The sequence below is a fragment of the Bubalus bubalis genome, chromosome 3, assembly GCF_019923935.1.
Source record: "Bubalus bubalis isolate 160015118507 breed Murrah chromosome 3, NDDB_SH_1, whole genome shotgun sequence".
Taxonomy (NCBI): Eukaryota; Metazoa; Chordata; class Mammalia; order Artiodactyla; family Bovidae; genus Bubalus; species Bubalus bubalis.
Genome location: NC_059159.1, coordinates 111265036 through 111337124, shown reverse-complemented (window position 1 = coordinate 111337124; position 72089 = coordinate 111265036). Strand labels below are relative to the sequence as shown.

At 38.5% G+C, this 72089-nt stretch overlaps 1 protein-coding gene across 4 annotated transcripts; it reads right to left on the bottom strand.

The window, feature by feature from the left end:
• Nucleotides 1-13664: 13664 nt before the first annotated feature.
• Nucleotides 13665-70146, bottom strand: LOC112577743 (cytochrome P450 1A4-like). 4 transcript variants are annotated; one of them, XR_006549942.1, is made up of 9 exons: nt 67940-70146; nt 66402-66516; nt 64725-64942; nt 60027-60115; nt 30438-30527; nt 30226-30346; nt 26654-26740; nt 24133-24224; nt 20699-21753 (listed from the first exon to the last, which is right to left on the bottom strand). XR_006549942.1 is itself a non-coding variant. In XM_025281611.2 (6 exons), exons 3-6 carry the CDS (start codon nt 30330-30332, stop codon nt 13955-13957), a joined length of 438 nt encoding a protein of 145 aa, XP_025137396.2. In that variant the 5' UTR covers nt 30333-30346; nt 30438-30527; nt 42543-45191; the 3' UTR covers nt 13665-13954. The 4 variants fall into 4 exon arrangements, 2 of the variants coding, with proteins under 2 accessions (XP_025137396.2, XP_044795890.1); XR_006549943.1 differs by lacking the exon at nt 60027-60115; XM_025281611.2 differs by lacking the exons at nt 20699-21753; nt 60027-60115; nt 64725-64942; nt 66402-66516; nt 67940-70146 and adding exons at nt 13665-14106; nt 42543-45191.
• Nucleotides 70147-72089: the final 1943 nt, after the last annotated feature.

Genomic DNA, 72089 nt, shown 5'->3' with positions numbered 1-72089 from the left:
ATACAGTTATCCTAGGTATCTTCCATTTGTCTCAGGAGACTCATTCTCCATCCTTCCACTCCCCAATTTGTGACAATGAAAACAGACTTATGGGAACTAAATGAAGATTGCCCTTTGCTTTGCAATTGGTTTCAGTGAGTGGGGAGCCTTTGCTGAAGTTTGGAGTGGGGGAGGCGAGGGAAGTCAAAGTACTGATTCCTTCATCAACATCCTCATGGGGCAGTTTTGAGCTGGGTGCTCTCCTTAAGATTGCTCTGTTAAAATTCCACTCAACGCAAGTTTTTATATTCATTCTCCAGGGCGTTGCACTATGCCTTGGGTTCCTCTTTACCCTACTTGCATCTTTTTAAATAATTCCTTTGGTAACACATTGCTGATTATCATACTTTAATGTGCCATATCTTTTGTGATAGAACATTGATGCAAGCCCTCTGTTTCACATCCAGCAAATTCTCCTCTTCAATTTCCACAATACATCATTTGACCACGTCTCACAAACACTTCCCTGTCCAAGCACGGTCATCTCTCTCTTCCGTATTACTGCATAGTAGTGGTTTTGCCCCAGAGACCACTGCCTTCTAAAGCCCAGAAGAGCGTGCAGTAGAAAATGTATAACTATCTTTTGAAATACAAAATTTATTTTTTCTACACTGATCTTGTCAAAGTCATTAACGACCTCCACACTGAAGAATTTAATGTCATTTCTTAGTAACGATCTTGCAGGTATATAACATAATAGCTCATAGTTGCCCTTCTACAGTCTATTCTCCAACACAAAAAGAGCAACCTTCTGAAACTGTTGTGGCCACGCGTTCCGGGAAACAAACTCACTGAGAAGGACAATGCAGGTAGTGGAGTGCAGTTTATTACATCGATGGGCCCAAGGCAGAGTCTCCTCTTAGCCAAGGACCCTGACCAGTTTTTGTGAAAACCCTGTATAACCTAAGTGTACGTGTCCAAACCCACTTCCCCAAATTCCCTGAAACTAGTCTGAACAAAGGAAAAGAAAGATACAAAGTTAACCTGTGATTCATATGCCTTAAGCCTAGGTAGTTAACAGTGGACAATTATTAATAGGCCTGTGGTCATACCCCAATAAGCATAATAGAATGTATGATTCTATTTGGTTACACAGATAATTAAGGTATTCTTTTAGCTACAGAGAGCCCTGGGGCTCTTCCTTCCCGGGGCCTGGTTTTCCTGTTGGTATGTTGTTTCCATAGATATTGGACATATGGCTCAGTCCACAGTCCGGCCCAAGATATAGTCCTGCTTTCAAGATAGAGCCTGTTCTGTTTCCTCCTTCAAAACAAATATGTATCTCATGATCCAGCCTCTCACACCTGTTTTCTGTCTCTCCTGGATCCTCATTCTACTCCAACTCTTTTTTTCAGCTACTTTTTAAATATGTTTAGCATACTCTTTTTCTAGCATACTCTTGTCTCAGAGTCTCTTCACTTGTCTGAAATGTGCTCTCCTTAAACATCCATTACCTCAACTCTCTACATAAAGGCCACCTCATTGTCATATGAAAGGGCAACCTTAGCTCTCTCCACAAGCATTCTCTATCCTTCAGTTCAGTTCAGTTGCTCAGTCGTGTCCAACTCTTTGTGACCCCATGATCGCAGCATGCCAGGCCTCCCTGTCCATCACCAACTCCCAGAGTTCACTCAGACTCACGTCCAATGAGTTAGCGATGTCATCCAGCCATTTCATCCTCTGTCATCCCCTTCTCCTCCTGCCCCCAATCCCTCCCAGCATCAGACTCTTTTCCAATGAGTCAACTCTTTGCATCAGGTGGCCAAAGTACTGGACTTTCAGCTTTAGCATCATTCCTTCCAAAGAAATCCCAGGGCTGATCTCCTTCAGAATGGACTGGTTGGATCTCCTTGCAGTCCAAGGGACTCTCAAGAATCTTCTCCAACACCACAGTTCAAAAGCATCAATTCCTCGGCACTCAGCCTTCTTCACAGTCCAACTCTCACATCCATACATGACCACAGGAAAAACCATAGCCTTGACTAGACGAACCTTTCTTGGCAAAGTAATGTCTCTGCTTTTTAATATGCTATCTAGGTGGTCATAACTTTTCTTCCAAGGAGTAAGCGTCTTTTAATTTCATGGCTACAGTCACCATATACAGTGATTTTGGAGCCCCAAAAATAAAGTCTGACACTGTTTACACCGGTTCCCCATCTATTTCCCATGAAATGATGGGACCAGATGCCATGATCTTAGTTTTCTGAATGTTGAGCTTTAAGCCAACTTTTTCACTCTCCACTTTCACTTTCATCAAGAGGCTTTTGAGTTCCTCTTCACTTTCTGCCATAAGGGTGGTGTCATCTGCATATCTGAGGTTATTGATATTTCTCCCGGCAGTCTTGATTCCAGCTTGTGCTTCTTCCAGCCCAGAATTTCTCATGATGTACTCTGCATATAAGTTAAATAAGCAGGGTGACAATATACAGCTTTGATGTACTTCTTTTCCTATTTGGAACCAGTCTGTTGTTTCATGTCCAGTTCTAACTGTTGCTTCCTGATCTACATACAGATTTCTCAAGGGGCAGGTCAGGTGGTCTGGTATTCCATCTCTTTCAGAATTGTCCACAGTTTATTGTGATCCACACAGTCAAAGGCTTTGGCATAGTCAATAAAGCAGAAGTAGATGTTTTTCTGGAACTCTCTTGCTTTTTCGATGATCCAATGGATGTTGGCAATTTGATCTCTGGTTCCTCTGCCTTTTCTAAAACCAGCTTGCACATCTGGAAGTTCACGGTTCACATGCTGCTGAAGCCTGGCTTGGAGAATTTTGAGCATTACTTTACTAGCACGTGAGATGAGTGCAATTGTGTGGTAGTTTGAGCATTCTTCGGCATTGCCTTTCTTTGGGATTGGAATGAAAACTGACCTTTTCCAGTCCTGTGGCCACTGCTGAGTTTTCCAAATGTGCTGGCATATTGAATGCAGCACTTTCACAGCATCATCTTTCAGGATTTGAAATAGCTCAACTGGAATTCCATCACCTCCACTAGCTTTGTTCATAGTGATGCTTTCTAAGGCCTACTTGACTTCACAGTCCAGGATGTCTGCCTCTAGGTGAGTGATCACACCATCGTGATTATCTGGGTCATGAAGCTCTTTTTTGTACAGTTCTTGTGTGTGTATTCTTGCCACCTCTTCTTAATATCTTCAGCTTCTGTTAGGTCCATACCATTTCCATCCTTTATTGAGCCCATCTTTGCATGAAATGTTCCCTTGGTGTCTCTAATTTTCTTAAAGAGATCTCTAGTCTTTCCCATTCTGTTGTTTTCCTCTATTTCTTTGCATTGATCGCTGAGGAAGGCTTTCTTATCTCTTCTTGCTCTTCTTTGGAACTCTGCATTCAGATGTTTTCTCCTTTGCTTTCGCATCTCTTCTTTTCACAGCTATTTGTAAGGCCTCCCCAGACAGCCATTTTGCTTTTTTGCATTTCTTTTCCATGTGGATGGTCTTGATCCCTGTCTCCTGTACAATGTCACGAACCTCATTCCATAGTTCATCAGGCACTCTATCTATCAGATTTAGGCCCTTAAATCTATTTCTCACTTCCACTATATAATCGTAAGGGATTTAATTTAAATCATACGTGAATGGTCTAGTGGTTTTCCCTACTTTCTTCAATTTCAGTCTGAATTTGGCAATAAGGAGTTCATGATCTGAGCCACCGTCAGCTCCTGGTCTTGTTTTTGTTTACTGTATAGAGCTTCTCCATCTTTGGCTGCAAAGAATATAATCAATCTGATTTCAGTGTTAACCATCTGGTGATGTCCAAGTGTAGAATCTTCTCTTGTGTTGTTGGAAGAGGGTGTTTGCTATGACCCATGCATTTTCTTGGCAAAAGTCTATTAGTCTTTGCCCTGCTTCATTCTATATTCCAAGGCCAAATTTGCCTATTACTCCAGGTGTTTCTTGACTTCCTGCTTTTGCATTCCAGTCTCCTATAATGAAAAGGACACCTTTTTTGGGTATTAGTTCTAAAAGGTCCTGTAGGTCTTCATAGAACCGTTCAACTTCAGCTTCTTCAGCGTTACTGGTTGAGGCATAGGCTTGGATTACTGTGATATTGAATGGTTTGCCTTGGAAACGCACAGAGATCATTCTGTCGTTTTTGAGATTGCATCCAAGTACTGCATTTTGGACTCTTTTGTTGACCATAATGGCTACTCCATTTCTTCTGAGGGATTCCTGCCCGCAGTAGTAGATATAATGGTCATCTGAGTTAAATTCATCTATTCCAGTCCATTTTAGTTCACTGATTCCTAGAATGTTGATGTTCACTCTTGCCATCTCTTCTTTGACCACTTTGAATTTGCCTTGATTCATGGACCTGACATTCCAGGTTCCTATGCTATATTGTTGTTTACTCTATCCTTACTTCACATTAATTCATAGTACTTAATGCCACTTGACGTCACTTATATGTTGCTTATAGATTTGTTTGCTCTGTCTTATTTGGTATCTAAGTTCCATGAGAGCAAGATATTTGTCTATTTTCTGGTGATGTTTCTGTTCTATCTAGAAAAGCATCTGGATTATAGTCACAGCCAATTAAACATATGTGGAATGAAATGAAAGAATGAATACATGAGTTATCAAATGATACAGAAATTGTGTTTTGAAACCCTGAATGATAAATGGCCAGTCCAAATTCTACTTGAGCTTCATCTATTTTTCAACAGGAAGCAAAAGATTTCCCTAAATAATCTCAACCATGATCGAATATTTGAAAGCTATTGATTGGTCTCAGAGTGACTTTAAAACTGAAACACAAAATCAGAATTGAGGAATGGGTTGTAAGGAAGCCAGTAGTGAAGAAATTAGCCTGCCAGATAAGCAAGATGGGTACATAAGAAACTTCAGAACGTCATAGTAGGTTCAAGCAATATTTTGAGTAAAAGAATATAATTATGTTACATATAATTAATGTTTGTTTTAAATTAATAAAAGCACCTTGAATAAAATAATGATTGTCAAATGAATTTCTAAACTCTCTATTAGAAAGGAAATATTAAAATATCAATTTATATTTTACACAAAGTAGAACATAAGTGCCCTTCATCATCCTTTCACACAACTGACTTGCTTTATTTTTTTACAGTTTTGCATTTGGAATCCCCACCCCTACTTTTTATTGTATCAGTATCTCTTAAAATTGGGCTCTTTAATGAAGCAATCTTGGTTTTATCACATTTTTTATAACATTTTCAACAACTCTCAAGTTCACCTCTACTTCCATTAAATTATTTTTTCCATGATAGTAGTAGAGTGTAAGTTGGCATTTTTCTGAAGATTCCCAGCATCAAAATCATCTGGGAGAGTCCAGTTCAAATGTCTATCAGTTCAGTTCAGTCACTCAGTCGTGTCCGACTCTTTGTGACCCCATGGACTGTGGCATGCCAAGCTTCTCTGTCCTTCACCAATTCCCAGAGCTTGCTCAAACTCATGTCCATTGAGTCGGTGATGCCATCCAACCATCTCATCCTTTGTTGTCTCCTTCTCCTCCAACCTTCATTCCTTCCCAGCATCAGGGCCTTTTCCAATGAGTCAGTTCTTTGTATCAGGTGGCCAAAGTATTGGAGTTTCAGCTTCAGCATCAGTCCTTCCAATGAATATTCAGGACTCATTTTCTTTAGGATGGACTGGTTGGATTTCCTTGCAGTCCAAGGGACTCTCAAGAGTCTTCTCCAACACCATTGTTCAAAAGCATCAATTCTTCAGCACTCAGCTTTCTTTATGGTTCAACTCTCACATCCATACATGACTACTGGGAAAACCATAGCTTTCACTAGACAAACCTTTGTTGGCTAAGTAATGTCTCTGCTTTTTAATATGCTGTCTATACCTGTCTTATTTGATAGGAAAGAAAAATAAGACCCACTTAAACAGCTTTTGAACTGTGGTGTTGGAGAAGACTCTTGAGAGTCCCTTGGGCTGCAAAGAGATCCAACCAGTCCATCCTAAAGGAAATCAGTCCTGAATATTCATCAGAAGGACTTAGGCTGAAGCTGAAACTCCAATACTTTGGCCACCTGATACAAAGAACTGACTCATTGGAAATGGCCCTGATGCTGGGGAAGATTAAAGGCGGGAGGAGAAGGGGACGACAGAGGATGAGATGGTTGGAAGGCATTACCGACTCAATGGACATGAGTTTGAGTAAACTCTGGGAGTTGGTGATGGACAGGGAGGCTTGGCGTGCTGCAGCCCATGGGGTTGCAAAGAGTAGGACATGACTGAGAGACTGAACTGAACTGACTGAAACTTGTTAAAATCAAATGGAAATGGGGGAAGATTATTGACTTGAGAAATTGAAAAGAGCAAGTGATAATGGTTTTGGATATGGTTTGTTCCATACATTCAAATAATAGCTTTAGAACCTACTATGTCTCCATCTCTAGACTCTATTTTCCTTCCTATTGAGTTGATTCCCAAGTTCCTCATGACAAGATGTTTTTCATTTTGAGCATCTCCTCCCAGCAGCTCCTGAAAAAGTCCCCAAATTAATTGATTGGACACTTTATGAGACTCTATAACTTTTTCTCTGTCCTAACAATAATATTTGAAATTAAAGTAGAAAAAATATAGATTTATAATAGGGATAAAACAATAGAATTCTTAGACCTAAATCTAGCAAGAATGGTTTAAGACATAAAAATTAAAATTTGAAGTCCAAATGAAGGACACAAACTGAAATAATAACTAATATAGAAATGTTGGTGCTTCTAAAATTAACACATGAATGTTTATCCATTTCAGATTACCATCTCAATGAACTTTTCTATGGAACTATATAAAATAATTCTGAAATATGTACTGCAAGAATAAGTCTCTAAAAGAAGCCAAGAAATTTCTGAATACTGAATAAAAACAATTAAGAAAAAGTGAGAGAATTTTAGATACTAAGATAATTATAAAGTCACTGTAATCAAAAGTATATAATATTTATATATAAATATATTAGTCAGATATATTGGAGCATCCACAGAAAGATAAGTATATATGTGGTTTTTATCTAACTTAGTGAGCAAGAGTGTTTAATTTAACAAATGGTGCTGATACACTATATCAGAAGGAAAGATATATTATATTCAGAAGAAAACAGAACGGGACACTGATCTTTTTCTTTTTAAAAGAAAAATATTGGAAGGAACTGTAGGAGGCTATTGGTATAAATCTGAGACGGAAAAGACTTTCTTAGGTATGACAGACATCTCAAAAACCATAAAGAAAAAACTAGATATATGTGGCTATTTTAAAATCACTTATGTTTTCATGGCAAAAGTTACCATAAACAAAATGAAGAGGCAAATTTAAAGATAGGTTTGTAAATTAAGTATGGAAAAGGCTCTATTCTTCTTAGAGACTAGTTACTGAAAGATCATTGTGTGTAAAATTCATGCAGAATTCATGGGATCACCTAACTCTATATACAACAAAAAGATATTTCAAACTTTCTCAGATTATTGACAGGATTTCACAGTTAAAATTTTTATTGCCCAGGAATACCTTTCTCATTAAGGGAGTCTTCTCAAAAAATATGAAAAACTATTCTAAGTCTTTATTTTAAAGTAAATAATAGGCAGGATAGTATTAATTGGATAATAGTATGAAACAGAGCAAAACAAACACAAAGGCAATGGAAAATAATTAATAAGATCTCAAAATGTTCTCTTCTAGATTTTCTTTTCTTGTCAGAAAGACAAAATTTGGAAAAGTCAGCAGATTTACACTGCTGACTAAAAAAGAATTCTAGAAATGTGAGTTGAGGGAGAGAGCATAACATTTTTTCCTAGCTGTTTCAGTGAAAAGTAGAATTCTGAAAAATAAAAAAGGCATATGCCACAACATAAGCATATAAAGAACCACTTCTAGACTACTCTGAAATTATAAATAAAACATAGATGTTATAACAACCAAGATACATTTTAAAGGCAGAGATAGTTTTGATTAATGAGTGAAATCCTGTAGAATCTCTTCCTAAGAAAACTAGAAAAAGACAGTCTTGGCAAAAACTGCTTTTCTCAAGAGCCCTGGTAACTGTGAGCTCAGATCATTTGTGTTTAGAGGAAGGTGGCAGAGGGTTGGGTGATCATTCACTTTTGAAGGACTTCAGAGGCTGAATGTGCTCAGTCTGTCCTAGATTCATTTCATTAAGAGAGAATGAACTAGTTAACATTGCCAAAATGAAGTTCATGTAAGGTAACAGGCCCAGGGATTTTTCTGACCAGCTGTCTCTTTAATAAGGATATATTTTCCATCACTGTGGCTAAAACAAAAATACAGAAAATAAGACAGAAATTATCAACAGTTGAAAAGGATGTGAAACAACCAGAAAACTCTTTTACCTTGCTAGTGGGAGAATAAATTGGTACAATCATGCAGAAAAATTAAGTGGGAAGTTCTTAGTTAAACAAACAAATGTTTTGACTCAGCAATTCCGGTCCTACATTTCAGTTCAGTTCAGTTCAGTCGCTCAGTCGTGTCTGACTCTTTGCGACCCCATGAATTGCAGCATGCCAGGCCTCCCTGTCCATCACCAACTCCCGGAGTTCACCCAAACTCATGTGCATCAAGTCGGTGATGCCATCCAGCCATCTCATCCTCTGTCGTCCCCTTCTTCTCTTGCCCCCAATCCCTCCCAGCATCAGGATCTTTTCCAATGAGTCAACTCTTCACATGAGGTGGCCAAAGTATTGGAATTTCAGCCTCAGCATCAGTCCTTCCAATACATGGGCCAAAAAAAAGTGAACATATATTTACCAAAAAATGTGCCCAATAATGTTCATAGCAGCACTTTTCAAAAAGACACAAACTAGAAATTACCCAAGTAGCTTCTATCTATAGAATACATTCATAAATTGTGGTAGCATCATCTAATGGGTGGAGAAGGCAATGGCACCCCACTCCAGTACTCACCTGGAAAATCCCATGGATAGAGGAGCCTGGTGGGCTGCAGTCCATGGGGTTGCTAAGAGTCGGACACGACTGAGTGACTTCACTTTCACTTTTCACTTTCATGCACTGGAGAAGGAAATGGCAACCCACTCCAGTACTCTTGCCTGGCAAACCCCATGGATGGAGGAGCCTGGAAGGCTGCAGTCCATGGGGTCGCTGAGGGTTGCACACGACTGAGCGACTTCACTTTCACTTTTCACTTTCATGCATTGGAGAAGGCAATGGCAACCCACTCCAGTGTTCTTGCCTGGAGAATCCCTGGGACGGGGAACCCTGGTGGGCTGCCGTCTATGGTGTCGCACAGAGTCGGACATGACTGAAGCAACTTAGAAGCAGCAGCAGCAGTATCTAATGGGACACTATAGCAATGAACAATGAGGATGAATGAAATACCACTACACACAACTTGATTATTCTTTCAAATAGAACATGGATAAGTCTTGAGAGTATGATATGCTACAAAAGAAGTCAAGCACAAAAGGGCACATGTTGTTTGATTCCTTTAATGTTTAAGCCCAAAACAGACAAAGCAAATGATGGCACCAGAAATTAGGATAAACGTCACTCTTGGAACATAGAGTTTGGAGACTGTAAGGGGGCATGAAAGGCTGAGGGGCTCTGGAATGCTGACAGTGTTCAGTTTGGAAAAATTTACGGTGTTAAACTTATATTTTGTGCACTTTTCTTTATGGATGTTACATCTTAATAAAAATTCCTCATTAGATTTGCATTTGTTGTATAGAGCAAGAAGCTGTGGGGAAAAGAAGTGAGTAACTTAACTTTCTTTAAGTAGAGTAAATAGTTAATGCAAATCTTAACTAAAAAACAAGCAATGACTTTCTATACATAGACTAATTTGGGTTCATATCTATCTTGCCCATTAGTCTGGGGAAAACACCCCCTTTGATTCTTATTTCAAAACCCAAAGCAATTATTGCTTCTACTGCAAAGAACAGTTTTCATGTCACTTAGCTTCATTTCCCAATTTTCAGAAATATGTAGAGTAAGAATATTGCTAACCAAAGAGATATCATCTTGTAAATCACTTCACTGCCTGCAGCAATTTTAACTTTGGAAACTCTTTTCACATGATGCTATTCCCTGGCCCATAGAGGCTCAATGAAGTGCCTTGCCAATAAATATTTGAATGGGAGTGACTCCTCTGAGTATGTGTTGAAGGCTTTTGAAAACTTTCCAGACACTAAGCTAAGCAAGTACTGCTAAGATGACAGGTGAAGTTTTGCCCTCCAGCACTGTTAAACTCACTTCCCAAGGTGCTGAATTTTAAAACTTGGTGAACTTTTACAAACTGCACACCACCAGCATTCCAGAGCCCCTCAGCTTTTCATTCTCCCTTGCAGTCTTTACTTTGCTCCTATTTTTCTAGTTTTCTAAGGTAAATACCACTTCAGTATTCTTGCCTTGAGAATCCCATGAACAGTATGAAAAGGCAAAAAGATAGAACATTGAAAGATGAACTCCCCAGGTCATTAAGCACCCAATATGCTACTGGAGAACAGTGGAGAAATAACTCCAGAAAGAACCACAACATGGAACCAAAGCAAAAACAACACCCAGTTGTGGATGTAACTGGTGATGGAAGTAAAGTCTGATGAGGTAAAAACAATATTGCATAGGAACCTGGAATTTTAGGTCCGTGAATCAAGGTAAATTGGAAGTGGTCAACAGTGATGGCAAGAGTGAACATAGACATTTTAGAAAACACTGAACTAAAATGGACCGGAATGGGTGAATTTAAATCAGATGACCATTATATCTACTACTGTAGGCAAGAATCCCTTAGAAGAAATTGATTAGTCCTCATAGTTAATGAAAGAGTCTGAAATATAGTACTTGGGTCCAGTCTCAAAAACGACACAATGATCTCTGTTTGTTTCCAAGGCAAATCATTCAATATCACGGTGATCCAAGCCTATGCCCCAACCTGTAATGCTGAAGAAGCTGAAGCTGAATGGTTCTATGAAGACCTGCAAGACCTTCTAGAACTAACACCCAAAAAAGATGTCCTTTCATTATAGGGGACTGGATTAAAAAATAGGAAGTCAAGAGCTACCTGGAGTAACAGGCAAATTTGGCCTTGGAGTACAAAATGAAGCAGGTCAAAGAGTAACAGAGTTTTGCCAAGAGAATGCACTGGTCATAGCAAACATCCTCTTCCAACAACACAAGAGAAGACTCTACACATGGACATCACCAGATGGTCAACACTGATATCAGATTGATTATATTCTTTGCAGTCAAAGACGGAGAAGCTCTATACAGTCAGCATAAACAAGACCGGGAGCTGACTGTGGCTCAGATCATGAACTCCTTATTGCCAAATTCAGACTGAAATTGAAGAAAGTAGGGAAAACCACTAGACCATTCAGGTATGACCTAAATCAAATCCCTTACAATTATATAGTGGAAATGACAAAGAGATTCAAGGGATTAGATGTGATAACAGTGCCTGAAGAACCATGGATGGAGGTTCGTGACACTGTACAGGAAGCAGTGATCAAGACCATTTCCAAGAAAAAGAAATGCAAAAAGGAAAAATGGTTGTCTGAGAGGCCTTACAAATAGCTGAGAAAAGAAGAGAAGTGAAAGGCAAAGGAGAAAAGGAAAGGTATACCCATTTGAAGGCAGAGTTCCAAAGAATAGCAAGGAGAGATAAGAAAGCCTTCCTCAGTGATCAATGCAAAGAAACAGAGAAAAACAATAGAATGGGAAAGACTAGAGATCTCTTCAAGAAAATTAGAGACAAAGGGAACATTTCATGCAATGATGGGGCACAATAAAGAACAGAAATGGTATGGACCTAACAGAAGCAGAAGATATTAAGAAGAAGTGGCAAGAATACACAGAAGAACTATATCAAAAAGATCTTCATGACCCAGATAACCACGATGGTCTGATCACTCACCTAGAGCCAGACATCCTGGAATGTGAAGTCAAGTGGGCCTTAGAAAGCATCACTATGAACAAATTAGTGGAGGTAATGGAATTCCAGTTGAGCTATTTCAAATCCTAAAAGATGATGCTGTGAAAGTGCTGCACTCAAATATCAGCAAATTTGGAAAACTCAGCAGAGGCCACAGGACTGGAAAAGGTCAGTTTTCATTCCAATCCCAAAGAAAGGTAATGCCAACGAATGCTCAAACTACTGCACAATTGCACTCATGTCACACATTGGCAAAATAATGCTCAAAACCCTCCAAACCAGGCTTCAACAATACATGAACAATGAACTTCCAGATGTTCAAGCTGGTTTTAGAAAAGGCAGAGGAACCACAGATCAAATTGCCAACATCCATTGGATGATCGAAAAGCAAGAGAGTTCCAGAAAAACATCTACTTCTGCTTTATTGACTATACCAAAGCCTTTGACTGTGTGGATCACAACAAAGTATGGAAAATTCTTAAAGACATGGAAATACCAGACCACCTGACCTGCCTCCTTAGAAATCTGTATGCAGGTCAGGAAGCAACAGTTAGAACTGGACATGGAACAATGGACTGGTTCCAAATAGGGAAAGGAGTATGTCAAGGCTGTATATTTTCACCTTGCTTGTTTAAGTTATATGCAGAGTATATCATGCGAAATGCCAGGGTGGATAAAGCATGAGCTGGGATCAAGATTTCCAGGAGAAATATCAATAACCTCAGATATGCAGATGACACCACCCTTATGGCAGAAAACATCCTTATGGCAGAAAGCAAGGAACTAAAGAGACTCTTGATGAAAGTGAAAGAGGAGAGTGAAAAAGTTGGCTTAAAACTCAACATTCAGAAAACTAAGATCATGACATCTGTTCACATCACTTCAGGGCAAATAGATGGGGAAACGCTGGAAACAGTGCGAGACTTTATTTTTCTGGGCTCCAAAATCACTGCAGATGGTGACTGTAGCCATTAAATTAAAAGACACTTGCTTCTTGGAAGAAAAGCTATGACCAACCTAGACAACATATTAAAAAGCAGAGACATTACTTTGCCAACAAAGGTCTATCTAGTCAAAGCTATGGTTTTTCCAGTAGTCATGTATGGATGTGAGAGTGGACTATAAAGACAGCTGAGCACCAAAGAACTGATGCTTTCTAACTGTGGTGTTGAGAAGATGCTTGAGAGTCTCTTAGACTGCAAGGAGATCAAACCAGTCAATCCTAAAAGAAATCAGTCCTGAATATTCATTGGAAGTGCTGAGGCAGAAGCTGATGCTCCAATACTTTGGTCACCTGATGCAAAGAACTGACTCATTTGAAAAGACCTTGATGCTGGGAAAGATTGAAGGCTGGAGAAGGGGATGACAGAAGATGAGACAGTTGTATGGCATCACCAACTTGATGGACATGAGTTTGAGTAAGCTCCGAGAGTTGACGATGGTAAGGGAAGCCTGGTGTGCTGCAATCCTTGGGGTCGCAAAGAGTCAGACACAGCTGAGTGAATGAACTGAACTGAAGGTAAATCCAAAGTAAGCAGAAGAAAAGAAATAAAAATTAGAGAAGAAACCAATGGAATCAAATAAAAGACTTTACTAGAGAGAAAATAAATGGCACCAAAATCATTTTTATTGAAAAGATCAATAAAAATGATAAATATCTAGCTGCTGCTGCTGCTGCTAAGTCGCTTCAGTCGTGCCCGACTCTGAGCGACCCCATGGACTGCAGCCTACCAGGCTCCTCGGTCCATGGGAGTCTCCAGGCAAGAGTACTGGAGTGGGGTGCCATTGCCTTCTCCAAATATCTAGCTAGGTTAACTTAAAAAAAAAGAGATAGAGAAAGCACAAGTTACAGATCCTACAGGAATTGTGGTTAGGGGTAGGGAGTAGATAGAGAGTCAGAAAATTGCTCTTGGCCACAGGGAGAAAAGAGAGTAAGGAATTGGTTCAAGATGAGGTCCTAGGGACAATCTAGTTTTAGGTTGAAGCAGTAGAGGACAGGACATCATTTTTTAGTGTTCAAGGAGCAGGGTGTGAAAAGCTCATGGACAGTTCTTGGATTTGTTGGCACCAAGGTGAGGTTTCGAGCATCATCAACTTTCTGGCTTCAACCAGTCTAGGGTCTATATTCTCACGGTCAGCAGTTTTCATCTGGTGGAGGGGTCTGTTTCCTGTAAAAACAACGAAGGAATGTGTGTCAAGCCTTTATCTCTATCTTTCAGGGAACTAGGAGTTCAGTGATTCTGCTATGTGGCAGAATCATAGTCTAAGTTGTTACGAGTTCCCTAGCCCAACAGCTATTCTTTATTTCTACATTTTCATATTTCCCAATCATTAACTCTTGAATCAGCATTTTACATTAAAAGACAAGGACACACGGCCTTGTACACAGTTTCATGGTGAAGTTAATGACATGGTCAGCTGCCTATTTTTATTTATGCATGTTGGCAAGATGAAGAGGTCAGAGCGGGAGAAATGCTGACTTTTTGGAGCACATTTGAGATGTTACTTTTGAAAGTTTCTTAAGTGCTAGTATGCACTTTGACAGTGGTCCTGCAGAAAGAAGGGCGGGGTGGCTAATAATATCCAGCTGGGGTCTGATGCTATAAAAATGTGAGTTTAAAAAAAAAGAACTAAGGGTATATTTGACGAAATCTGGATATTATAGCTTAAAAAAGAGTAAGAGAACTGAACAGATTTTCAGACTGAGGAAATGTAGGCAACAAGACCGAAATCAAATCAGAAGCAGAAATGCAAGAAATACTATGCATACTAGAAAAGTTCAAATACTTCCTTTGCTAAAGCATTTCTGGCTCCTCTACTAGCTTCATTATTTAATCATTAATTCAGTCCTATATTCACTGAACAACCATTTATTGATTGTCTGCTATGTGCCTCAAACAGTGCTGGACACTAGGGCTATGATGGAACCCAAGCAGACTTTGGGTCCTGCATTTGTAGAGCTTGCACAGAGTTGGGAAGATCACCGATAAGACAATGAATAAAATTGGTATTGAGGCAGGGATGGAGGACTGATCAAGAGTGTATCAAATGAATATAGACCAGTGCAGGACCCTTAGAAGTGTCAATATCAAGTCTGGAAAAGATAAAATTATATTTATTTATTTAAATGCATTTTAAAACATCAGAAAGACTTTAAGTAAAATGAGAATTTTAGAACTTGGTTATCACACTTAGCTGGAAAATTCATTCACGCAACATGCTTTCATTCACAGGGGTAGAGATAAAGGCAATAGTATTGTGTGTATGTGTGCAGTTTATGGTTGATGGGGCTTGATATAATGTTTGGATTAAGGCAAACTCTTCTCTGTAAATAACCTGAAGGATAGAAAAAGACCTATAAATGTCATGATTTTTGTTTTGACCTTCCCACTATTAAACATGTGTATCATAAAAAATCAGTTGTCTATGCCCTGCTTTTTACCCTTATCTGAGGTGGAAGTCAACGATGCCCTCACAGGGCATTTATTTTTATAGCGTGTTAAGCTGTAAAGCAACACCCTTTAGCTATTTCTGATTTAAGGTGTACACTGTACCATACATTTTTGTTTGTTTAGAGTATGAAGCTTGGAATTTATGGGGATGTTCTGTGTGAATCTGAAACATCAAATTGTGTATCCACATATATAGAGACCTGGAAGTATCTGTAGATTTTAGAGTCTAATTAATAATTATTTAAAGAGTAAATTCCTCAAAGACTCCTGCTGCCTCTCAAAATGGTTCTGATTTCTTACCCTGTCATGTAGGTTGATATCAAGGCAAATTGGAAGTGGTCAAACAGGAGATGGCAAGAGTGAACATCAACATTCTAGGAATCAGTGAAATAAAATGGACTGGAATGGGTGAATTTAACTCAGATGACCATTATATCTACTACTGTGGGCAGGAATCCCTTAGAAGAAGGAGTAGCTATCATGGTCAACCAAAGAGTAAGAAAGGCAGTACTTGGATGCAATCTCAAAAACAACAGAATGATCTCAGTTTGTTTCCAAGGCAAACCATTCAATATCACAGTGATCCTAGCCTATGCTCCAACCAGTAACACTGAAGAAGCTGAAGTTGAACAGTTCTATGAAGACCTACAAGACCTTCTAGAACTAGCACCCAAAAAAGATGTCCTTTTAATTATAGGAGACTGGAATGCAAAAGTAGGAAGTCAAGACACCTGGCTGCTGCTGCTGCTGCTGCTAAGTCACTTCAATCATGTCCGGCTCTGTGCAACCCCATAGACGGCAGCCCACCAGGCTCCCCCGTCCCTGGGATTCTCCAGGCAAGAACACTGGAGTGGGTTGCCATTTCCTTCTCCAATGCATGAAAGTGAAAAGTGAAAGTGAAGTCGTTCAGTTGTGTCCGACTCTTAGCGACCCCATGGACTGCAGCCTACCAGGCTCCGCCGTCCATGGGATTTTCCAGGCAAGAGTACTGGAGTGGGGTGCCATTGCCTTCTCCAAGACACCTGGAGTAACAGGCAAATTCTGCCTTGGAGTATGGAATGAAGCAGGGCAAAGGCTAATAGAGTTTTGCCAAGAGAATGCACTGGTCATAGCAAACACCCTCTTCCAATAACACAAGAGAACACTCTACACATGGACATCACCAGATGGTCAACACTGAAATCAGACTGAATATATTCTTTGCAGTCAAATATGGAGAAGCTCTATTCAGTCAGCAAAAACAAGACTGGGAGCTGACTGTGGTTCAGATCATGAACTCTTTATTGCCAAATTTAGACTTAAACTGAAGAAAGTAGGGAAAACCACTAGACCATTCAGGTATGACGTAAATCAAATCCCTTATGATTATACAGTGGAAGTGAGAAATAGATTTAAGGGACTAGATCTGATAGACAGAGTGCCTGATGATCTATGGACAGAGGTTCGTGACATTGTGTAGGAGACAGGGATCAAGATCATCCCCATGGAAAAGAAATGCAAAAAAGCAAAATGGCTGCCTGAAGAGGCCTTACAAATAGCTGTGAAAAGAAGAGAAACGAAAAGCAAAGGAGAAAAGGACAGATATAAACATCTGAATGCAGAGTTCCAAAGAATAGCAAGGAGAGATAAGAAAGGCTTGGAAAACTCAGCAGTGGCCACAGGACTGGAAAAGGTCAGTTTTCATTCCAATCCCAAAGAAAGGCAATGCCAAAGAATGCTCAAACTACCACACAGTTGCACTCATCTCACACACTAGTAAAGTAATGCTCAAAATTCTCCAAGCCAGGCTTCAGCAATATGTGAACCATGAACTTCCAGATGTTCAAGGTGGTTTTAGCAAAGGGAGAGGAACCAGAGATCAAATTGCCAACATCCATTGGATCATAGAAAAAGCAAGAGAGTTGCAGAAAAACATCTATTTCTGCTTTATTGACTATGCCAAAGCCTTTGACTGTGTGGATCACAATAAACTGTGGAAAATTCTGAAAGAGATGGGCATATCAGACCACCTGACCTGCCTCTTGAGAAACCTATATGCAGGTCAGGAAGCAACAGTTAGAACTGGACATGGAACAACAGACTGGTTCCAAATAGGAAAAGGAGTATGTCAAAGCTGTATAATATCACCCTGCTTATTTAACTTATATGCAGAGTACATCATGAGAAATGCTGGGCTGGAAGAAGCACAAACTGGAATCAAGATTGCTGGGAGAAATATCAATAACCTCAGATATGCAGATGACACCACCCTTATGGCAGAAAGTGAAGAGGAACTAAAGAGCCTCTTGATCAAAGTGAAAGAGGAGAGTGAAAAAGTTGGCCTAAAGTTCAACATTCAGAAAACGAAGATAATGGCGTCTGGTCCCATCACTTCATGGGAAATAGATGGGGAAACAGTGGAAACAGTGTCAGACTTTATATTTTTGGGCTCCAAAATCACTGTAGATGGTGATTGTAGCCATGAAATTAAAAGACGCTTACTCCTTAGAAGGAAAGTTATGACCAACCTAGATAGCATATTGAAAAGCAGAGACATTACTTTGCCAGCAAAGGTCCATTTAGTCAAGGCTATGATTTTTCCAGGGGTCATGTATGGATGTGAGAGTTGGACTGTGAAGAAGGCTGAGCACCGAAGAATTGATGCTTTTGAACTGTGGTGTTGGAGAAGACTCTTGAGAGTCCCTTGGACTGCAAGGAGATCCAACCAGTCCATTCTAAAGGAGATCAGTCCTGGGTGTTCATTGGAAGGACTGATGCTAAAGCTGAAACTCCAATACTTTGGCTACCTTATGCGAAGAGTTGGCTCATTGGAAAAGACTCTGATGCTGGGAGGGATTGGGGGCAGGAGGAGAAGGGGATGACAGAGGATGAGATGGCTGGATGGCATCACCGACTCGCTGGACATGAGTTTATGTAAACTCCGGGAGTTGGTGATGGACAGGGAGGCCTGGCATGCTGTGATTCATGGGGTCACGAAGAGTTGGACATGACTGAGCGACTGAACTGAACTGAACAGGGGAGAAATTAGAGAATTTCAATGTAGGAATATATAAATGTTTTTATAAATTTTGGTGCAAGTTTTCTTTCTTGAAAAACACTTGAGACCATACACATTCTCTTTCACTCACATCATGCAGTGGATAGTTTCTAGTCTGACCTGATCATATTCATGGTGTTACCAAAAGCCCCAAGGGGCTGTAGCTATTAATACAAGAAAGGAACAGAGTTATAAGTATCCATATGTACTTGTGTGCAGTGACAAAAAATTTGCCTGCCAATACAGGAGACATAGGTTTAATCCCCAGGTTGGGAAGGTCCCCAGGAGAAGGAGATGGCAACCCGCTCTGGTATTCTTGCCTGGGAAAATTCCATGGCCACAGGAGCTTGGCAGGCTACAGTCCATGGGGTTGCAAAGAGTTGTGCACAAGTGAGTAACTGACATGCACATGCATGTAGCAGGATATCTAATTCTATTACTCTTTTTTACTTCATTTATAATGACTTTAAAGATCTTACTCATCTTGGATTGCCACTGATATCCATTTGTTATCAATACTGTCTCTCATAATGAATTCTGCATGTAGGTTTCCAGATGATTAAAGAGGTTTATGTTAATTTTGTTGCTGTTCAGTCGCTATGTCATGTCCAATTCTTTACAACCCCATGGACTGAAGCATTCCAGGCTCCTCTGTCTTTCACTATCTCCCAGAATTTGTTCAAATTCATGTCCATTGAGTCAGTGATGCTATCTAACCATCTCATTCTCTGCCACCCGCTTCTCCTTTTGCCTTCAAATTTCCCAGCATCAGGATCTTTTTCAATGAGTCTGTTCTTTGCATCAAGTAGCCAAAGTATTGGAGCTTCAGCTTCAGTGTCAGTCCTTCCAATGAATATCAGGGTTGATTTTCTTTAGGATTGTCTGGTTTGATCTCCTTGAAGTCCAAGAGACTCTCAAGAGTCTTCTCCAGCACCAAAATTTGAAAGCATAAATTTAAGCTATTCAATTAATTTATTTCAATATAAAATTGTGGTACAGTGTTGCTTTTAATTATATTTTTATAAAATAAATGACTTTTTCCAGATAAATATATATAGTTAAAAATAGCTCATTGTTACATATTAAATGACAAAGAAAAGCTATTTCCATTTTGCTTTTAAACTTTCTTTTTCCCATTTTAGTCCTATCCATGTGTCTAAAATTGCATAAACGGCAAACACAAATTTTCCAAAAGTACAATAGTACACTAATTATGCCTTAGGAGCAGAGTCAAAGTGGAAATTAGCATTTTACAATACAATGTGTTAAAATGAATGAATCATTTGCTAACTGTTGAAAAAAACAACAAAAACAAGAGGCTCGATAAACACAATTCCTTAAAGAAAATACCAGATAAACAGATAGCAAGATTCCTATTGTGTTCCTGTCATCCCCACTATTATTGCATACATAGAAGATTTGATAGTTTCTTACAGAAAAAAATGTAAGAATAGTTTCAGTTTGACACACTGTCACGTGGATAATACAAACAACTTCAAAAGCTTTACAAACAAGGACAGGCCATCCAATTTGTTTATTCGAAGAATAATGCTGAATTTATGTGTACTTGGAAAAGAAAGATGAAGTCCTAATTTTAATCCTCCAGGTCTGGGAGTTGTTTACTTTCTCCATTTCCATAGCGACATCCTGGTCAAGATGGCCATTATCTAGATGGCCTTAGGTTGTTATCCCTAAGTGCTCTCTGCATTTCAAGTAGACCTTGGATAATGCTCTCATTTCCTGATTGTATTTCAAGCCCTTTATAATGCAATTCCCCTTAAACCTTCAGTCTAAAGTAGCTTTTCACTGTCTATTTTATGTCCCTTATATGCTTTAGCTCATTAACAAGTTCAATTAAAGAAGCACACAGTGCTGGGTACTATACTGAAAAAGTTTTAGTTGCTATCTTTTTTTTTCCTCCTAACATTTTATTAAGGTCTGAATTGTAACTCCTCCCTAAATTCTTATGTTGAAGTCTCAACCCCTAGTACCTCAGAATGTAACTGCATTTGGAGTTAAGATCTTTAAGGGTATAATTAAGCTAAAATGAAGCTATTAGGATGAGGCTTTAATCGAAGATAACTGTTGTCCTTAACAAGGAAAAGGAGAGACACAGAGATGTGTAGGCATAGACCAAAGCCACATGAGGACAGCCCGACTACAGACTCAAGAAACAGCCTTCAGGAGGAACCAACCCTGGCAGCGCCTTGTTCTTAGACCTCCAGCCTCCAGAACTGTGAGAAAACAAATGTCTGTTGTTAAAGCCATTCAGACTGTGGTATTAATATTTTATTTCGGCAGCAGCCCTTGCAAACTAATACACATGTATATTTAATAAGTTATCAAAAGGAACTGATAACATTGCAAAAATACCAATTTGCCCTGAAGTTAAATTCATAATCCAGAAAACATAGAGCCAATATAAAAATGGATTTTGAATCCATCCCCTCTTTACATGCTTTCCCCCGTCTCTCCAAATCTAGCACAGCTCATCTATTATCCCATGAAATGTTCTCCACTGCTCTGGGCAACTTTAACTCCCTTCTCTGGACCTCTTGAGTACCTAGTTCCACATCCAGTGGAAAGAAATATATTCAACATCAGAACTTTGTTCTTATTCTGACCCCAATGTTGAAAACTAATATCAGTATATTTGTCTACTGAAGCTGGCACAGAGGGAAGGAAGATGGAAGCCCCTTGCCTGCTTGCTCCATCTACCAGTGCTCATTCATTCCCTTCTCCATTGCTCACAGTGACACTTGGGACACCAGCGCATGAGACATGGGTTTAAAACCCTTGCATCACATTACACTTCATTATCTTAAAATATCCTCATAAGATAAGAGCTCTCATATGAGGAGGCAGGCTACACCATACACTTAAAAAACCACAACACTAGGATGACATACAACGAACTGAACTGAGCTTAGAGGGATGAATTTTATTAATAAACTGCTTGCTAAGTGCATTTGAAGCCCCACATTTTTCTAAATTAAACAACAAAACTTCCATCTGGTCTGAGAATCTAAGAACAGGAACTACCCATGGAACAGGGCTCTGCTCAAAGTTGGTGTGGTTTTGGCTTCGTGACTAATCCATATGTGGGTGTCAGGTCAAGCTTGACCACAGGGCATTTCTTCAGTGTGAGCTGTTGCAGAACTGTGGTGATGAAAACGAATACTTCATTTCATGCAACCTCTTCTCTGAGACACTTCTGGATTCCCATTCCAAAAATGAAGACTTTCTCAATAAGACTTTTATTCAGTTCCCTGTTTTCATTCAGAGATCTCTCAGGTCTAAGTAAATTGGGATTATCCCAAATAGTTCTGTATAAAATAGACAAAAATAAAAAATTTTTTAAGAATTTGTTTTATCAGTTTTGCTTTTGTTGCCAACTTCTCCATAATAATTTTGCTTTGGATAAAGTCTTTCATACAAGTTCAGAACAATGTATATAAAGTTATATGTACATATATCTGTGTGTGTGTTTGTGTGTGTGTGTGCGCGCGCACGTGGGTATGCTGCTTCCCAGGTGGTGCAGCAGTAAAGAATCTGCCTGCCAATGCAGGAGATGTGGATTCAACCCTTGGGTCAGGAAGATCCCCCTGGAAAAGAAAATGGCAACCCACTCCAGTATTCTTGCCTGGAAAATTCCATGGACGGAGAACCTGGCAGGCTACTGTCCAGGGGTTGAAAAGAGTTAGACATGACTGAGTATGCAAACGTATATGTATATAGTTATGGAGGTATATAATTAGATAATTATTGTGGATATATATGGCATTATTCCCTTTAATATGTTGACAGATTTAGTTATCATAAAACTTAGTACAGTTCAGTTCAGTTGCTCAGTCATGTCCAACTCTTTGCGACCCATGAATTGCAGCATGCCAGGCCTCCCTGTCCATCACCAACTCCCAGAGTTCACTCAGACTCACGTCTATAGAGTCAGTGATGCCATCCAGCCATCTCATCCTCTGTTGTCCCCTTCTCCTCCTGCCCCCCATCCCTCCCAGCATCAGTCTTTTCCAATGAGTCAACTCTTCGCATGAGGTGGCCAAAGTACTGGAGTTTCAGCTTTAGCATCATTCCTTCCAAAGAAATCTCAGGGCTGATCTCCTTCAGAATGGACTGGTTGGATCTCCTTGCAGTCCAAGGGACTCTCAAGAATCTTCTCCAACACCACAGTTTAAAAGCATCAATTCTTTGGCACTCAGCTTTCTTCACAGTCCAACTCTCACATCCATACATGACCACTGGAAAAACCATAGCCTTGACTAAACGGACCTTTGTTGGCAAAGTAATGTCTCTGCTTTTGAATATGCTATCTAGGTTGGTCATCACTTTTCTTCCAAGGAGCAAGCGTCTTTTAATTTCATGGCTGCAGTCACCATCTGTAGTGATTTTGGGGCCCCAAAAAAATAAAGTCTGACACTGCTTCCACTGTTTCCCCATCTATTTCCCATGAAGTGATGGGACCAGATGCCATGATCTTCGTTTTCTGAATGTTGAGCTTCAAGCCAACTTTTTCACTCTCCGCTTTCACTTTCATCAAGAGGCTTTTTAGTTCCTCTTCACTTTCTGCCATAAGGGTGTTGTTATCTGCATATCTGAGGTTATTGATATTTCTCCCGGCAATCTTGATTCCAGCTTGTGCTTCTTCCAGCTCAGCGTTTCTCATGATGTACTCTGCATATAAGTTAAATAAACAGGGTGACAATATACAGCCTTGACGTGCTCCTTTTCCTATTTGGAACCAGTCTGTTGTTCCATGTCCAGTTCTAACTGTTGCTTCCTGACCTGCATATAGGTTTCTCAAGAGGCAGGTCAGGTGGTCTGATATGCCCATCTCTTTCAGAATTTTCCACAGTTTATTGTGATCCACACAAAGGCTTTGGCATAGTCAATAAAGCAGAAATAGATGTTTTTCTGGAACTCTCTTGCTTTTTCCATGATCCTGTGGATGTTGGCAATTTGATCTCTGGTTCCTCTGCCTTTTCTAAAACCAGCTTCTACATCTGGAAGTTCACGGTTCACATACTGCTGAAGCCTGGCTTGGAGAATTTTGAGCATTACTTTACTTGCATGTGAGATGAGTACAATTGTGCGGTAGTTTGAGCATTCTTTGGCATTGCCTTTCTTTGGGATTGGAATGAAAACTGACCTTTTCCAGTCCTGTGGCCACTGCTGAGTTTTCCAAATTTGCTGGCATATTGAGTGCAGCACTTTCACAGCCTGATCTTTCAGGATTTGAAATAGCTCAACTCTACAATTATACCTATTTTTCACAAAAATGGTTTCTGGTTAATTAAATAGTGAATAAAATACATGAAACATATTTTAATTTTTTATTATTTTAAATGAATAATTCCACAAAAGTCTCAATAGAATATTACAAAATTGTGGTTAAATAAAAGGTAATAAATATTTTAATCTCCTTGGCTTTAAGCAAAAGGAACAGGAAGGATTAGACTATTGAGGCCACATCCCTCACCCTGGTGTTCTTTCACTGTGTTTAGAGAAATAACCTTCACACATCATTACAGAGAGGAGCCAGGTCTCCTGAAAGCAACTCTGATTGAGGGGGTTGCCCACATTTGGTTCTCTCTCCTCCTTCCACCTTTTGTTACAAGCACTGCATCAGGCTCATCCACAACTAATGATAGTGTGTTACCTCCATCCTCAGCCATACATCAGAGACTCACCTGACTTCAGGAAGAACTGGGTCTCTTTGTCTGTAGATGTCACCCTCTTCCTAGGAGAAAACTTTGTTTTCTCTGCACCGGAGGTCATAGACCTGGAGGATTACAAATGATATTCAGTCCTCCAACAAACTTCGTTTTGCTCTCATAATCTTTTAAAAGTAATTCATTGCTGCTAACATTTAAAAATCAGAAGATTCCACAAGAAAATCTCCATTTCCAAGTTTTTGTTTATAACTAAAAGAGCTGATAACACTGCTACAGTGTCCTGCTCACCAATAGTTTACTGGGCTGGATAGATACAACAGATGACCTCTCCCCACTGCTTCAACATACAATCACTCTTCATATTTTCTATTGTTCAGTGTGTGCTTGAACTTGTGACCTTTTGAATAATTTCCCCATAATATCAAGTCTTGAATTACATATTCATTTAACTTAAACAAGTGCCTTCTTACAAAGAGTATTTCTTTATTAGCACCTGTGTTAACTGAGCTTGTTTGCTCATTACTCAATAGTCAATATAATCACAAGTTCTTAGGATACTAGAACACTTGAGATACTTGGGGTTGTACTAACAGAAAATAAATGCCATTCAGTTTACACTGACTGTATTTCTTTTTATAGTAGGTTTAAAAATGTTTAGGTTTATCCAGCGTAATCACTAGGTGGAGAAGAGATGTGTCAATCTCTCTGACAATAAGCTTTCCAGGGGGACAGACTATACAGTGTATCCCACCATTTTGCTGGTTACAGAGATCGTGAAGGTGCTGTTAGGAGCACAGGATAATAATTTCCCTCCCTAAAAGCCTAGCATCTAAGCCATCAGTCAGATGAGGTCTTGGGTAAAGAGGGAGAAGCTATACAGAGTACTGTACATATGGCTAGCTGAGTGTATAAGAATGCAGTCTTGGGAATTCCCTGTTGGTCCAATGGTTAGGACCAGGTGCTTTTGCTGCTGGGGCCCAGGTTGGACCCTCAGTAGCAGAACTAAGATCTGGCAAGCCATGTGGTATAGCCAAGGAAACCAAAAAAAAAAAAAAAAGAAAAGAATGCAGTCTTTACCAGTTTGCTGGAAACATCAAGCCCTCACTACATGGAGCATATAATTTCCATCAAACCAGATTTGCATATTAAATAGGATTTGCACTGGATGTGAATCCTTCTTCTGTTACCAGCTGAAAATGTGATCTTAAGTAATTTGCTCGATTGGGCTGAAAGTTTCTTCATCAGTAAAACTGGGATTATGATAGCACCACTATGTAGGATTACTCTTGAGGTCAGAGTAGATATATCTGAGCTTTTTGTACCCAGTAAAACAGTTGTTGTTTTAGCTGCTAAGTCATGTCTGACTCCCTGCAACCCCATGGACTGTAGCCTGTCAGGCTCCTCTGTCCATGACGTTCTCAGGCAAGAATACTGGAGTGGGATGGCTGCCATTTCTTTCTCCAGGGGATCTTCCAGACCCGGGGATCAAACCCCTGTCTCCCAGGTTGGCAGGGGGATTCTTTACCACTGAGCCACTAGGGAAGCCCCCAGAACACAGCAGGGGTCTCTAAATATTAGTTGTACTCTTCATTATTCCCACCACGGCCATCACCACCCATCAGTCTCATTTTTCACTGCCTGAGGTACTTTCAGCTCAGCCTGCCCTTCTGTAATTGATACAGGCAAGCCTCTAGCTGCATTTTCTTCACAAATATTTAGAGTGTCTACTATGTGCCAGGCACTGACCTAGGTGCTTAGGTTGAGGAAAAAGCAAATAAACAATGAGAGAGACAGAGAGAGAGAAAAAACAAACCCCTGCTTAGTGGCTTATACTCCAGTGGGGAATTTCAGGCTGCTTTTCATATATGGGCTGGTCTTACCCATGTAGAGGGTGAGCCCATGAAGCCCTTGGCTCACATCTCTCCCTGTGAGCCCACTTTTGAAATTCGATTTACTCTGAATGAATTTGTATTAAGATTTCATCCTTCCCATTATCTGTGAGGAAAGAAAACTGAATTTCTCTCCAACTTCTTTCAAGAGAAACAGAGCGGATGAAGTTTGGTTAAGAAGAATGAAAACTTTTCCCAAATTAATAAAGAGCAAACAAAGAACTAAGCAAATTTTATCTCAAGAAATAAATGGTGACTTCAGTTCAATTCAGTTCAGTCGCTCAGTCAAGTCCGACTCTTTGTGACCCCATGAACCACAGCATGCCAGGCATCACTGTCCATCACCAACTCCCGGAGTCCACCCAAACCCATGTCCATTGAGTCAGTGATGCTATCCAACCATCTCATCCTCTGTCGTCCCCTTCTCCTCCTGTCCGCAATCTTTCCCAGCATCAGGGTCTTTTCCAATGAGTCAGCTCTTCGCATGAGATGGCCAAAGTAATGGAGTTTCAGCTTCAACATCAGTTCTTCCAATGAACAACCAGGACTGATCTCCTTTAGGAAGGACTGGTTGGATCTCCTTGCAGTCCAAGGGACTCTCAAGAGTCTTTTCCAACACCACAGTTCAAAAGCAAATGGTGACTTACTCATCATGATTTACTTGATACATATGAATAAAGGTGCATGTTTTCCTGGGAATGAAATAGCCATTCAGAGTAGTGTCTGCTGTAGTACTATAAGAAAGAGAAATACAGCATTATAACACATCCTGCAAACTCAAATAACTCATCACTAAGCTGCCTCCCGCACTGCATGGACTATTTTTATTAATGCTATTTTTCACTGTAATAATGATATGACATCTTTGTAAATCTCTATTCATTCATATATTGATATATTTTTTCTGAGCTCCATGCTTAGTCGCTCAATTGTGTCTGACTCTTTGTGACCCTTTGGACTGTAGCCCACCAGGCTCCTCTGTCCATGGTATTTCCCAGGCAGGATTACTGGAGTGGGTTGCCATTTCCTTCCCCAGGGGATCTTCCCAACCTAGGGACTGAACTCGTGCCTCCTGTGTCTCCAGCATTGCAGGTGGATTCTTTACCACTGAGCCATTAAAGTTACTTTTTACTGTAATAATGATATGACATCTCTATAAATCACCATTCATTCCTTAATTGATGTATCTTCTACCTATTGTCAAATTACTAAATTATTCTTTATTTTGTATTTGTTAGACATATTGAGCATTTAATACACTGAGGGCATTGCTATGAGCTAAAATTTCCAGAAAATCATCACAGTATTTCTATGACAGAGTTGGTCATAAGTGGACATGCAATTACAACCAGAAACTTTTAAGGAAATTATAAAGAATTTTCTTTGTATACAGCATGTTTTTGTCTTTTACTAATAGATTAAAAATATATACATCAGTTAGTACTTGATAGAAGTATCTAGGAATTGGAATGGAATTGGAACTAGGAAATCTGAATTCTAGATATTTTTCTAAGTGAGATGTTGGGCAAATCTCATATCTACTCTATGATTCCATTTCCTAGCTATGAAATGATGTTAGTTGTACCTGGAGGATCTAAGTTGCACCTGGAGGATCTAAGTTGCTTCTAGATCAAGTATTTTATTTTTCTAGTCCCATACTCAGACTTCTTTATGCATGCTGTACACCTTTCCGCTTTATACTTCTGTAATTATGCATGGCTTAGATTGTCATGTTATGTTTCCACATGGTACTCCCTAACTTCCAAAATGGCCCTCACTCTCAGTGACACTTCAATGTGATAAGTTTGAGAACGGTCACTGGACACAATTGTCTTAGCCACTTCTGGGTTCTCTCTTCTGATTACCCAACCTATAGAGAAGGTATATCTCATCTATAGTTGTTAATGGACTAAGCTGAGGAGCCAGTTTCATACTTCCCAGGAAGACTGCAGTCATCCAACTTCACCAGAGTATGAGTGGAGAAGTATGTCTAATCCAGGTGAAAACTATGACTAAGGCTCCTTAGTCTAGCTCTCAGCCAAACTGTGCAAACTAATTCTGTTAATTTAGAAAGTTAATATTTGAAACTCTCTTTGACCTTTCATCTTGTAGTTGGTATTGAACTTCGGCAAATAATATGGATGTTACTCATTGTGTGTCCTCAAAACCCAACAAAGGATAAGACCAAAAAAAGGGATGGACCTATTTGTTGGAAGGATTACCTGTTCCTATGTGTAGCCACTTGCCTTTCTCAGTACATTCCTGTCACTCCCTCTGTGGATTCAGCTGCTCAAATTCTAATCCATATAAAAAAGCACATGTTCCTACTCTTTGGAAACCTAGCATGTAAAATTTGATTTCACTAATATGAAAATGTGAGTGATTATATATTCTAAAGGAGGACTTAATATATTAATGCATTCATTGTAGAATTTCTCTTTCTATATATATGTTTCCAAAACTTCCCATATAAAAGTGCCTTTCTACACAACTTTTAAAAGAGTGTATATCCAATAAATACTTATTAAGGTACTGTTTAACCTTCGTGTGTGTGTACATATGGCACAAGTAATAGCAAAAATTTCGCCGCCTTTACCTAAGATTGTTTTGCTTCAATCTATTTCATTTTAACTTATTTTCTGTATTTTGATCTCTTGTGCTTTTAGTTGGAAAATCGTAAATATCCAAGTATAGAATGGATTAGTCCCAAATGATATATATCAAATGCTTTTATTAATATGTTTGTGCTAAAATTCTTGGGTCATATCACACTACTCTCATTGGCCAATGCATCTGATCTTTTTAGTTTATATATTACTTCATTTCTTCACTTTTAATAATATAATGAATAACTATTTTCTAAAATATGTTTCTCCTTATTAGTGAGGTCCTCAGATGTGTTTTCAGGATCCCAAAGTATATGATCACTTTCATTTCACCCCAAATGCCTCCGGTAAATTTGTTGTCTGTTCCTTATTTCTTAGTAAAGCTTGTAGATTGTATTCTTTTATGTAGTACCCAAAGTCACCCTACAGAAGCCTTTGAGACAGAAGAGCTGCATCTTTAAATGTAGGACCTTTTTGAGGGGCTTCCCTGATGGCTCAGATGGTAAAGAATCTGCCTGTAATGCAGGAGACTTGGATTTGATCCCTTAGTCAGGAAGATCTCCTGGAGAAGGAAATGGCAACCCACACCCGTATTCTTGCCTGAAGAATTCCATGAACAGAGGAGCCTGGTGGGCTATAGTCCATAGGGTCGCAAAGAGTCAGACATGGCTCAGCAGCTAACACTTCACTTTTTTATTAACAAGTTAAAGATGAAATCTGCTTCAACCAGAAAGGGGATTTGAAGGAAAGAGATCACTGTGAATAGGTAGTATCACGTGAAATATGGAGAGCAAACTAGAGAGGCAAAATCCAGGGGACTGAGCAGCTAACTGTCTGGGTTTGACTGCTCAGCTAGTGGTCTTCCCCTTTGAGGTCCCTGGGCTGAGGCCACCGCATTCTGCTGTGCCAATTACCACATGCGGTGAGAGACATTCCCATACTTTCACTATTTAAAGATGGGAAGAGAAAAGACACTGAGAGTTTAATTTTTTTATCTTAACTATATGGAATGGAAACAGTTTGAACTACTAGAACTTAAGTTGTTTACATACATATTTAATAAAGCCTATCTACTTAGCCTATACTGGCATGCCTTTGGGAGCTGGAGAGTCTGGCATAAAGTTTAGTAAACTTTCAAATACCTATAAATGTATACTCTGTTCAATCTATTTGTGGCAACACTAGATTCCTCCATCTATTGTCTAGCAAAATTCTTAGCTATTGAAAATGAAGCCATATCACATTAGCAGGTGGCTAAGGCTGCTCATGGGGGTAAGTTAAGTGAGTCTGTATAATACTTAATAGCTAAATATAAATTATGGTTAGATTATCCATTGCTCCAAATTTCAATATTCTTCCCTCCCCTTAATTAGTAAATATATGATGAAAGTTAATGGCATTATAATTTAGTTATGGAAAACATTCACATAATTTCCCTTGCTCTAGTTTAAATTTCATTAAAGAGTTTCAAAATAAAATAAAATACTAAAATAATATTAACATAATATAGATTTTGAAGAACTTCCTTCATTCATTCTAATGCTTTAGATTCCACACTCCTCCCACACCACTTTTGGACCAGTTGTTGTCCCAAAGGAGAAGCATATTCTTACCAATGAGGAATAGTAAAAGGGAAAAAGGAGGTATGCCTGAATATTTCATTTATAAAAGCTTCTGTGTAGGGTAAAATTTTCCTGTCTTCAAACCTGGGTGATTTCATCCCAGTGTTTCCATCTGAGGGGAAAAAAAAACTGATTTTTAAAATTTTAATTTAAAATGAAAATATACTCATAAAAATTATATTTTTCATCTGAAAGCATGTTACCAATTTATTCTTGAATTTTGACTTGAATTTCCGGATAGTATATCAAATAAAGAAAGCTCCAATATATACATGTTGATATTATTTCAAACCCTGAAAATAAAGAGAAAGTGTATCTTAGAAAAAGGTATTAGCAAAATCAGATCTTCAATTTACTTTGTATTTGAATACTAAGAATCTAAGGAAAATAATCTACATATGATTGTTCATTAACAATTATTAGTAGTTGCCAATTATTAATAATTGTTAATGAGCAGTCATATGTAGATTATTTTCCTTGGATTCTTAGTATTCAAATACAAAGTAAATTGAAGATCTGATTTTGCTATAATTATTTACAAATACAATTGTATTTGTAATTTGTATTTGTAAATGTAATTATAAGTTGTATTTGCAAATACAATTATTATACATTAAGGTTTATTTCAAAATATAGGCTTAATATCTTGCCCATTAGAATAGCCACTATCAATAAAACAGAAAACAGCATATGTTGGTGAGAATATAGAAAAAATGGAACTCTAATGTATTGATGGTAGAAATGTAAAATGATGAAATCTATGGAAAACAATATGAAGAACTCTCAAAATACTTAAAAAAGAATTACCATGTGACTGATCAACCTCACTTCTCAAAATACACTCAACACAGTTGAAAATATGGACTTAAAAAGATTTGTAAAACTATGTTCATGGTAGCATTATTCACAATAGTCAAGAGATGGAAACAATCCACACATCGATTGATAGACAAATGGATAAATAAAATGTGGTATATACATGCAATAGAACATTTTGCAGCCTTAAAAAGGAGATGGTGCCACTTGCTATGATACGGATGAGCCTCAAGGACATTATGCCAAATGAAACAACTTAGTCACAAAAGGAAAACACTGTGTGATTCTTCATATGAGGTATTGTCATCCAAATCATAAAAGCAGATTAGAAAAGTAGTTGCCTAGGGTTGGCAGGAGAGGGGAGGGTAAATTGGGGTTTAATGGGCATAGAATTATAGTTTTAAAAGATGAAAAAGTTCTAAAAATCTGTTGTACAACAATGTGAACATACATGACGCTACTGAATTGTACACATAAAAATATTCAGGATAGTAAATTTAATCTAAGGGGCTTGCAACCACAATAAAAGATAAAATTAAAAATTTTTAATGTACAGATATTACTATAAGGCAAATTAAAACATTGGAAATAGCTCACTACAAAATAAACCATTGTTATAATGGTTATGATCTATATATAATAATGTCTTAAATCATAAATAGCTATTGAATGCTTATTCTGCTCTATGCTCATTTCACTGAACTGTGCCTCGAGGATCTTATGGACCTTGCTTAAGGTGACTCAGCTCAGAAGAGACAGGTGGGATGTAAACTTGGACTTACCTGGCTTCAAGGCCATAAGTTTGTATAAGTGCATAATGGAAGGTTGAGTACATTCAATTTTTTGAAATACTAACTTTTAGTGTAGTTATTTTATTTTTAAAATTCATTCTTTAAACACGGTGTCTTCACTTTTGATATCATCTATACATTGGTAAGATGCTTTTTATTTATTATGAAAATTAAAGCTAAAAGGTCTATATAAAACTTCATCTTTTCTCAAGGATGACTTCACATCAAAGAATGCGATCAGTTTTCTTGAAAACCTACAGTCAGAAATATCACATTAAACAGTTTTTCTAGGCTGTTCTAATTGTAAATTCAATTCAGTGATGACCTAACGTTTCAGATTGCAAAGACTTAGCTGCAGTGTACGAGACCAGGGTTCAATCCCTGGGTTGGGAAGATCCCCTGGAGAAGGAAATGGCTATCTCCTCCAGTATTCTCGCCTGGAAAATTCCATGGACAGAGGAGCCTGGCAGGCTACAATTCATGGGGTTGCAAAGAGTCGGACATGACTGAGTGACTAACACTATTGCCAACGTTAAAAATGTTATTTGCATTTTCTACTAAATCTTACAAAATCTAGTAGCAAAAATGAATGGTTAAATTAATATAACATTTAAGGTTTTCATGATGATGATAACAATAACAATGATAATTCCAAATAGTGATCACTTGATTGCCCTGTCATTGGAAATGGGGGCTGTAATTAGTCTCACTCTAGAGATGAGAAACATGCAGCACAGAGACGGTTAAATATTTCACCAGGACCACACAAGAGACAAAGTGAGTCTCTAATTCAAATTTGTGGTTTCACTGCACTGGGACTTCAGAATTTGTTTGTTCTCTAAACAACCTTGCATCACAACATGTGCAAGAAATATGCCCAAATTTAGCATCAGAGCAAAGAGAACTCCTTCCCAAACATCTTTTCTCAAGACCTGGTTTTACATCTTTGGAACAGGGCAATCTCTTGCAGTGAGCCAGTAGATTCAACAGTTCTTATGCCATAAAATTTCTAACATGCCTTCATAGTGCAAGGAATTAGCCTGAAAATAAATTGCCCAAATGGATTTGCCAACAATGGTGTCTATAGTATCGTACAGCATGGTACGAGAACATGGCATTCTATTCAGAATATATTGTCTCTATTTGCTATTTAAAGAAAACAAAACAAGTTATGAATGCTGCATAAAAGACACTGATTTTGCACACTGTAGAGCCATGAACATTATATCCAAGACCTAGGACTATTTGGATAAATATCAGGATTCAGATTTTCATCATCATGAACTTTTCTTTTTATATCAAGGCTTAAGCAACCTATTATTTATTTTAGCATGAGGAAAAATAATAGAAACAAACAAATGCCTCTGTTTGCAAAGGAAATTCAGGAACACAAATATGTAGATCCTAGGAAAAAAGTGAATCCAATTGCCAATAACTACAGCATAAAGAAGAAAGGAGAATACAAGTCTGAAGAATATTCCACCTAAAATGAAACTGTTAAAACATCTGTAGAATTTTGCTGCTGTTGCTGTTATACTAAGGGAATTTGCTTTCTACAGTCTAGTATCTTACAAGAACTATAAGAAATTTGATAGTGTCAGCACAAATAATAAACAATCTATAATAGGGATAGAAGAGAGCTTTTTTAAAAAAGATTTTTTGATGTGGATCATATTAAAGCCTTTACTGAATTTATTACAATATTATATCACAAGGTATGTGGGATCTTTGTTCTTCAACCAGACAACTGGACTACCAGGGAAGTCCCTAGAACAGAGTTTCATTTGAGCTAAACTGAGGACTGTAGCCCAGGAGACAGATTCAAGAAGCACTTGAATTGTGTTTCCCCAGAATTAAAATGGGGAAAGTTTGTATAGGAAAAAACTGCAAAGTTACCTAAGGTGTCTGTCAAGAATTATAGTTGGCAAGAAGTAAGTGTGGTTTTTAAGCAAGGATTGCCTAAGGTCCGAAATAGTTGCTTAGTTACAAGGAGAAACCTTCAAACCATAAGTTTGTAGCTGGCAGCTACTAGCAGATATTGTTTTGAAAATGGCTGGTGTTGTCCTTGAGTTTGATATAGCACAGAAAATTCAAGTTCTCAGTGATGCAGGAACGTGTCTGAAACTATGTCCACAATGACCGTCCAGCTCCATTACAGATTCCTGAACCACAGTTTTATATTTTGTCAGAACAAAGAACAAGCATCAAACATGAGAGGGGTACATCCTTCAAGGTTTCAGTGAGTCAGCATGACATGGTGTCTGAGAAGGAAATTTCATCTTCGAAGGAGTGCTAGAATTGGTATCATAGGAAGAGGGTGATATATTATCCCTATCTTCAAAGTGAATAAGTCTTTTCAGTCATGTCTAAATCTTTGCAACTCTATGGACTGTATGTAGCCCACCAGGCTCCTTTGTCATGGGATTCCCCAGGCAAAAATACTTGAATGGGTCGCTATGCCCTCCTCCCAAGGGATCTTCCCAACCCAGGGATGGAACCTGCGTCTCTTAGGTCTCCTGCATTCAAAGGTGGATTGTTTACTGTTGAGTCACCTGGGAAGCCCTGTCCAAATTTGAGCACAAAGCTGAAGCCAAATCATGTACCCACCATGATAACTTCCCCAGACCTCAATACCTGAAAATTGCTTCCATCAATAGGTAAAAATGGTTTAAGAAGAAAAAAAAAAAAAGCTGAAGTGTTAAGAATGATAGTGGTGTGATAGCGATATAAATTATCTTACTGAAAAGGATATTGACAATCTGTATGAAAAACTCAAGAATCCTTTTACTATGTGACCCAGAAATTCTGCTTCATAACATAAGAGTACTATGAAAAAGAAGACAAAATTGATGCACAAAGATGGTCATCTTAGCATTGGCAAGATATTCAATATCTGCTCTACTGAGACACTGACTAGTAAAATGTGGGGAGGGTACAGACCATGGAGTACTACGCAGTTGTTAGAAGCAGCAAGTTAGAAATACACCTGACAACCATGATTGGATCTTAAAAATACAGGGTTTCATGAAAAAGGTTAGAAAGGAGATGGAAATAACAATGGTAATTTACATATATTAAAGTTCATGATAAATATAAGAATATACACTAGTACATGAAAATATCAAGCCCATTTTATAAGAATACATAAGACAAAAAAACAGTACTTAAACAGATTAAGAATAAATGTCAATGGGTTGGGAAAGGGACTGGGAGTGGGATGTAGTTAATGTAAGAGTAGTAAACGGCCAATATCAAAAGAGGGAAATACTTTGTCGCAGAAAACAGAAAGTTGTGATTAACTGTCATTCACCTTAAATACTGATAAATAGTCATCCATACCAGCTCCAAAGAGGTCACTCACAGTGCTTATAATTTCATCATCATTTAAGATGGTTATTTTGGCGACAGCATATTTGTTGTGGTATGCATTAATCAGAGCATCAGTGATATCTTGGATATGGTCCTGAGGACACAAACCTTAACATGATTCTTCATCGCTTCTTACATTTTACAGCACATATGACTCTCATGCAGGAAGAGCCATATTACCATGTAACTTGAAATGAACCCAATTAACTTAGGAATGTAAAGAATATAAGTAGATCATTTTAAATCTTGCAACTGATTTTACTTGTCAGTGGTAATGATCAATCATAAAAGAGTGTAGTGAAGAAAACCAAGTTACCAAACTCAATTTTCTTCTTAAAAGTTTTTTTTTTTCAATCAATAAAGAGTATGCTTATGTCTAGAAGCACACTTAGAAAAATTAGAGGTTAACTTATAGAGAAAATGCTAAGCAATAAATATAAGAGGTTTTCAAACCTATTGTAAGAATTTTACTATAATCACCAGGCAGAAGGAGGTGGGATTGGGATAGGTTAGGGAGTAGGAAAACATTTTATGAATTTCACAAACTGTTTTATTTACAGTATCTGATCCAGAATTCCAGGCTGGTACCTTGATATAGATTGTTTTCTGCCCATTCCTTTTAATCAGATGGGACTTAAGTCCACACTCTCTTCATTTGTTCAATTATCTACTTTTTCATGTTTCCCCCCAATGCTTTACTCTCAGGAAATAGTTCCCTAACAACTAGGATTTTTTCTAGTATTTACATAACTCGAGAGAGAAATATTCTTTTTTGTGGACCATCAAATTGGGCCAAAACATTTCAATGGCCTCACAAAAAGGTTTGCTTCTGTCATCTGGAAAACGTTTCTACATGTGTTATGATCTCAAAGTTCACTTCTCCATCGGAAAGAAACTCAAGAAGAATATGAGACTAAACTGGAAGCTTCCTATAGGACATTCCTTATAATTATTCAAAGAACTTTCTGAAAAAGCTATGCTGATACTTTTAAGACCTCATAGTTTCAGAGATAAAATTAGAGAAACAAAATTATTGGGTCATTTCTTCAGGAAACCCATTTACATGTTGATCATCATTCATCAGCCAAGGACAGATTCATATTTCAAGTATGAGCCTTATCTCCACAGTAAGGAAATTCTGAGATTTCAAAAAGTTCAAAGTTCTTTTTTGTGTCCCTACATGAGAACTAAGTAGTACTGCCCTATAATCTCTCTGACTGGACTTTACATTTATTAATGGTTTGGGTGAGGTTCATTATGGAAAAACTACATCATCGAAAAAGCAAGAGAGTTTCAGAAAAACATTGATTTCTGCTTTATTGACTATGCCAAAACCTTTGACTGTGTGGATCACAATAAACTGTGGAAAATTCTGAAACAGATGGGAATACCAGACCACCTGACCTGCCTCTTGAGAAATCTGTATGCAGGTCAGGAAGCAACAGTTAGAACTGGACATGGAACAACAGACTGGTTCCAAATAAGAAAAGGAGTACGTCAAGGCTGTATATTGTCACCCTGCTTATTTAACTTCTATGCAGAGTACATCATGAGAAACGCTGGGCTGGAAGAAGCACAAACTGGAATCAAGATTGCCAGGAGAAATATCAATAACCTCAGATATGCAGATGACACCACCTTTATGGCAGAAAGTGAAGAAGAACTAAAAAGCCTCTTGATGAAAGTGAAAGTGGAGAGTGAAAAAGTTGGCTTAAAACTCAACATTCAGAAAACGAAGATCATGGCATCTGGTCCCATCACTTCATGGGAAATAGATGGGGAAACAGTGGAAACAGTGTCAGACTTTTTTGGGGGGGAGCTTCAAAATCACTGCAGATGGTGACTGCAGCCATGAAATTAAAAGATGCTTACTCCTTGGAAGAAAAGTTATGACCAACCTAGATAGCATATTGAAGAGCAGAGACATTACTTTGCCAACAAAGGTCCGTCTAGTCAAGGCTATGGTTTTTCCAGGGGTCATGTATGGATGTGAGAGTTGGACTGTGAAGAAAGCTGAGCACCGAAGAATTGATGCTTTTGAACTGTGGTGTTGGAGAAGACTCTTGAGAGTCCCTTAGACTGCAAGGAGATCCAACAAGTCCATTCTAAAGGAGATCGGTCCTGGGTGTTCCTTGGAAGGAATGACGCTAAAGCTGAAACTCCAGTACTTTGGCCACCTCATGCGAAGAGTTGACTCATTGGAAAAGACTCTGATGCTGGGAGGGATTGGGGGCAGGAGGAGAAGGGGACGACAGAGGATGAGATGGCTGGATGGCATCACTGACTCAATGGACGTGAGTCTGAGTGAACTCCGGGAGTTGGTGATGGACAGGGAGGCCTGGCGTGCTACGATTCATGGGGTCACAAAGAGTTGGAGACGACTGAGTAACTGAACTGAACTGAGCTGAACAGCAAAAGAACCAGGGTAGTACATACAACTGTCTGAGTTCTCAATGCATTCACCACTTATTTTTCTCCTCACCAAATCCTTTGTCCCATCATGCATTTAAACCCTTACCTTATCATGTTGTAAGATGATCTCGTATATGTAGAGCAATAAACATGCCCAATAGAGAATAAATAGAATAGTAATAAATAGTAGAGAATAAATGCCTGATTCAGGGCATGATAAAACTCCTGGGGAGCATTTATAATTTGCAAAGGAAGGTATCGGAAATATGGTATGAAATCAGCAGGATTTGCAGCACTGGAGGCTTGGAGTAAGTCATCATCTGTTTTAACAATTCTAAGAAACTCCTCATCACTGTGGTCATATCTCTTGCCAAAGCAAAGGGTACAGACAACATTGGCCATAGCACAGGTAATAGCACCTCTAGGTTCAAAGCTGCCACTCTTGGAAGTCAATTCTGTAAAACTTTTACCAGCTCAGAGACTTCCTCGATGACATGTTCCTCAAGTAAGCAAGACCAGGTGGAGGATTTTGTTTCTGCTTTAGGAAATGTTCGTAAAGCATTGGAAGCAATTTTCTTATGAAGTGTCCAATTCTCCCCATAATTGAAAACGTAAGACTCTTTCATTGTGCCAGGAAAGAAAATGTATACACATTAGGTCAGGCTGCAAAATGCTCTCCATTTCTGAGTAGCACTTCTTTCACCATTTCCATCCCATTCACCACCAGGACAGGCACCATGCCAAGTTTGATGAGAAAGACATCTCCACATTTCTTCCTCATTTCCATGAATGTAAAGTAAGGATGGTCTCCAAGCTGAAGAAGATTTTCCACGATGGGGAGGGACCATGGGCCAGGAGGAAACACCTCCTTCCTCCCTTTGTTTCCTAGTTCTCTTACAAAAACAAAAACCATCACCAAAATTATGCGAGAAGTGGTCACCTCTCCTGAAGTGACTGCCATGCCAAATATCATTTTCAGGTATAAAACACCTAAAATAGAAAAATTTAACCATCATTTTTGCTATTCTAAGCATAGACTAAGTAGTCTTTCTCCATGTAAACATTTAGGAGAAAAGTACAGACTCTTTATATTTAGATGAAAACTATTATTAAACAATGCACCAAGAGGGTAAAATTAAATTCTTGTATAATTCACTGTATGTCTATCTCAGTTCTATTATTTGCATGATTCTAACCATCAGACTAAATCCTTTCATGTCAGTTGTTGACATCATAGACAGAAGAAGAGGATAACTCACTGAAGGAAGCAGCCTGGTGGGTGGCAAATGGATTGAGGCTACAGAACCTGATTTCATACTCATTAGCTGGGGGAATCTTCATCCTGTCACTTAATCTAAGTGCATCCCAGTTGTCTCACCTGTGTTCTACTTAACAAAAATTAGTCATACATTTTCTCAACAAATATTTATTGAACACCCCAATGTCAGGCACTGAAAAATACAAAACAAAATTTCACAGATTAATGAGGAAACTAGAAGAACAAAAATAAGATTGCAAAGTAATAAGTGTTATAAAAAACTGTGTATAGTGTCATCTGTCATTGTGTGAGGGTGAAATGCAGTCATCATTAAAAAGTACTTGGTTAGGGCTTCCCAACTGGCTCAGGAATAAGAGTCTATTGGCCAATGCAGGAGACATGGGTTTGATCTCTGATCTGGGAAGATTCCACGTGCCGCAAAGCAACTAAACCCGAACGCTACAACTACTGAGCCTGGGCTCTAGAGCCTGGGAGTCACAACTCAGCCTACGTGCCAAAACTCCTGAAGCCTGGGTGCCTAGAGTCCATGCTCCGCAACAAAAGAAGCTACCACAGTGAGCAGCCAGAGCACTGCAAGGAAGGGTAGCCCTCACTCCCTGCAGCTAGAGAAAAGCCCATGCAGCGACAAAGACCCAGCATGGCCAAAAGTAAATAAACAAATAAAATTATTATTATTTTTAAAAGTACTTGGTGAATTACAAGCCATTTAGTAGAAATCTAATTGGCTGTCTGCCTAGTCTATTCTTAAACTTCTCAGCCTGCTTGTAAAAGTGACTTTCTGAAGCAATTCTGCTGGTTTGAAACCTGTCCGTACAGTCACAGATGGTTGATCCAAGGATAAGCCTTCAGTCCAAGATGAACCTTAGGAATATGGAACTGGGACTGTGAAGGTTCATCTTCTCATTGGGCAGCTAGGTCTATAAGACATAAATCTGAAAGTAAAACTTGGGGACATTTCACCTGCCAGGAGGACCTAAGAAACTGTGAGAAAAATAAATGAAGTAAAAAGCAAAAGAAATAAAAGATAGAGAGTGGTCTCATGACCTTGTATTCACTGTTTCTAGTATCTTCATGAGATTTTGTCCTCAGACTGAATTCTTTCTGTTTAAACTAGCTAAAACTGGTTTCTGTTACCAAGAGGGTCATACCTCTCTCCCCTGCAAAATAAAGTTTAATAGACATGAAGAATATTTTTGTTAGTTATTGCATTTTTAAGATTTTATCTATTTATCTGCCTGCACTGGGCCCTCACTGCAGGACCCAGCTTTCTCTAGCTGCTGCGAATGCAGGCTACTCTTCCTTGCAGTGCTCAGGCTTCTCATTGTGGAGGCTTCTCTTGTTGCAAAGCACCGACTCTAGACACCTGGGCTTTGGCCGCTGCAGCACGCGGGCTCGCTGGTTGCAGTGGGTGGCTTTAGGCTGTGAGTGCTTCAGGACTTGTGGCACATGGGCTTTGTTCCTTCATGGCATACGCAATCTTCCCAGACAAGGGTTCGAATTGAACCTGTGTCCTCTGCATTGGCAGGCAGATTTCTATCCACTGTACCACAAGGGAAGTCCAGCTATTGTATTTTATAGTAACTACAGAGAGAATACAAAACTTTCTCTCCCTTGAAAGAATATAACTGAATTTCACACTTGGCAAATTAGTTCTTGAGACAAATAACATTGGTGGGCAGTATACTCATTGGCCAGTGTAAATGTTCAGTTCTTTTTGGGTTTTTGAGTACACCAGCACTTGATTTCATGTATATATATATATGTAATACATAGATACATATACACACTGAGAGGCACCCTTGCTAGCAGCAATGAATTTGTTTTCCAGTTCAGAAGAAAATGATAGGGTGGTAAAAAGCACTACACTTACATTCCACTTAAAAAAAAGGCACCAAGGACCAAAGAAATGTGTATCTTAACTCTCCCACCCTGAATATGCAAGAAAAACCTTGTTACCTATCTTATTTGATTGTTTCACCTTTCCAAGTTCACAGATAAAATGTGGCTAATTACACTCACTTGGTTGGCATTGTTTCCTAAGGAATAAACTTTGGGGTTGAAAGTTAAAGATCAACTTCTTTTCATGGGGAAAAAAAATGTGCAGTTAAACTAACAAGAAAAACTTGAGTCCCCAATCAAGGCAACAGCTGCAATTTGCAAAACTTTCTTTTTCTCTCAGTTCAGGAAGAAAGCAGTGAGAATGTCACCATGCTGTGGCTTTGCAGCGTACTGATTTTGTGAAAATTCTCCTGCTTCTGTGACCATTTATCCCCTTACTAGGTGCCAGATCCAGAACTAAGTACTAATCCACACTATCTTTCAAAACTCATACCTCTGTGAGGTAATGTATCATCCTGTTACAGAAAGGCTTCACAAGATAAAAAAAATCATTTTCTTCATTTATTTCCCATTAAAAAATACATTTACTTATTTGGCTGTGCCAGGTCTTAATTGTGATGGGAAACCTTTAACTGTGGCCTGGTGATCTTTTTTTCTATTATTGTTTTCAGTTGAAGAGTCCAAACTCTTAGCTGTGGCATATGGGATCTAGTTCCCCAACTGAGGACCTTGTAGAGTCTTAGCCACTGGACCACCAGGGAAGTCCTTATTTCCCATGTTTTTTAAGCTTAATATCAAATCACCAATTACTTGGAGCACTTGCTTTTTCACAAAAGTCAAAAAAGTCCATTTCTCTTAGGCATTCACCAATACTAATTTGTATATTGACAACAGTCCTATTATCGGTGTTTTCAAAACAGACTACTAAGTAGATGAGAATGAGTGTGGTTAGAAGTAAGTGTGATTTGACTCCCACAGAGATGACTGAGTTGCCCTGCCTACCTCTCTCGCTATTTAGCTGTGGAAACTCCGTTAAATTATAGTCTCTTTTGGTCTCAGTTTTCTCATCTGTAAAATGGTCCCTTCAGACTAGAGGACCTTGAAGGCCAGCTGCAGCCTTCAGTAATCAAAGTTAGAAGGAAACGCTGGACAGAAGCCTGAGTGTGATGTCCAGGGTTAATTGCCAGAGTTCCCAGAGCAGTCAACGGTTCATCAACAAATGTCAGTAACTGTGTGACTGCCTTGGATTCTTTTTCAACTTGGGCCCTTCTAGTCTTTAAGAAATTCTCCTTGGCAGTTTACCAGACCCAGACACATTGCCAACTTTCCCAGCAACTTTCTTGGAAAGCTCTGAAGGCACATTCTGTTCCTGTTGTTTTGGGGTGAAGTGGGGCTGAGAACAGAGGGTGTTCATCTCACTAAGGGTGGGCTGCTGCATCGTCAAAAATTCAAGGTGAACTCTAACCCTTTTGCTTCCCATTTGCATGGAATTAAGGTGAACTCTAACCATTTAAGAGAACTAGGTGAAAAGAGCACGAGGAAGTTGAAGGCTTTTGCATTGATTCTCAAAACTAAACACACACACACACATCAGGCCTCCTCCAGAAGCTGTGAAACCATTACAGGGTGTGATCCCAAACGGATTAATTAAATCCAAATCTCTAGGGGCGGAGGCATGTTAAAAAGTTCCCCAATACAACTAAGCGGCATTCCAAGTTGCTGTCCTTTCTGGGGAGAAAACAACTGGCTCTGAGATCAACAAATCCATTCAGTTAAGTTACAATGAAGCTTGGAAGGCCCACCTGTGCCCAGAAATCTTGCAGTCAAACATGAGGAATCTGGCGGAAGGATCGAACGACAGACAAGGTTTTGAAGAAAGCTGAGGTTATCCTAGGAAACAGGAACAGCGTAGTTACAGAAGCAGAAGGCCTGGGGGACGGCTGGGAGAGAACATTCTGGTTCTAGAAAGTGAGGGGTGGACCCTGGACCCGTGTGGGGAGGAGTCTGGAGCTGGATTAGGGCATTTGAGAGTTAGACAGAAGACTGGAGAGGTCTCTGCAGCCAGAATTAGATCCTGGAAATTGGGAAATTCCAGCAGAGTGGAGGGAGAGGGACTACACCTGGAGCAAGGCGTCTCAAAAAGGGTGTCGGATGGAAACTTATTTTGGAAAGGAGGATGGAAAAACTTAACTGTTTTTCAATTGCCACTAATAAGCAGAATTGAGGTGGAAAGGTATGTAGCAAGGAAGCAAAGAGCAGGAAGGAAAAAGACAACGGTGCAGAGGTACTGCTTTACCGTGAATTTCAGGAAACCTGAGGCATGCTCTCAGCGCTCTGGGCACCAAGCGCAGGAGCAAGAAGGTGGACAAGACGAAAAAGCTAGGAAACTCAGGTTCCCTTTTGCGGGCATGTTGGTAGCATCCCCGGAGTCTTCATCAAGTGGACACATTGTTTTTTCCACAACTAGAACAGTTAACTTCTGAGTATGACATTCATAGCTTTGATTTGAGAAAAAATTATCCGCATCAAGTTTTTGTTTGACTAGGATAAACATTAATTTTTCTACCTCTCCAGCATGTACAGTCTAGTTTTTCTACGTGTTATTAGGGAAATGGTGTGTGGCTCGTTGAATTTTCCTATCAAGATGTCTATAAGTTATTACATAACAGACTTTTCTTTAAAGCTTTGGCATTTTGGGCCCCATAATTATTTACGATTTCAAGTCAGCTTTTAATGAGATTGTCCAAGAAGGATCATTGATAGCAAGTACTTTCTCACATGAAGAAAGCAAGCCCACAAAGAGAGTGATAAACCTCAAAGAGTGATCTTCAGGCCCTGAGCTATAGTATCCTATTCACAAAATATCATATATCTCTAAATATTGAAATTCTCAAAATAATATGATAAAGAAAAAAATCTGACAAGGACTTACAAACCATAGGGACTTTCTGACACAGGGGCAGAACTTTTCCAGCATTTAGTCATGTCATACTTAGTTACCAAAAAAACCCACTTTTTTTTAGTACTAAAATTTTTCTTTAAGTATTACCTTCTTAGTACAATTAACCCCACATTGGATTAATGTATAGACATTACACAGTTATATAAAATTCCTCCTTCGAGTACTCACGTTTCAGACAATTGGTAATAATTGCTTGGCAATGTGTCATTTGAAAGCTTTGTTAGTGGACGATAATGAGAATTGCCCTGCATTCCCATTGATTAAGAGGAAAATCCTTTCCATAATAATAATTGTGGCAGCTAATGTTTATTGTGCGCTTACAAGGAATAAGCATTGAAAGTACTTTACATATTATATCAATTATTTCTTATACCCAACTTCTAAAAGAGCTGCTATTTTTTTCTCTGTTTGGCAGATAAGTTTTGAGCCAAAGAGAAATTAGAAAATAGGCTAACGATGGACATGGATTTGAGCAAACTCCAGGAGATAGTGAAGCACAGGGAAGCCTGGTGTGCTGCTGGTCATGGGGTCACATTCAGACACAACTGAGTGACTAAACAACAGCCGTGCTTTTAGCCTCTGATGATACTGCCTTCTACTGGAGAATTCATGGGTTTAAACTTTGAAACTTCTGCTGCTTACAAGAGCAATCCTTACTGATGTGACTTCATAATACAGGAGGTGTATTAGGTTGTCAGGTGTGGCTTCCACCCATGTACCAAATGGTCGGAGATGGAATACTCATTTCCAAGGAATGTTGTAACAAATCATCACAAACTTGGTGGCTTACAACAACAGAAATATATTAACTTACAATCTGGAGGTCTGAAGTCTGAAATCAAGGTGTTATTAGGACCCTTCTCTTTCTTAAGGACTAGAGGGGTAATTTTGCTTTGTCTCTTTCAGGTTCTGGTGGCTTCAGGTGTTCCTGGGTTGTAGATGTATCGCTCCAATCTCTGTCTCAGTCTTCTCCCAGTCTCTCCTCTGTGTGACATTTATTAAGGCACTTGTTATTAAATTTAGGGCTCAATCAAGAGCCCTCTTAGAGAGATGTGATTGGATATTAGTCATGCAGATGTCCTCTGTCTAAGTCTGGAATCAGGAACTCAGGAGTGAATGATTTCATTGGCCTGCTATCCTGTTGGTGAAATAGACAACACTTGGTCTATGGCATATTCTGCACTGTGCTAAAGCCTTATACAGTCTCAATTTTTATAAATCACAAGTATTTTCTTTCAAATACTGTTTAATGTTTTTCATTCTGATAAGTTTCACACATGGAATCTCAACAGACTCTAAACACCAAAAACAATATTGAAAAATAAGAGCAAAGTTGGAGGTCTCATATTTTCTGATTTCAAAACTTACTATAAAGCAATAATAATCAAAAGAGTTTGTGTAAACACAGACACATTGATCAATGGAATTGAGTAAAGAACCCAGAAATAAATCCTTACATATATGAAAATGAAATCTGTTAGTTGCTCAGTCGTGTCTGACTCATTGCAACCCCATGGACTGTAGCCCACCAGGCTCCTCTGTCCACAGAATTTTCTAGGCAAGAATACTGGAATGGGTTGCCATTCCCTTATGCAGGGGATCTTACCCACTCAGGAATTGAACCTGGTCTCCTGCATTGCAGGCAGATTCTTTACCATCTGAGCCACTGGGGAAGCCCAGAAAAATATTTACATATATGGTCAAATATTTTTCTACAAGTCCCAAGATCATTAATGATGAAAGGACCGTCTTTTTGGCAAATGGTGTGAAAACTGGATTTCCAGATCCAAAAGAATGGAGTTGGACCCTTTCATTATACCATATACAAAATTAACTCAAAATGATAAATATATCACAGTAAAAATTAGTTTTATAATAAAACTATGAATGTATCAGAAGAAAACTTGAGGAAAACGTCCATGACATTGGATTTTGCAATAATTTTTTGGACACAATACTAAAACATTGTGGGGAAAACAACAACAAAATAGATCATTTGTACTTAATCAAAATTAAAACTTTTGTGCATTAAAGGGCACCATTAACATAGTGAAAAGGCAATCTATAAAATGAGAGAAAATATTTGCAAATCATATATCTGAAAAAGGATTAACATCTAGACAATATAAAGAACTCTTAGAATTCAACAATGACAATCCAAGAGAAAAACATGGGCAAAGGACTTGAATAGACATTTCTTAAAAAACGACCCAATCAAAAAATGGGCCAAAGAACTAAATAAACATTTCTCCAAGGACATGCAGATGGCTAACAAACACATGAAAAGATGCTCAACATCACTCATTATCAGAGAAATGCAAATCAAAACCACAATGAGGTACCATTTCACACCAGTCAGAATGGCTGCAATCCAAAAGTCTACAAGCAATAAATGCTGGAGAGGGTGTGGAGAAAAGGGAACCTTTTTACACTGTTGGTGGGAATGCAAACTAGTACAGCCACTATGGAGAACAGTGTGGAGATTCCTTAAAAAAACTGGAAATAGAACTGCCTTATGATCCAGCAATCCCACTGCTGGGCATACACACTGAGGAAACCAGAATTTAAAGAGACACATGTACCCCAATGTTTATCGCAGCACTGTTTATAATAGCCAGGACATGGAAGCAACCTAGATGTCCATCAGCAGATGAATGAATAAGAAAGCAGAGGTACATATACACAATGGAGTACTACTCAGCCATTAAAAATAATACATTTGAATCAGTTCTAATGAGGTGGATGAAACTGGAGCCTATTATACAGAGTGAAGTAAGCCAGAAAGAAAAACACCAATACAGTATACTAATGCATATATATGGAATTTAGAAAGATGGTAACGATAACCCTGTGTACAAGACAGCAAAAGAGACACAGATGTATAGAACAGTCTTTTGGACTCTGTGGGAGAGGGGGAGGATGGGATGATTTGGGAGAAAGGCATTGAAACATGTATAATATCATATAAGAAACTAATTACCAGTCCAGGTTCGATGCAGGATACAGGATGCTCAGGGCTGGTGCACTGGATGACCCAGAGGAATGGTATGGGGAGGGAGGTGGGAGGGGGGTTCAGGATGGGGAACACATGTACACCCGTGGTGGACTCATGTTGATGTACAGCAAAACCAATACAATATAGTAAAGTAAAAAAAAAAAGAAGATATGCAATGGTCAAAGAAAAAAACAAAAAAAACCACACATGAAAATGCTCAACAACACTAATAATCAGGGAATTGAAAGTCAGATCACAATGAGATACTACTTCCTACCCATTAGAATGGTTATTATAGAAACAAAATGAAGCGAAACAAAAAACCTCAAGAAATAACAAGTGTGATCAAGGTTATGGAAAACTGGAAACTTTATGCATTTCTGGTGGGAACAAAATAGTGCTAGTGGAAAACAGTATGGTGCCCCTCTGCTAAAATTAACATTTAATTATCACATTATTGGAAAAGATTCTATCTTTGACAAAAATTTAACTAGGCTTCTCTGAGTCCTCTTTTTGACTAGGCATTATCCTGGGGTCTGCAGTCCAATTGTAGCAAGAATCCTGCTAACTCAGTTTAGAGGAAATCTCTCACCCTTGTTCAAATTCCTCTTCTGCATCCACAATAGCTGATTCTTCTGGTCAGCCAGCCTTTAGCAAGAATACTATTAGGTCAGTTTAGCATGAATGCCCTTACTTGTGATGTTCTCTCATATTTATTTTCCAGCCACTGGTCCCCTCAATCTGCTCATTGGTTACAAATCCCTAGCTTTCCTCACTGTATTCAGAGTTGAGCCCAATCTCTCTCCCTTGTGGTGATGGTCTTGACAACTATCACCATAGTTCTGAATAAAGTCTCCCTCACTGGCTTAATATGTATCAGAATAATTTTTCCTTTATCATGATCCAGAAATTAACATCTGGGTATATACTAAAAATAACCATAACTGGGAATTCAAATAGATATCTGTATATTCATGTTTAATGCAGCATTATTCACTATTACTAAAGTTTGGAAGTACTCAGTTGTCCACCAATGGAAAAATGGACAAACAAAATATGGTATGTACATGCAATGAAACATTATTCAGGCTTAAACAGAAAAAAATTCTAACACATGTTACAATATGGATGAACCTTGAAGATATTATGCAAAGTGGGAAAAAAACCAGCCACAAGAGGATAAGTATTGTGTGATTCCATTCATATGAGGCACTTAGAGTAATCAACGAGAAGGCAATGGCACCCCACTCCAGTACTCTTGCCTGGAAAATCCCATGGATGGAGGAGCCTGGTAGGCTGCAGTCCATGGGGTCACTAAGAGTCAGGCACGACTGAGCGACTTAACTTTCACTTTTCACTTTCATCCATTGGTGAAGGAAATGGCAGCCCACTCCAGTGTTCTTGCCTGGAGAATCCCAGGGATGGCGGAGCCTGGTGGGCTGCTGTCTATTGGGTCGCACAGAGTCAGACATGACTGAAGCGACTTAGCAGCAGCAGCAGCAGAGTAATCAAATTCATAGAGTCTAAAAGTATGATTGGTGTTTGACAGGGGCTGGGGTAAGGAAGAAATGGAGGAGGCATTGCTTAGTGGATAAAGAGTTCCAGCTGCAGAAAATGTAGGAGTTCTGGACAAGACTGGTGGTAACAATTGGATAACCATGTAAATGTACTTAATACCACTGAACTGTATGCTTATAAATGGATAAAGTTTTATTACATGTACACGGAAGAACTATACAAAAAAGATCTCATGACCCAGATAACCACGATGGTTATAACCACTCACCTAGAGCCAGACATCCAGGAATGTGAAGTTAAGTGAACCTTAGGAAGCATCACTATGAACAAGGCTAGTGGAGATGATGGAATCCCAGTTGAGCTATTTCAAATGCTAAAATATGATGCTGTGAAAATGCTGCACTCAATATGCCAGCAAATTTGGAAAACTCAGCAGTGGCCACAGGACTGGAAAAGGTCAGTTTTCATTCCAATCCCAAAGAAAGGCAACACCAAAGAATGTTCAAACTACTACACAATTGCACTCATCTCACACACTAGTAAAGTAATGCTCAAAATCCTCCAAGCCAGACTTCAACAGTATGTGAACCAGGAACTTCCAGATGTTCAAGCTGGATTTAGAAAAGACAGAAGAACCATGGATCAAATTGCCTACATCCATTGGATCATCAAAAAAGCACAAGAGTTCCAGAAAAACATCTACTTCTGCTTTGTCGACTACGCCAAAGCCTTTGACTGTGTGGATCACAACAAACTGGAAAATTCTTGAGATGGGAATACCAAACCACCTTACCTGCCTCCTCAGAAATCTGTATGCAGGTAAAGAAGGAACAGTTAGAACTGGACATGGAACAACAGACTGGTTCCAAATAGGAAAAGGAGTACATCAGGGCTGTATATTTTCTTCCTGCTTATTTAACTTCTATGCAGAGTACATCATGAGAAATGCTAGGCTGTATAAAGCACAAGCTGGAATCAAGACTGCAGGGAGAAATATCAATAACCTCAGATATGCAGATGACACCACCCTTATGGCAGAAATTGAAGAACTAAAGAGCCTCTTGAAGGTGAAAGAGGAGAGTGAAAAAGTTGGCTGAAAACTCAATGTTCAGAAAACTAAGATCATGGCATCTGGTCCCATTACTTCATGGGAAATAGATGGGGAAATAATGGAAACAGTGAGAGACTTTATTTTGGGGGGGGTGTGGGGCTCCAAAATCACTGCAGATGGTGCCTGCAGCCATGAAATTAAAAGACACTTGCTCTTTGGAAGAAAAGCTATGACCAACCTAGATAGCATATTAAAAAGCAGAGACATTACTTTGCCAAGAAGGTCCATCTAGTCTAAGCTTTGGTTTTTCCAGTAGTCATTAATGGATGTGAGAGTTGGACTATAAAGAAAGCTGAGTGCTGAAGAATTGATGCTTTTGAACTGTGGTGATGGAAAAGACTCTTGAGAGTCCCTTGGACTGCAAGGAGATCCAACCAGTCCTGAATATTCATTGGAAGGACTGATGCTAAAGCTGAAACTCTAATACTTGGCCACCTGATGCAAAGAACTGACTCTTTTGAAAAGACCCTGACACTGGGAAAGACTGAGGGTGGGAGGAGAAAGGGACAATAGATGATGAGATGGTTGGATGGCATCACTGACTTGATGGACATGAATTTGAGCAAGCTCCTGGTGTTGGTGATTGACAGGGAAGCCTGGCATGCTTCAGTCCATGGGATTGCAAAGAGTCAGACATGACTGAGCAACTGAACTGAACTGAACTAAACTGATATATATTGGGCTTCCCTGGTGGTTCAGTGGTAAAGAACCCACCTGTCAATGCAGGAGATCTAAGAGATGTCAGTTCAATCCCTAGGTGGGGAAGATCCCCTGGAGGAGGTCATGGCAACCCACTTCAGTATTCTTGCCTGGAGATTTCCATAAACAGAGGAGACTGGTGGGGTACAGTCCATAGGGTCACAAAGAGACAGACAAGACTGAAGTGACTTAGCATTATATAATATATATTATATTATAAATATATATATGTACATATATTTACCAGGGGCTTTCCAGGTGGCACAGTGGTAAAGAATCCACCTACCAATGCAGGAGACTCAAGAGGCCCAGTTTCTGTCTCTGGCTTGTGAAGACCTTCTGGAGAAGGAAATAGCAACTGGCTCCAGTATTCTTGCCTGGAAAATTCCATGACAGTGGAACCTGGTGACCACAGTCCATGGGGTCACAAAGAGTTGGACATGACTGAGTGACTGAGCACACATACACACACACACGTATATACCATAATTTAAAAAAAGAAAATGAGAAATTCTCAAGTGAACAAACTATAATTCTCAACATAGTATTATAATACTGTTCAAACTTATTATGTGTTCCTCATTCAGCTAATGTCATGGTATAACTTTAAAAAAGAGAACATGTGATCAAACTTTTTTCCCAAGCATTTCCTCCAAGCATTTTAAATTTTTAAAAAAACTTTAATTAATTTTAATTAATCAATGTGATTAATGTTTAATCCTTTATTCATATATCACTACTAAAATTTCTGAGCTGAATAAGCTGGGAGTTTTTTTTTAGTTTTATTTTAAAATTGTACTTTTTGGATATTTGACATTTTCTTAAATGTAAAAGCCATTCCTTCTTGAAAAAAATAATTTTAAAGAGAGCTTGACCTCCAGGAATAATTATTATGATTACATTAATAGCTTTGGATTTGACTTGAGAATACAGAGACTCCATCTAGAGGGCTGGAAGTACATGCAAGAAGATAATCAGTTCATCAGTTCTAAGTACTCAGCCACTCCAGGAAAATGGCCCTTTATTATTTTATTCACTTTTCTATAACTGTTATTAGAAAGAGTCTGTTTCTTGGGGCTTCCCAGGTGGCTCAGTGGTAAAGAATCCACCTGCCAATGCAGGAGCTGCAAGAGACCCTGGTTCAATCCTTGGGTCAAGAAGATACAGAGAAGGAAATGGCAAACTACTCCAGTATTCTTGCCTAGAGAATTCTGTGGACAGAGGAGCCTGGTGGGCTACAGTCTATGGGGTTGCAAATGAATTGGGCAAAACTTAGGGACTCAGCAACACATTCAATTTCTGAATAATACTATTTCTGAATCAAATAATACTTATGCTCTTTATAAAATTCATTCCCTCTTATTCTTTCTATTTAGGAAATAATGTCTATTCTTATAATGCAAGTTTCTAGTAAAGAAATGTGCTCATATCTGTTAGGAAAATAGTGTTATTTTAAAGAGGAAGAAAAAGTGAAAGTGTTAGTCGTTCAGTTGTGCCTGACTCTATGCGACCCCATGGACTGTAGCCCTCTAGGCTCCTCTGTCCATGGGAATCTCCAGGCAAGTATACTAGAGTAGGTAGTCATTTCCCTCTCCAGGGGATCTTCCTGACGCAAGGATTGAACCCAGGTCTCCCACATTGCTGGCAAATTCTTTACTGTCAGAGCCACCAGGGACTCAAAAAGGAAGTCCGGTTATTTAATTTGTGATTTCTCCCAGCATATTAATGTTTAAGCAGCAGCAAACTACCTCTCAGTTAAAGAGAATCATTATCAATATTTGAAGACTTAAGCAGAACTGGGGGGCCTTAAATCCTGAAAGAGTCTTCTCAGTGGCTGGTTTTGTGGCTATGATTCCTACATATTTAGCTACTTGGTAAAACTAAGAGTGCAGATAAAGAATCTCCAAAAATATTTTCTTTGTGGTTTAAAAACCAAAAAGTGATTAAGAAATCTATATCTTAGACCATTAAAAAAAATTCTGATGAAACTGATTTCTTTAAAAAATCAAGACCCTCTTCAATCCACTTGCCTGGGGAGAAGTCCTCACCTGAGACTAAAGGTTGCAAAGGGTAGAATTGTCAATGGATATTCAACTGTTGAAATTTTATTAGGATTTTAATTATTTATGTTTGTGCTCTGGTTACAAATAGGAATAATTTTTGAGTGATCCACTCTAAACCCTGTTTTTCCAGTAAGTCCTTTTGGGGTACCTTTTTGCAGAAATCGAGGTATTTCTGGAACAGATACATGGTGTTGTAGCAAAAACATCTAACTCCTATCATTTTTTGAGGATTATTTGGAGTTTTATACAAATTGTCTTATTTAATCCTTAATAAGAGCTTTTGAGTTTGCTATAATTGTGCACATTTAACTGTGGTTCGATGGTATTTTTTTCAAAAATAGTACAAAAAATTCCCATATCCTCTTCAAACAATCTCCCGAAATGATAACGTTTATCACATTATCTTTATCATTCTCTTTGTCTCTGCTTATAGTAACTACAGTATGACTCAAACCAGGAAATTAGCATTGGTACACTAATATTATCAAATTCAAATTGCCTGATAATGTTCTTTATAGCAGAAGAAAACATATTGCCTGTAGTTACCATGTTGTTACAGGCTCCTTCAGTATAGAATCATTCCACAGTTTTCCTTTGTCTTTCATGACTTTAACACTTTAAAAGAGTACAGTCTAGGTCTTTGCTAGAATATTGTTAAATGTAAGTTTGTTTCATGTTTCTTTATGATTATGTTCAAATTATTCATTTTTGTCTGAAGGGTCCAATGGTCATTGTAGCACAATAAAAGTTACACAGCTAATTAAATTTGAGGCCAGGATTTGAATTTGATTGAGAATCCAAAAACTACATTATCAACCTCCACTCATTACATCATGAATAATTACAGAATTTCTCATATAATCTCTCAATAAAGGATAATGACTTCTGTAAATATCACAAAGATTTCCTATTGCATCTGCCACATTATAAAATGTGAAGGCAGGAAAATCAAGTGGTATCATGGAATTGACCTGATACCATTCCTGTATTAATACATGTTTATTAACTATTACTTGGGAAATGTAGTCCAAAAATTTGGATTAATGTAAAACTTCATTGTATTGGTGTGTCTTGGTTTATCACTTTACTTACTTAGGGTTTCCCCAGTGACTCAGCAGTTAAGAATCTGCCTGCAATGCGGGAGTCTCAGAAGACTAGGGTTTGATCCTTGGATTGATAAGATCCCCTGGAAGAGGAAATGTCAGCACACTCCAGTATTCTTGCCTGGAAAAGCCCATGGACAGGGGAGCCTGGTGGGCTACAGTCCATAGGGTTTTGAAGCAACTTAGCACACACATGCATGTATAATTTTCTTTCTTATTTGGCATCTGTCTTCTTTTCTTGCCCTAAAATGTGTTACCTAATAGAAAAGTTTCAGTGTAATTCTATAGCACTTCAATTTACACTAGTCATTTTCTAAAGAACATAATATAATAAGCATTATAATTAAACTACACCCCATCCAGAATTTCACCTTCTAGAAACTTTATACACATATAGTGATTTCTGTGTAATATTCTGCTCTTTTAATTTCAATATCCATCAAATTAGCAAAGTCAATGAAAAAAATAGTAGCATGAGTCAATATTAATAAATAAACTTCCGTATTTCTGAAACTTCAACATCTTGGGGTATTTTTTCTAATGTCATTACTATGTTGTACGTTTAAGCAATACTCAATTAATTCTCAATTATCACTAATATTTTAATCATGAGTATCTTTAAGAGCAAACTTAAGTTCTACAAATAAAAATTTCCTGGATTGCCTTTATTTTAAAATTTCAGTTTGTAGACTTTCAAAATCATGATTAACCAGATTTCCAGTTAAACTGAAAAGTCTCTGAAAATAAACATGGTGTATTTGGTTCTGGAAATAACAATAGAAAACATCTCAAGGTGTCATATAGTAAAATATAAATATTAATATGTGAAACTTTTGTTTTAGTATGCATGTATGTGTGTGTCTTTTGTATAATGTGTAGAAAGGAGAAATAGTTTATTTACTGTGACACAATCAAAGAAGGCTTGAAAGTCACTGGTTTAATCAAATTCAAATCAAACTCATTCATTGCCATTTTTGCCTATGGGTAACAAATGGGACATCTGTTTATTAATTTTCTTTTCTCCTGCCTACACTAGACATTTCTAGGGACCTTTCACAGCCTCTCCTCACCCTCCCTCAAAATTCACAGAGATAAACTTGTCATCTAGAAATAATTCCTCCTCTTCTACTCTAGCTTTCTTGTAAAATTAAAGCAGTTTCAGCCAGCACATCAGATAGATATTTATCGTAGCTGTTAGAGTTCTCTTCTTCCTGTTGGTAATAATCTTTAGTCTCTTCTTACCTGATGAAATTTACCTAAACAAAATGTCAGTTTGTCTAATTTGCTTACCCTTGTATTTTGAGTTCCTACCCCATTGTATGGGCATGTTTATTAAATAAATAATTGAATGAGTACAAAGTACAGTCATTCACGTGTCCAACTCTTTGTGACCCCATGAATCGCAGCACGCCAGGCCTCCCTGTCCATCACCAACTCCCGGAGTTTACTCAAACTCATGTCCATCGAGTCGGTGATGCCATCCAGCCATCTCATCCTCTGTCATCCCCTTCTCCTCCTGCCCCCAATCCCTCCCAGCATCAGAGTCTTTTCCAATGAGTCAACTCTTCGCATGAGGTGGCCAAAGTATTGGAGTTTCAGCTTTAGCATCAGTCCCTCCAATGAACACCTAGGACTGATCTCCTTTAGAATGGACTGGTTGGATCTCCTTGCAGTCCAAGGGACTCGCAAGAGTCTTCTCCAACACCACAGTTCAAAAGCATCAATTCTTCAGCTCTCAGCTTTCTTCACAGTCCAACTCTCACATCCATACATGACCACTGGAAAAACCATAGCCTTGACTAGACGGACATTTGTTGGCAAAGTAATGTCTCTGCTTTTGAATATGCTATCTAGGTTGGTCATAACTTTTCTTCCAAGGAGTAAGCATCTTTTAATTTCATGGCTGCAGTCACCATCTGCAGTGAATTTGGAGCCCCCCAAAATAGTCTGACACTGCTTCCACTGTTTCCCCATCTACTTCCCATGAAGTGATGGGACCAGATGCCATGTATCTTAGTTTTCTGAATGTTGAGCTTTAAGCCAACCTTTTCACTCTCCTCTTTCACTTTCATCAAGGGGCCCTTTAGTTCTTCAGTTTCTGCCATAAGGGTGGTGTCATCTACATATCTGAGGTTATTGATATTTCCCTGGAAATCTTGATTTCAGCTTGTGCTTCCTCCAGCCCAGCGTTTTTCATGATGTACAACCTATGTACATAAGAGATCCTGTCTACCAGTATACAATGACCTTTCTAAAACACTCCTCCATACCAAACTGTTTAATTTGATTCTTATGGGACTAAAGCATTTTTCCCTGAGATTGCACAATTTAAGGGGTAAGGGGGAAAAAGGACACTTCTTTATTGAGATTACAATAGGACTGGCTGCAAATTAAATGCAACCAGTTTGGGATTTTGGAATTAGCAAGATGTAAATTCATATAGAATGGATAAACAACAAGGGAACTCTGCCTAATGTTATGTGACAACATGGATGGGAGGGGAGTTTGGGGGAGAATGGATACATGTATATGTATGGCTGAGTTCCTTTGCTATCCACCTGAAACTATCACAGCATTGCTAATCCACTATACTTCCATATAGGGGCTTACCTGGTGGTTCAGTCGTAAAGAATCTGCCTGTTAAAGCAGGAGACACGGGTTCGATCCCTGGGTCGGGAAGATCCCCTGGAGAAGGAAATGCAACCTGCTCTAGTATTCTTAACCTGGGAAGTCCCACAGACAGAGGAGCCTGGCAAGCTATAGTTCCTTGGGGTAGCAAGAGTCGGACACAACTTAGTGACCAACCAACAACAATACTCCAATATGAAATAAAAATTTAAAAGTATATATATAGTATAGATTAACAAGGTCTTACTATATAGCCCAGGGAACTAAATTCAGTTTGCTGTGATAAACTATAATGGAAAAGAGTATATATATGTATAACTGAATCACTTTGTTCTACAGCAGAAATTAACACAACATTGTAAATCAACTATACTTCAATAAAGTAATTTTTTAAAATACAGCCAGCAAAAATGTTTTGTTTGGCCCACATATTTTAATTAATGTCCTATATTTAGGTATTAGAAATTCTCACATAAAAACTCAGCTTGTCTTGAAAGATGATAAGATCTGGCAACGCCAGGTCTATGTTTGGCTGGACCTGGGGTAGCTAATTCATTTCAGTGAGTCTTGAGTATAAATCTTTTCTTCTGGTTTGTCTCCCTTACTAGACTGTGAGTTCCCCCAGAATCCTCCTATCATGAGTTTTTTAGTTAAGCTCAACAGACATAGGGCTTCCCTGGTGTTTCAGTGGTAAAGAACCTGCCTGCAATGCAGGAGACACGGGTTCAGTGTCTAGGTTGGGAAGACCCCCTAGAGAAGGAAATGGTAACTGACTCCAGTATTCTTGCCTGGGAAATCCCACAGACAGAGGCGTCCGTGGTGTCACAAAAGTCAGACACGACTTACCGACTAAACCATCAACACTACTAGCAGACATATGTAGGGTGAAGGCATAAATTATGAATGGCTCACAGTGCTGAAGGTCAATTCTGAAGACAACTTATATAACTTTGAGTTCAGTTCTCTCTTCTCTTTCTCACTATCTCTAGTGTTCATCCCACAGAAATTTTATCTAAGCTCATGTTTCAGCTATCCTCTCTGCCATAAGGCAAAAATCTGTAAGCCTGCTTCCTGAGTTCTAATCAGAAATCACTAACTGCCCCTCAACAGTTTGGACTATGTCACGAGCTTACTCTGTTATCTAGCCAACACACACTTTCTAACCGATGACCCTAATTTTCTTTTACAGTTACCATTATCTTCCCATGCACATAACCTGGAAACCTCAGCAATTTTAGATTCCTCTTCTGCCCTCCCCAGCCTCATTCAGTGAGTTATCAAGTCTAGTTTATTCATTCTTTACAATAGTGAAGGTCTCTTTTCCTCTCTTTTCCTTCCTCTATTCAAGGTTGAGTTTTACTTTTTGATAAACACTTAATTGCTCTCCTTGTCTCAAGCCTTTTGCCTTTCAATACAAATGTACCTATTTTGTTGTTGTTCAGTCACTCAGCCATGTCTGACTCTTTGCAACCCCATGGACTGCAGCACTCCAGGCTTCCCTGCCCATCACCATCTCCTGGAGCTTGGTTGGTGATGCCATCCAACCATCTTATCCTCTGTTGTCCTCTTCTCCTCCTGCCTTCAACCTTTCCCAGCATCAGGGTCTTTCCTAATGAGTGGGCTCTTTGCATCAGGTGGCCAAAGTATTGGAGCTTCAGCCTCAGTCCTTCCAATGAATATTCAGGACTGATTTCCTTTAGGATTGACTGGTTTGAGATCCCTTGGAGTCCAAGGGACTTGCAAGAGTCTTCTCCAACACCATAGTGTTCAGCCTTCTTTATGGTCCAGCTCTCACATCCATACATGACTACTGGGAAAACCATAGCTGTTACTATACAGATCTTTGTTGGCAAAGTAATGTCTCTGCTTTTTAATATGCTGTCTAGGTTTGTTTATCTCTAATGCCAACAAATATTTAGCCAGTGTCTACTACTGTCTTAGAAATTAGGGATACAGCAGTGAACAAAAGTGACACAAAGTCCTTGCTTTCATGGATTTGTAACCAGTGAGGGATACAGCAAACAAACACATGTATAATCATATAATGTCACATACTAATAAATTATATGAAAAAATAAATTATATGGGGATAGGCAATAATGGATTGGGCTTCCCTGTTGGCTCAGCGGTAAAGAATCCGCCTGTCAGTGCAAGAATCTCAAATTCGATCTCTGAGTTAGGAAAATTCCCTGGAGAAGGAAGTGGCAACCCACTCCAGTATTCTTGCCTCAGAAATCCCATGGACAGAGGAGACTGGCGGGCTATAGTCTATGGGGTTGTGAAGAGTCAGACACGACTTAGCTACTAAAGAACAACAGACTTAGCTACTAAACAGCAACAACAACAATAAAGGATTAGAGAGGTATGACTTTTGAAAAAATAATAGTAATTCTTTCAGCATTTAAATTCATATGCAATTCAAGGGCACATTACATAGAGTTTCCCAGATTAACTTTCCTGAAACATGTCACATAATGTCTCTTCTCTATTGAAACACATTTAACAGATATTCATCCATAAAACAAGTGGAATAGAGTCCAAGTCTGGGCCCAGGTATTCTTATTTGCCTTTAGTGTATAAACACAAAACTTGGTTAATTTCTTGGCCTTATAATTTGCTATTTAATTGGTGTATTACTATCTTAAGCCTTTCTGAAGCACCCTTACTCTCTCCTCCCTTCTTCCTGCTCTAGGTCACCCGGTGTGACAGAATCCACCACCTCGTAATGAACTGTCTCTTTGTGTTTATATTTTATATTCCCAGGTGGATGGCATATTTTTGAAAGATAATTGTCTCATATTACTTTATATTCTTCTTAGTGCTTTATAAAGTGGTTGGCATACAAATCCATGTTTGTTAAGTGTTGACCAATCAGCTACATGAATTGACCACAGGCAGCCTCTTGGCTCCAAGTGGCACACCCTTGCATCATCTGCTCTTTTCTCTTGGTGACATTAAGCCTATACCCGAGACAGAATCATCACTTGAATTTTCCATTTGAATATGCCTTTTATTTTTCCCTTAAAAGCAGTATGTCACTGTAATCCACATAGAGCTTACATCATTTTGTTCTAGGGTGAAATGCTTTGCTTCATCAGGGTGTTAGCTTTCTACACTTGCCACAAGGGGGAGCAGCAGTTCTTTTTCAGGAACCAGAATGACTCCACACTTTTCATTCTTCTACAGTTTCCACCCCAACATTCTGCTCTTCCCCACACGTGGTCACATAAATTTTTCTGTTTTTGCTTTTTCTCCTGCATGCATTTTCCACAGGTGAAAGGAAACTTCTTCACCTTAAAAAATTTAATTAAGATTCCATTTCTCTAGGCATTAATAGTTTAATTTCCATTCAGATTCTTAATTCCTTATTGTTATTGAACTCTTCAACACTTCTGGAAAATAATTATTGTTGGGAACAATTCAAGGCCAAATGAGAAATTATCTTTCAATTGCTATTTGATGTGGACAAAAAGTAGCATATATTTTTGTCCCTCAGTTTACCTAAAGTAGGGAGTGTAAATAGGTACTTAGTACTTGCCAAACAGGAAAAGCTCTTAAAACATCTTAAAACTGGATGTTTCAGCACTCTACATATATGCAGTTCTAGAGTTAGCAGGAATATTAGAAATAATCTGGACCCAAATCCCATTATAAATAAGGACTTTGAATCACAGGAAAATCAGATAATGAGCTGAACTAGTTCACGGGCTCATTCAGGTCCAAGGCTTTTTCCATGAAGCTCTATTGTCTCTCTTTTGTACAGGCTTGAGGCTCAGATTGACTGAAAGAAGTATGATAAATAATAACAAAAAAATTATATCTATGATAATATTATATAGTATGATTTTACATTAAATCTGGTTTAAACAGAGAAAAGAAATAGTTCTTTTACAAGTCCAACAATATTATGCTAAGGATCATTATAAAAATGTTGCTTTCAGTTCTGAATACTACAAAATACCTTACATACATGCATAGGCCAAATGTTACCTTGCAGTTGTTAAAATTATTCAAGTAGATCTATTTGTACTGGCTTGAGGCTCTGATTGAGTGAAAGAAGCATGATAAATAATAACAACAGTAGAAATTATAGCAAAATAATATTATATAGTATGATTTCTATTTATATAGATAAAACTATATATGTAAATGCATCAGTAAAGTTCTGTAAGTTTATACAGTCAAAATTGTTAACCTTGACACTTACTCTAGGGAGAAAGAGAGAAGGGAGCAGGTAAATGCCTTCCAGGGAGGCTTTCATTTTGCACTGCATTTATTTCCATAAAATTAGAGATTCTGCAACAAACATGCATAACTTCTGAGTTTATGAGCACTTAAAAGGCAAAAATTAAAAGTATAAAAAGAAACTCCACATTATTATAAGAAAAAATTTCACTTTTATGAAAGGCCATTGAATTTGATTTAAAAAAAAACCAAAAAACAAAGACTTCCTTTATTTTCTCACTGGAAACATAGTCAGTGATTAGCCAGCGTAATAATAAGAGCTCAAAATTCAGTCTTAATGGCGACTCCATACTGAGTTACAACTAACAAAGAATGGACTTGTTTTGCAGGAGTGATTAAAAAATTCTTATGGGTGACTTCCTAGAACATCAGCTACATTAAGTCTACTATGCACCACAGTGAATATCTTGAAGCAGTAAAGACATCTAGGCTTTATTATTGCTCAAAGTTCAGAGTCAGATGTTTTTCACCCTCTGCTAATGCTTGGCCTTTGAGAACGGCCAAGCCCTGGAGAGCTACTTCCAGGTAGCCCTCCATAGACTTCTGGCTAGTGTCTCCTGAGGTTCACTAATCCTCTATCAGCTTTGCTTATTAAAACACAATTATGTTCATGAGTTTCTTTTATTTAAATTTAACTCCATGGTTTCTCCTTCCCTAAAATTAGAACATAACATAAATTTTGAGTCTTTTATGTGTTTCTTGCCTTTATATGATTTTGGAATCTTTTACTAAAAGGAAACATGTAGCCATGGCCCTCCCCCCTCTTCAACATTGCATAAAGGAAATGGTACTCAGTCTCAACCCTCTGACTTAGAACTGCATGTTAGAACAAACACTCCTAGTTCTTCTCTCTACCTGGCCATTTCTCTTTCGGATGAAGAAGCAGCTTATTAGAGTGATGAGTTCACTGAGAATCTGAATTTCATCTGTGCCACGTTTCTCTATTGACTGAGATAGTCAATATTTGAGGCCTTGTCCATGAATGACCCCACCTCTTCTCTATTGTTGTTTTCCTCTTGGAATGTTCTGTTCTCAAGTAACACAAACTTTCCTCCTCCACCTCTTTTGTATCCATTTAGTACCTTTCTATAGGGCATGTCTGAACTCTATAGATTTAGGAAATAGAATCCCAGGCAGAGGAAGTCCTACAATATATTCAATTCCACTATTTTCAGAATCTGCTCTGGACTTTGACCCCCACTTATCACCTTGGGTTAGTTCCAAATTGTTTATAAACCTAGAGGCAGATTTGTAGGCAATCTGTATTCTCTGAGCTCCAGAACTGTATATCGAAGTGTATCTTCTCTTGGGCATCTCAAACTGACCTCAAAATTGACACAGCTAAACTGAGCTCATAATCTTCTTCCTTATGTAAAAATAAATTAACAAAATGCTGGTCTTTTTTTAAGCATCCTATAGCTCAGCAAATGCCATCTTCTCTCTAGTTGTACAAGCCAGAAGTCTTTCCTGGTTTCTCTTCTCCATTTCATATGTTTCACATATCCAATTCATCACATTTCTCTCCATCTCTACTTGGAGAAGGACATGGCAACCCATTCCAGTATTCTTGCCTGGAAAATTCCATGGACAGAGGAGCCTGGCGGGCTACGGTCCATGGGGTCTCAAAGAGTTGAACACGACTGAGCGCATACACACACTACCTCGTCTTCCTTATTCTTAAACAACCTCATCTCTAACCTGAACACCTGAACTACTGCCATTGCCTTATAATTGGTCTACCCACTTACCCCCTGGACTCTGTTCATGAGCTCACCAAGTTAGAGCCTGAGGCATTGTTTTCCATGCCGTTGATGGCATTCTATTTTGCTTTCAATAAAGACAAAAGAACTCTCAGCATAACCTATAATGTGAAAGTTGCTCTGTCGTGTTCGACTCTTTGCGACCCCATGGACTATACAGTCCATGGAATTCTCCAGTCCAGAATACTGGAGCGGGTAGGCTTTCCCTTCTCCAGGGATAACCTATAATAGGGGTCAGCAAATTTATTCCTCTAAGGGACTAGATAATAAATATTTTAGGTTTTCCAAGCCACACAGTCTCTGTTGCAACTTTCCAACACTGTTATTAAAATAAAAAAGCAGCCACAAACAATACGCAAAGAAACAGAACTCTGTGTTCCAGTAAGACTTCACATTATAAACAAACAACAGGGTTTGACTGATATGCTCTACTTTGCAAATCCCTATCCTAAAATATTCTGCGTATGGTACCCCTATTCATCTCTCTACTCTCTTGCAGAATATCCTCCTGCCATTGCTATTCCAGTACTTGCTTCATGCTTGTACACTTAGTTCACCACATGGCCCTCACAAATGTCCTTCTCTCTGCCTGGTTTGTTCTTCCATCTCTTCTCCTGGTTAGCTCTTACTTTTCTTCAGATTTTGACCCAAAGCCGTCTATGGCCTCCCCATCTTTTTACAGTCTCTCAGAGCCACCTAGATCCTTCCTCCAGAGACTTGTTACGGGCAATTCTTATCTCTGCAATTATCCAAGTAATGTATGCTATTTTTTTTTTTTTTTTGGAAAATTGACCCGTTTTAATGTCTGCTTTCTAAACCTCAGATAACCTCTACTCTCTACCACCCAAGTGTGAGATCCAGAAATATAAGGATAGTATCTTTCTCTCATTGCATCTCCTGGCCCTGGGGCTCAGCACATAGTTGGCACTCAGGAAATTCTTGTTGGCTGACCAAGTAAATGAAGACATGGATGAATTATTCCTACTCTCATCTTCATCCCACAGTGGGTCTCCTACATCCCACAGTGACCCATGTCTATTTTCTCAAGTTCTTTCTTCATAAGTTGTGTCTAGCAATGTTCTTCTCTCTCTCTTTCCATATCAATTTCCCATTTTTCTTCATGCTTAAAAGAATTTTTATTGCTGTTGTTTTCACCTTTCTGTCCTTTGCATAGATCTGTCTTCTTTGGTAAGTGTTCTTTTAGCTTTTCTTTGGCCCCCACATGCTCATGCCACAGATTTGTCAAATCTCTGCAGCCAAAACTCTCCCTGAGCACATTTGTAGTATGACAAAGTTGCTTTTATTCACTTATTATAATGAGAGAGAACATGCACGATGAGAACCCTTAGGGGCATCTCAGTGAAAGGGTGTGAGAAGGAACTTAGAAGATTTGGACACTATATTTGGTGATTTTAGGGAGAGTTCAAGGAAGCAGAGTTTTGCTCTGAAATAATTGCTGCTATCAGAAATTGAGGATAATTCCTTAAATTCTTTGGGCAACTAAATAATTATTTTCTAGGAGGTAAAGAGGAATGCATATAGCTAAGCCTGTAACTGATCAAAAGGCAGTAGTTACTCACATTAGCCAGATTAGGGTAACATCTGGTCTTTTCTACCATTTGGGTAATGTCCTTGTTTTTGTCTGACAACATATGACTACAGGAAGTTCTTATCTCTGTCTTGATCCAACAAAGTCAGTGTGGCCTTGCCTGGTTTGGGCATTCTCTGAAATTATTTCTGTTTAGTAGGAGAAGGACATAGCCTAGCTATGAGTGTGGCAGGCCAGCTCCTAGCAGCACAAGGACTTCTAGAGTGCCAGGGAGCTCCCAGCTTTTGGAAACTGCTATCTTTCTCTCAGAGTGAGTCCTCTGAGAGAGGAGTGAATATACACAAAGGGTGTCCACATACAGCAAGGCTCTCTGTGCCCTGTTCTGTGCCTGGTAATCTGCCCAGAAGGCTGACCTTGGCTAGCATGGAGTAGAAGTTCAAGAGTAAATACTTTTGTTTATCACTTTTCACTGTGTCCTAGTTGAAGAGTCACATTAAGTTATGAAGTTAGATAAATAAAATTCCTCACTTAATGAAAAATGTGTGGAATCCTTTGGCCTGTGTTCACTATTATAATCACAGATAAGAATTTGAAAGCACAACAGTCCTCAGTAATCTCCCCCCAATACATCATTTTTTAAAAATCTCTTGTGTAATTTTGCAAAGACTCTCCATATGATGTCAACTAAGAAGACAACTGAATTTTAGAAAACAACCAATTCACTAGCACTGATTATTGGCTGTAGCCACTGAATCTTGGTATGACGTGTAAAAAGGATTTATGAAAAGAAGCCAAGCGTAAGGTGCAGCCAGGGGAATGTGATAAGGAACAGTCTGCATCTTGAATTTAGAGTTTGAGGCTTCATATTAATATTAGTTGGTTCAGTGAAATAAGAGTTGCATAAGCTTGCATTGGCTGATCAGAGTAGAAAACACCTGATATACCCAAATCCTTTTGAGATCAGTGAAACACAAATTATGAAAGTTTCTGGAAGTCTCTGTTCAGTACTTATTTCTGGGAGAAGAGCTTTGATGATATTTGAGGCTATGTGAAAGCAGTTATCAAGGCTGAACAGAAGCAAAACACTAAGTCATTGGTTGGACATATAACTTCTTGGCTGGGGGAGATGGTGTTGAATTTGAAATAAGTTTGAAAATTTTATGAACCACACATATATCATAAATTCATATTATCACATTATTTATCATTTAATAATCTACAGATGTATCACATTATTTATCATTTAATAATCTACAGATGTATCACACTATCATTTAATAATCTACAGATATATCACACTACTTATCATTTAATAATCTACAGATGTAGATATTGGCATATGTGTGATTACCTTGGAAATGTGGGTCCTGAGGGAAAACTAATCCATAAAGTCTAGAAAACTCAAAGGCTGGGGACTGGAATCATCTGAGATCTTGTTCATGCACAGGTCAATGATGGCTGCAAACTGAGACTTAAGCAAAGGTTCTGGACTGGAGCACTTATGTATGGCCTCTCCATGTGGTCTGGGCTTCTTCACAATAGGGCTTCTGGGATATGAAGGCAAGCATCCTGAGAGAGAGGCAAGTGGAAACCTTTTGTGATCTAGCCTTAAATGTCACATAGCATCACTTCTGTTATATTCCATTGATTGGGCAGTCGCAGGCTCCCTCTCAGACTAACTTACATCAGCCTGCTTTTTGTATGTATCATTATACATCACGTCACAAAGAAAACTGGTGAGTCAAACTTTGGGGAAACCCAGTGTATTTTTTTTCACTGAAGTATTGAAAGAATCCTCTGAAAAAGTTAGAATTGAAACCTAACTTGATGTTATAAGATGTCATGGGTACCATGAGAGGGAAATGCCATAAAAGCAGTCAGAGCAGGAGAAAGAGAACCCTGAATTCTATATATAAACGTTGCCCAAGTCTCTGGGTGATCCCTGGACTGTGCATGTATGCAGTGGACTGACAGGAGAAGTGAGACCTGAGCTGCTGCCCGGCACAAGTACAGTTCTCAGTGTGAGTCTAATCAAGTTAATATCCTGATAGCCCATGAGACGCCTTGTTCCTCAGGGGGGTTAGGATAGAATAGAACAGAGTAAAATAGAATAGAATAAGACAGTATAACATAATACAATATAACACAGTACAATACAATACAAATCTGCAATGTTGTCTTTTTTTTCTTTTAAACTATTGAGCTCAAGATCTTCGTTTTTCAAGTCATATAAATTTTCAAAATGGAAATCCAGTTTTAGGGTATCAGATTAATGTACAATTTACTATCCAAATTGCTTTGTAAGAGACGTCTGAAGTTTAAGGAAATCTTTTTTCTAACATTAAGCTTTCATCAACACTCTTATCTTTGAGGTAGAAAGTTGTATTTTGCCAAGAAAAACCAGAACTCCAACGTCGGCTTTATTTACATGATCTATAAAGCTGCCATGCTGTGTTCAGCCTTTCGAGTTACACTTATTTAAAGAAAATCTAATTTAACAATTGTGTTGTGACATCCTTTACTGTCTAGTAAAATCTTAGTGAGCAAAGCAATTCTCTATAATTAAACAGTACAGTATATTTTATTCTCAAAGAACTGATAAACCTAAAAAACATGCTCTAATATTTTTTAACCACTTTTAATTTCAAGTAAGGTATTTCACTGGTTTGATAGATTCAAGTCATAATTTATCTTTAGTCCAAAACACGTATGTTTTGTTTTGCGTTTTTACTTTGGAAACCTTTACATCGTTTAAGAAAACAAAGCATTATTGAGTTTAAAAATGTAATGACATTTACACTGAATATTTTGTGGCAGGCATGGCTGATAAACTAGGATTTCTGATTTCCAGCCATGGGCTAGTTCTGGCATCTCCTCTCACTCACTGGCAACCCTGGTTGCTCTGGTTTCCCTACTCTTGTTAAAGGGAATTGGATAACATGACATACCAATTGTGAATTAAGAAGCATTAATATTTTTAAAGCATGGTTGCAAAAATAAACTTCCCAAACCAGGAATGACTACTTACCAAAAATTATGATGATTCCTCCTCAGACATGTTATTTTTTAAACCATATACTTTTGTTTTATTTTCTGGGCTTTCCTCATGGCTCAGCTGGTAAAGAATTCATAGGTTTTATTTCCTACAGGGTATTAATTTGATATTTCAGAAGAAAAGAAGGGATGATTAACTGCAGATTTCAAATGCAAAACTTGAAACTTTGCCTATATTCTTGACTACAACTGTATCATGAAACAAAAATAATATTTTCCAAAGAAAATTAAATGAGAGTTTAAAAGTAATAACTACAATGGCAACTTTTCGTTGCATCACATAAGTACATGCCTCACTAAGAGCTATTTTAGATCCTTTTTTTCCATCCATTAGACAAAACTATTTAATAACTATGAGAATACATTCTTCATTGTTTAAGACTTACTGAATCATCACAAGCAGATGTATTAATAAGGCACTGGAATCACACAAGGACCTGAATCACTATGTCTTTAAATTTAAGAAAAGATTAGTTTCTTATCCAAAGAAATAAATATTTATAGTTTTTATATACAAGACATATTGTGTGTATATATATATTTGAATTTCTGTATAGCATAGAAATATGCCATATATATATATATATATATATATATATATCCTGCATGGAAACATATAGTAATCATAGAGTATAAAATAGAATATAAAAATTGTTACCAGAAACAAAGAGCATTTTATCATGGCAGAAAGAGCTAAAAACTGGAAGGAAATAAACTATTTACATTTTTGAATGCTAAAAATGCAGAAAGAATTTTTTCTCTTCTTAAGTGTTTCCCATGTTTCCATATTTTCTAGACTCAGCTGGGTATTACTTTTAAATCTTAAAAAATTCTGCCACAAAAAAAAAGGCAAGTAATTTTTTGACAGGATTCACAGGTAAAAATAGGAAATGTAACTCCTGTATGATCTAAAAATCGTAACCTTTGTAATTTCAAGTTTAGTAATTAGTTTAGCATTAAAATGACATTAGTCATTTTAGCATCTTAGTATCATAAATAATAAAGTTGCAGAACCTTTAGTGAAATATTTCTATCAAATTCAAAAATGTATCAAATGATGTCTCAAATGACACACTAATGAATCACTGTTGTATTGCACCATTTATATATTTGATGTAACAATAACAAATAATAACATGTTAATAAAATTTACCTAATCTATGTAAACAATGCACAGACTTATAATAACATTTAGACCAAATAACTTAACTTATTGACATAAACAATTACAGATATCTTTAGAAAAAAATTGCAGATACTTTAACAAGAATAATTAAAATTAGAGAAGCTAACTTCTGCAAGACTAAAACCCCAAAGTATTTTCCACTTTCACTAAAAATTTTGCTAGGTAACAGAACTTCACTTCTGGGTCAAAATCATATCGCAAATTTTCAGGCCAACAGATTCTGTCACCTTCACTCAAAAACAGCTAGAAAAGGTAAAGGTACATGCATTCTGGAAAAAAAAAGATTATAACTCGATATGTAGATGTGAATATCATTATGTCATTACCCATGCATGCTAAGCTTCTCATTCTTGCCTGAGTCTTATGTCAGAGAAGAAAACTTTCTTCTGGGTCACTTATTTCCACCAATCTTCGTTCTTTACCCCATAGGAAATCAAGGCTTAAATTTCTTCAACTTTTAAGTAAATGTAGATCTTCAGAGATGGGGAAGACACCCAGCTAACAATTTTAAATCATTTTCTTAGAATTTCCAGAAGTTCCATGTGGCCAGACACATTAAAAAAAAAAGTGACAAATACTCGTCTTCAACAAATTCCATTTCAAAAAAGAATTTTGGGAGAAACCAACAAACAAAAAACCACAGGTAGAATCAATGAGTGGGTAAAAAAAAAAAAGAGCTATCTGAATTTAGATGGAACATTTCCAGGAATAATAACACAGGCATGCATTCTAATCCTCTTCTTGATCTTCATTCTGATGTGGAGATCTAGATGGAACTTCGACTTTCCAGTTCATCGACTCTAGCCATGGGCTTCTGCCCTCTGAGTAAGGGTATAGGCTCCTAGTGTCTGCATATTGAGGTGATCCTCTCACTTCACGGAGAGCAACTTTATGGGATGGAACAGGATACATTTGATCTCCTTGCCTGTATCTGATTTGGGAAACAGTGAGTTGAGGTACAAGGATTTGCACTGCAAAAGAAAGGCAAAATGGCTTGAAGACAATTTTACCCTCATTGGGGACTTTTTCTGGGCTCCCTGCAAACTCCTCCTGAAATAGCTCATGCTGACTCACTGGCTTTGGGGACACACTTATTGTAGTCAACATTTTTTATGGCACTTGATTGTGAGATCTTAGATTTAGCCATGTTGCTTGGCAACACATGAACATTTTCACTTTGACTTACCTAAATTCAAATTTTAAACTTTCAGAAAGAGCACAGATGGTTTTAAGATTTAGCATTTTATATTTATAAGGAAAAAATATACTCTCTTCTAATGTATTCGCCTACCAGAAGAAATTCTAAGTTTTGTGCTAAACAACTCCATTTATATCTATTTAAATGTCCCTGCCATTTCCTTCAATTTCCATCCCAGCTGTTCCCATCACTATCCACAGTCCCCAAAAAAGAAATCTATCCTTATGCATTTTTAGTCATACTGTCTGCTTTAGAAAGGAACCTGCAGTAATTCAAATAATGCCTCAGTTTATCATCAAACATAATTGGCAAAAGAGAGCATGAAGAAGGTGAGGAAGAAACAAAGAGGGAGAAAGAAGTGGGAGGAGGATGAGCCAGGGATGGAGAGGAGAAGAAAAAAGAAAAAGAAAGAAAGAGGGATGGAGGAAGGAGGAAGGAAGGAAAAAGAAGGAATTTACATATGAACTGCCATTCAAGAAATTACCTTTCTGTATGTGACAAACTATTTTCAAAGGGACTTATATACACAGTAATTATCATTAGGATTCAAACAATGTAATGAGAACAGAATGGACATTTCTTCAAAATTTAACATATCAACAAATGTTTGTAATGACTCTGAAACACAGATACTCATTACAGCATAATTTAATACAAATTATTTAACACATCCAAAAATGAGGGAATGCTGATTTATGATATATTAGCATATCTATGCACTATGGACTTCCCTGGTGGCTCAGATGGTAAACGCCTCTGCCTACAATGCGGGAGACCGGATTCGATCCCTGGGTCGGCAAGATCCCCTGGAAAAGAGAATGGCAGCCCACTCCAGTACTCTTGCCTGGAAAATCCCATCGACGGAGGAGCCTGGTAGGCTATAGTCCATGGGCTCGCAAAGAGTCAGACACGACTGAACGACTTCACTTTCTGTCTATGGAGATATGCTAATACCCTATGTGGACAACAACATTGTGATTATGGATGATTTAACGATAAGTAAAGATGCTAACAGTATATTAGATTATTAAGCATAAGAGTAGCTTTCAAAACTTTCATGCAGAATATGATTCTAGTTTCTGCAAAAATAAAATGCGTATGTGGACATAGAAAACAAACTTATGGTTACCAAAGGGGAAGGTGTGAGGGAGAGATAAATTATGAGTATGGAATCAACGGATATGTAAAATAGATTAACGACAAGGACTTATATATAATACAGGTAACTATGTTTAATATCTTGAGAAGAATCGAAAAAAATAATATATATGTATAAGCAAATAACTTTGCTGTACTCCCAATAACACAATATTGTAAATCAACTATACTTCATTAAAAATTGTGTGTGTTTGCTGCTGCTAAGTTGCTTCAGTCGTGTCCGACTCTGTGCGACCCCTAGACGGCAGCCCACCAGGCTCCCCCGTCCCTGGGATTCTCCAGGCGAGAACACTGGAGTGGGTTGCGATTTCCTTCTCCAATGCATGAAAGTGAAAAGTGAAAGGGAAGTCGCTCAGTCATATCCGACTCGAGCGACCCCATGGACTCAGCCCACCAGGCTCCTCCATCCATGGGATTTTCCAGGCAAGAGTACTGGAGTGGGGTGCCACTGCCTTCTCCGTGTGTGTGTGTATGTGTGTGTAATAAGGGCAAAAGATATACCAATTTTTTTAATTGTAGGATTATAAGAGACATATTATTTTACCAAGTTTTACTCAATAAGTATGTACTGCTTTTATAATATGGAAAGTAAGCCAATTTAAGTTACTTTTATACATGTTGTGCAGCAGATGAAATTAACGATCAGTTCTGTGCTGAGCTGAATATTAACATAATGTATATCATCTCCAAACCCATCCTTCTATGCTCCACTCTGTGATACCTAGGTTTCAACTTTGCAAATAATCTGCCTCCTTTCCAGCAAGTTTCCTGTTAGATTCTACCAATGGGGGCACTACAGAGACTATTTGCTCATTTATGTGGGTGTCATCCCAGCAGTGGCCTGTAACATCATGATTTGTTTCACTCAGAAGCTTATGTCAGCACTCCCAGAACAAGGCTCACTGCACCCCCTTGGTTCAGTTCAGTTCAGTTCAGACGCTCAGTCATGTCCAACTCTTTGTGACCCCATGAATCACAGCACGCCAGGCCTCCCTGTCCATCACCAACTCCCGGAGTTCACTCAGACTCACGTCCATCGAGTCAGTGATGCCATCCAGCCATCTCATCCTCTGTCTTCCTCTTTTCCTCCTGCCCCCAATCCCTCCCAGCATCAGGGGCTTTTCCAATGAGTCAACTCTTCGCATGAGGTGGCCAAAGTACTGGAATTTCAGCTTTAACATCATTCCTTCCAAAGAAATCCCAGGGCTGATCTCCTTCAGAATGGACTGGTTGGATCTCCTTGGTAGTACTAGCATAAACCGGGCAGTGTCCTCTCCCAATTACTAACCCCCCTAACTCAGTCACCCCTAAAACTAATCATGTGTGAGGGGAAGCAAAGCAAGAGAAGGCTCCCCTTCCACATATCAATGCTGAGCTCACATACTCGGCTGCATCCTGAGTGGGCAGTGTGTACCCCAATGGTGGGGCAGGTGGCAGAGGTACAGGGTGGCTGGCAGGCCGATCAGATTGGCAGGCAGTAAATCATCTTATTCAGCAATTCTCTTTAAAAACTGTTATGATACAGCAGACTTCAAGTCCAGGAGTAGAAATGTATAGTAACTGAGGACAAAGGTTGGGACCTCACCCATGGCCTGTTGGAACAGACCCTGTTTGAGCTCTGCCTTGATTCTGTCACCTGAATCGAGGAGATTCACTTGATTTTGTCACCTGAATCTGCCAGCTGGGGAGTCACAGGCCAGGGCCAGGAGTTCCACAACTGAGTACACTGGCCTTTTGTGTTGGCCAGGCAAGATAAAAGGTCATGATGTCCCAGAGGGAATCACTACTGTCCCATGCAACAGAACTGAAATCAGGGAGCAATAAGAACATTCACATTCCTCTGGCTACAGTGACCCTGAACTATTCTGTTTGTTTTCATAAAGACCATACACAGTCTTGGAAGTTGCACAAAACCTGGCAGGCACTTTTAGACTTCTTAGGGCTCCTGGGACACTTACAGTGATAATTCAAATGCTGTACAATTAGCAAAATCTTTATGCATTGATTCTCAAATAAAAAAGTATGCATGGGAATATGAACCAGCTAAAATAAGTGAATGCTATAGACCTATTATAAATTTGCTAGACTAATGTTTTTTATTCCTCTTACATTTTTATATG

Excerpts from the sequence above, each read along its gene's own strand:
- LOC112577743 (XM_025281611.2), bottom strand. The coding sequence starts at position 30,332 with ATGAAATCACCCAGGTTTGAAGACAGGAAAATTTTACCCTACACAGAA. Across the intron at positions 26,741-30,225 it reads CCTTTTACTATTCCTCATTG|TACTACAGCAGACACTACTC; the intron begins GTAAGAATATGC and ends TCTTTCTTATAG. Across the intron at positions 24,225-26,653 it reads TATCAAGTAAATCATGATGA|GTCTATGACCTCCGGTGCAG; the intron begins GTAAGTCACCAT and ends GTAATCCTCCAG.